The sequence below is a fragment of the Sycon ciliatum genome, chromosome 10 (genome assembly GCF_964019385.1).
Source record: "Sycon ciliatum chromosome 10, ocSycCili1.1, whole genome shotgun sequence".
Classification (NCBI taxonomy): domain Eukaryota; kingdom Metazoa; phylum Porifera; class Calcarea; order Leucosolenida; family Sycettidae; genus Sycon; species Sycon ciliatum.
The window spans coordinates 4,012,232-4,084,320 of NC_088652.1; the positions used below are offsets into that span (position 1 = coordinate 4,012,232).

The following is a 72,089-nucleotide window of genomic DNA, read 5'->3' on the forward strand; positions in this document are numbered from 1 at the left end:
TGAAATACATGTAGCAACTGATCGTTCTTCTGTCTGTGGGTCCAGTGTGGGATCGATCAGTTTATGTACGCACATGTACGTATATACACAATGTACTCTGTTAATCGTCCTAACTAGGTGATCTCGTGGGCCAGTGGACTGCAGAACATCTAGAGTCAACATGGTGAAGTGGGAAGAACCTGGAGACTGTGCCACTCTCAAAAAGCTGGTATCTGCAAGAAGAGCCGAGCAAGTTCAGCAGAAGAAGCTTTCTTCGTAGAGTGACAGAATCTATCAGGAAGGAGTTTCTTGGAGTTCAAGCCTATGCATATGCATACAGTAGTTCTTGGTGGTCGGTGGCGTGGAGGGCAGCTGAAACGCTTGAGTATCGGAGGCTTCCTTGAACCGAGCCTACTTGAGCCTACCGTGACTAGAGAGACTCGAGTTGCGAGTAAGTCTATTCTGTTGGTGCTCACATGCTTGAGGAAGTTGATATGGGAGAGGTCTAAAGAAAACATTGACTTTCACCACCCGGACACGAACCCTCGCCTATGACCAACGACCATCCACCACTAAGCTATGGTGTAGTTGTCATCCCAGCATGGAGCGTTCAATACATTGTCTTCAGACTTCCAAATATCCATTATAGTATGGTGGGTGTTGCTCGAGACTTCATAGTTCACATTCAAACATCTTGCATGCAGTCCGTTTAGGCCCAGTTGCAGTATATGTAACATGGTGTGCCAGGTATGAAAGAGACAATCTGCACTTCGAAGTACTCTAATAAAGAATCTACATATGGATACGTTGTGATGGTTCAACTTTCGACCTTTTCATATCAAGTTGACGAATACAAAGCATGTTGCAAGCCATTCTCCTTTTGTACCGTTGAGTTGTCCTCCACCGACTTTGCTAGTGAAAGTTCTGTCATTCACCTCCCTTCGTGCTCCTGTGAGAATTCCTCTGCTGAAATGCCATTGCCTCAATTAATTATCAGCAGAAAAAAGTCCAGCTAATGTTTCTGTACAGTTGTACATACCTTGGGAGGGGAAACTGGCATTATTATTATTATTTGATAACCGCAATCAATAAAACTAGCTGAACCGACATTTGTGTACTTTATTCATGCAATGTAAAAACGGTGGAGACGATGTGCAATAAAACGATGAAACTATGAAGAAATGGTGTAGGGAAAAAATATGGATTCAAACAAGTTTTCGTACAACACTCAGGAATCGTCGTTGTACTAAAGGACACTGAAACAAAAATTGAACTATTATAGAAAATCGAAGTTAGAGAAATAACACTAAGAGCAACAATAGTGAAATTTACAAGTGTGAATTTTAACAATCAAAGCGAGAAATGAACAAAGGAGAAAGGAAGGAAAGACAACGTGATAACACATAACAGCAGTACATTACACCTAGAACATTAACGGCCAAGCTTGGCCGCACTAAACACGACACGTTACTTGAACAATTTCAACCCAATTATACTATCTTTCTGTACACACAAATTAGGCAGAGGCCCAACAATCAATATGCGCAGCAAAGATCCGAGCTGAGGCTGAGGAGCATGCGGACAAACTTCCAGATAAGCGATCATTTTCCTTAGGCCAGGAACACATGAAAGCCCTCCGTGACTTCTGCAAAAACACGGAAATCATCGTCACGCGCCCGGACAAAGGGCGGGCTACAGTTCTGATGCTCAGAACCGATTACATCGATAAGATGTCTGTCATCTTAAATGACACATCAAAGTTCCAGACCCTCGGCCCAGTTGAAAGTTTTGATCGAACAGAGAAAGTAGAAAAAGAACTAATAGCTTACCTAAAGAAACTGAAAGACGACGGTGAAATATCCTCAAATGATTTCGATCGCATTAAACCGACAGGCACCCTCCGGCCTGGGCTATATGGCTTACCAAAAATACACAAGCCCACATGTCCAGTACGTCCCATCGTTTCCATGACGGCTTCACCCCAATATTCTATTTCCAAGTGGCTGTGTATTTACTTACAACCAGTGCAGGACCACTACTGCAAGCGCACTGTAAAAGACAGTTTTGATTTCGTCGAGAAGCTCCGCAACAAGCCGGTACCACCCAACGCACACATGTGTTCGTTTGACGTCGTCAGTTTATTTACTAATGTGCCGATTGAAGAAACTGTCGACATCTGCATGGATGTTTTGTACCGTAATGATGACGTTGACACTCCTTGGATATCTGAAAGTGCGTTTAGACGGTTGTTGTTGCTGGTCACAACTGGTGTTGAGTTTTCGTTCAACAATGTCATGTACAAACAAGTCGATGGTGTTGCGATGGGTTCGCCCCTTGGTCCGGTATTGGCAAACGTGTTTGTCGGTTACTGTGAGTCGAAAATTGATGATTCATTGTGGCCTGACCTTTATGTACGTTTCGTGGACGACTCATTCACATATTTTGATAATGAGGAGCGTAGTAACGAGTTTCTTGACGTATTAAATAGTATTCACCCTGCCCTTCGTTTTACATGTGAGCATGAACAGTCCAACAAATTGTCATGTCTAGATGTGCTTGTGGAAAAAACGAGTAGTGACGTTCTGACCACCGTTTATCGAAAACCGACGTTTACTGGGCAGTACATTGTGTATGACTCTTATTGTTCGTCTCAAGAACGGGTACCCTGTCAAGAACGGGTACGGGTACCCTGAGTTTTTGTTGCAGAAGTTGTTGAAAGTCGAACAAACTACGAAGGCTCCTATGATTGGTCCTGCTCGTTGTCCCGTTTATTTATGTTTGCCGTGGAAAGGGCAGGAGTCGACTAAAGTTTGTAGTGCAGTCAAGTCTGTTGTTCGTCGAACATACTACGCAGTACACTTCGTGCCAGTCTTTACGACGATGCGTGCGTTTACGGTGCGGAAGGATGTCCTACCAGCCCATCACCTAAGTCATCTTATTTACAACTTTGAATGCCGACAATGCGCTAGTCGGTATGTTGGTAGGACTGTTCAGCACCTGAATGCACGCATCAAACAACACACACCACGTCACATACTTCCACCTTGCGCACAACAACAAAGACCGAAGCGAGGGCGACCTAGAAAACAACCAATAACCACACAGCCGTTGCCTACACAACCCGCGGATCCTGGCTCACAGACTGTGCTTGCTCCGCCGTCGCTGGTGGCGGTGGTGGAGGAGAATGGGCGTGGTGGCTCATCGGGTCGGCTTGTGTCGCCGCCTTTGCTCCGGCCGTCGGTGGTTCCCTCGCCGGTGCCCCCGGCGGCTTTGGCTGGGGCGGTGCCGCTTGCGGTCCCGGTCCCACTGCCTCCTCCTGATTCTCCGCCATCGGTTCTTGCGGCGGTGGAGCTTGCCAGTGGGAGACCGCGAGCAACACTGACAGCTGCATTAACACTACAAATGCCGACTCAAAAAGACCCACCTTGCATATCAGTAGCTCCCACACCAACACCAACAACGCAATCTACAGCAACCACAACTAATCCACCATCCAAGCCCATAATTGAAAGACCAAGACGATCAACAGCCAACTACAACAGAAGCTACGCACTCAGCGAACAAGGGCGAAAGGAGGGACGTGATAGCAGGGTGACGGCCGAGTTGAGTTCAATGGACCCGGTCAGGCGGGATGGACGAGACAGAGAGAGTACAGAGGAAGCGGAGGATGGAACGGGCGGCGGAGGGAGCAGTGAGTCGGAGAGCAGTGATGGGAGTGATGGTGAGAATGCCGGTGAGAGTGTTAGTGTTGTGCGTAGGTTTCGTGGTAGCAAGTCTTCAGTGTACAATCATTTGCTAGCTAGTCCTGATTGTTGCAATTCGTATTCCGACTCTTCGTTCACTGTATTGTGCCGTGGTCGTCATGGTTATGGACTACAGTTAAAAGTGTTGGAAGCTATCTATCAGCGTCTGTACAAGCCAAATTTGTGTACAGAAAGATAAAAACAGAGAGGTTCCAGGCTGTCCAAGAGAGTGCTCAATACCGAGTGGTAGAGCTGGTTCAAACAATAGGAGGACAGAGGAAGTGTTTTTACTCAGAGTTTCACGCACTAAGCGATCATCAGAAAACAGTAATTGGAAATCTGGATCAGTATTGGTTTATATCCTCACAAAGCAAAGTGTAAATAGCGGCAGTGCAAAGCGTGAATGACAGCAAGTGGTGAAAGGTGACAACCACTGGAGCTGGTTGTCTCTTACTCAATTAGGTGATGGCTGTAGCTGGTTTAAAGTTCCGAAGGTAGTACCTATTCTCATGGCGACACTTCGACACAAGCTCACTCCTTTTGTTTAGAGAGAGGTGCTTGGGTGCTTGCGCGATTGCCAATTTTTCCGCCAGGCACAGGTTGCACCTTTTGCTTTTGTTGCTGTAGGCCGCTGCTCTGCGGTGTACCGCCCATTGAATGCTGCATGCCTTCCCTTCATCCTTTTTGGTCCAGACGTACTGCGATAGGCGGGTGTCCTTCTCGTGTTGTCTGTGGCGGAATGAGGATTGGTGGTTATAGTAGCGTTGTTTGAATGTTGTTGCTGTTAATCCAGTATATTCCTTCTTCTCCATACCTGCGGTGACTCTTGCCTTATATACGATACTCTCCGTTAGACACGCTCCGTCCAGTGGACACGAGTCTTTCGCCCGGCAGTTACAAGTCCTGGTATCGTTGTCACCTCCGTTAGCTTGTTTCTTGGGTCGTAGAATCGTGTTATTATGTTGCTTGATGATAGTGGCCATATTCTGCATGCAACTGTAGATGAACAAAATATTCCAGAACCTCGGACTGAAGATAACGATACAGACAAACCTGAAGAGAGTCAACTTTCTGGACGTGACATTGGACCTGACCACCGGAAAGTACTGCCCTTACCGGAAACCGAACGACAAGCCGATGTACATCAACTGCCAGTCAAACCATCCACCTACAATCATCCAGAACCTACCTGCATCGATCAGCAGAAGACTAACAGATATTTCCAATGATGAAGACGTCTTCATAGATGCGACTCCGATCTACAGTGACGCGCTGAGGAAGAGTGGATACCGGGAGAACGTACAGTATTTTGACGAGCGTAAAACGGACGAGACAAAGAAGAAGAAGAAAAGGAATCGCCCTCGGAACATCATATAATTCAACCCACCATTTAGCAAGAACGTCGCCACCAACGTTGGACATCGCTTCCTCCAGCTAGTGGCCAAACACTTCCCCAAAGGCTCAAGCCTCAACAAAATCTTCAACCGGAACTCTGTAAAGGTTAGCTACAGTTGCATGCAGAATATGGCCACTATCATCAAGCAACACAATAACACGATTCTACGACCCAAGAAACAAGCTAACGGAGGTGACAACGATACCAGGACTTGTAACTGCCGGGCGAAAGACTCGTGTCCACTGGACGGAGCGTGTCTAACGGAGAGTATCGTATATAAGGCAAGAGTCACCGCAGGTATGGAGAAGAAGGAATATACTGGATTAACAGCAACAACATTCAAACAACGCTACTATAACCACCAATCCTCATTCCGCCACAGACAACACGAGAAGGACACCCGCCTATCGCAGTACGTCTGGACCAAAAAGGATGAAGGGAAGGCATGCAGCATTCAATGGGCGGTACACCGCAGAGCAGCGGCCTACAGCAACAAAAGCAAAAGGTGCAACCTGTGCCTGGCGGAAAAATTGGCAATCGCGCAAGCACCCAAGCACCTCTCTCTAAACAAAAGGAGTGAGCTTGTGTCGAAGTGTCGCCATGAGAATAGGTACTACCTTCGGAACTTTAAACCAGCTACAGCCATCACCTAATTGAGTAAGAGACAACCAGCTCCAGTGGTTGTCACCTTTCACCACTTGCTGTCATTCACGCTTTGCACTGCCGCTATTTACACTTTGCTTTGTGAGGATATAAACCAATACTGATCCAGATTTCCAATTACTGTTTTCTGATGATCGCTTAGTGCGTGAAACTCTGAGTAAAAACACTTCCTCTGTCCTCCTATTGTTTGTACAGAAAGATAGTATAATTGGGTTGAAATTGTTCAAGTAACGTGTCGTGTTTAGTGCGGCCAAGCTTGGCCGTTAATGTTCTAGGTGTAATGTACTGCTGTTATGTGTTATCACGTTGTCTTTCCTTCTTTTCTCCTTTGTTCATTTCTCGCTTTGATTGTTAAAATTCACACTTGTAAATTTCACTGTTGTTGCTCTTAGTGTTATTTCTCTAACTTAGATTTTCTATAATAGTTCAATTTTTGTTTCAGTGTCCTTTAGTACAACGACGATTCCTGATGAGTGTTGTACGAAAACTTGTTTGAATCCATATTTTTCCCTACACCATTTCTTCATAGTTTCATGGTTTTATTGCACATCGTCTCCACCGTTTTTACATTGCATGAATAAAGTACACAAATGTCGGTTCAGCTAGTTTTATTGATTGCGGTTATCAAATTATTGTCTCCTCGCCGTATGTTTAATTATTATTATTATTATTATTTTGAAAGGATTGGGAGAACTTCAAATTCAAAGGATCTGTCGGGGAAGTGAACTGCCTGAAAAGAGAAAAAAACGCCAGACCCACCAGGACTCGAACCTGGGACCCTGCTTGTCATGAGCAATGCTCTAACCACTGAGCTATGGGACCAGGCTGAAGCTAGAAGGCGCTGACAAGTTTTTCACTCCAAAGGCAGCTCACAACACGTGCCACACATACTGATGGCACTTGGGTCTTTTTCCCTCCCCCAGGGGACCAACCACGGTCAGTTTCTGGAAACTACCAGAGGTGAAAGAAAGTGATTAAATTTTGAAAGGATTGGGAGAACTTCAAATTCAAAGGATCTGTCGGGGAAGTGAACTGCCTGAAAAGAGAAAAAACGCCAGACCCACCAGGACTCGAACCTGGGACCCTGCTTGTCATGAGCAATGCTCTAACCACTGAGCTATGGGACCAGGCTGAAGCTAGAAGGCGCTGACAAGTTTTTCACTCCAAAGGCAGCTCACAACACGTGCCACACATACTGATGGCACTTGGGTCTTTTTCCCTCCCCCAGGGGACCAACCACGGTCAGTTTCTGGAAACTACCAGAGGTGAAAGAAAGTGATTAAATTTTGAAAGGATTGGGAGAACTTCAAATTCAAAGGATCTGTCGGGGAAGTGAACTGCCTGAAAAGAGAAAAAAACGCCAGACCCACCAGGACTCGAACCTGGGACCCTGCTTGTCATGAGCAATGCTCTAACCACTGAGCTATGGGACCAGGCTGAAGCTAGAAGGCGCTGACAAGTTTTTCACTCCAAAGGCAGCTCACAACACGTGCCACACATACTGATGGCACTTGGGTCTTTTTCCCTCCCCCAGGGGACCAACCACGGTCAGTGGTTAGAGCATTGCTCATGACAAGCAGGGTCCCAGGTTCGAGTCCTGGTGGGTCTGGCGTTTTTTTTTCTCTTTTCAGGCAGTTCACTTCCCCGACAGATCCTTTGAATTTGAAGTTCTCCCAATCCTTTCAAAATTTAATCACTTTCTTTCACCTCTGGTAGTTTCCAGAAACTGACCGTGGTTGGTCCCCTGGGGGAGGGAAAAAGACCCAAGTGCCATCAGTATGTGTGGCACGTGTTGTGAGCTGCCTTTGGAGTGAAAAACTTGTCAGCGCCTTCTAGCTTCAGCCTGGTCCCATAGCTCAGTGGTTAGAGCATTGCTCATGACAAGCAGGGTCCCAGGTTCGAGTCCTGGTGGGTCTGGCGTTTTTTTCTCTTTTCAGGCAGTTCACTTCCCCGACAGATCCTTTGAATTTGAAGTTCTCCCAATCCTTTCAAAATTTAATCACTTTCTTTCACCTCTGGTAGTTTCCAGAAACTGACCGTGGTTGGTCCCCTGGGGGAGGGAAAAAGACCCAAGTGCCATCAGTATGTGTGGCACGTGTTGTGAGCTGCCTTTAGAGTGAAAAACTTGTCAGCGCCTTCTAGCTTCAGCCTGGTCCCATAGCTCAGTGGTTAGAGCATTGCTCATGACAAGCAGGGTCCCAGGTTCGAGTCCTGGTGGGTCTGGCGTTTTTTTCTCTTTTCAGGCAGTTCACTTCCCCGACAGATCCTTTGAATTTGAAGTTCTCCCAATCCTTTCAAAATTTAATCACTTTCTTTCACCTCTGGTAGTTTCCAGAAACTGACCGTGGTTGGTCCCCTGGGGGAGGGAAAAAGACCCAAGTGCCATCAGTATGTGTGGCACGTGTTGTGAGCTGCCTTTGGAGTGAAAAACTTGTCAGCGCCTTCTAGCTTCAGCCTGGTCCCATAGCTCAGTGGTTAGAGCATTGCTCATGACAAGCAGGGTCCCAGGTTCGAGTCCTGGTGGGTCTGGCGTTTTTTCTCTTTTCAGGCAGTTCACTTCCCCGACAGATCCTTTGAATTATTATTATTATTAAATTTTTGATAGGGCAATCCCCATGCATGCTTTGCAGCCACTGCGGGGGGGGGGGGGGGGGGGAGGATGTCATCACAGTGACTTGGATAGCTACTACCGGTACATAATAATAATTATATAGTAGCTATCCACCTCACATTTATACATGTTACAGTGCAATACTCAACACACCCAAACAGGGCGAGTTGTACCCAATTATGTTGATCAGATCAGAGTCGAAACACTTTTTTTCTTCAGAAAATATAACCTTGATTTGAAACTTGAAAGTATCATTATTTTTGACTGTGCGTTAATGTTGTCAGCCGATTTGGGAGTAGGCCTCGACCAAATATGCTAAAAAAAGAGCATATTATGCTCGTCGCATATCAGGGAAAACGTCCATAATATGCCAAAGGCTTAGCAAGATATTATTTATTATTACAAGTATTATTATTAAGTAGTGGTTGCGACTTCGGCGATGATTTGTAAGAAAGGGTTTGCTCCCCACACCGGAGCTCGCGCTATTCCGCCGACTTTACTTGACACTTGACTGACTCACGACTGCCATCCAGAGCACACGAGAAGTCCATCGAACTTTCGACTCGGCAAACCTGCAAGAAGGCACCACTCCCTGCTCAATACACAGTGTTTCGGGGAATTCACCCCTCATCAGTTAAGCTTGAGTAGGCTGAGGAAGATTGTGCCTGAAGAGCACCACTTATATAGTGCTCTCCAGGCACAAACATCACCAGGGATACAAACTTACAGAGACGTCTAGACGCTCCGTTTCCTGGGTTTCCAGCGCGACAAACACCTCGTGAACACCAGATAGCAGCGTGAGACAGTGTCAAGTGTCAAGTAAAGTCGGCGGAATAGCGCGAGCTCCGGTGTGGGGAGCAAACCCTTTCTTCTTCTTCTTCTTCTTCTTCTTCTTCTTCTTCTTCTTCTTCTTCTTCTTCTTCTTCTTCTTCTTCTTCTTCTTCTTCTTCTTCTTCTTCTTCTTCTTCTTCTTCTTCTTCTTCTTCTTCTTCTTCTTCTTCTTCTTCTTCTTCTTCTTCTTCTTCTTCTTCTTCTTCTTCTTCTTCTTCTTCTTCTTCTTCTTCTTCTTCTTCTTCTTCTTCTTCTTCTTCTTCTTCTTCTTCTTCTTCTTCTTCTTCTTCTTCTTCTTATTATTATTATTATTATTATTATTATTATTAAATTTTGAATAGGGCAGTCCCACAGGCCTAGGGATATGCAAAAAGATATGCCAACATATGCTCGACATAAGCAGAAAGTGTAAATCATTTCAGTAAAATTACAACCTTGGAATATTCATTGGCTTCACGGTTATTATGCTTATGGTGCAAATCAAAACACATGCGGAATAGTATGGCTGGGGTGTGTCCCCAGCAACAGAAGCGATAGTGTTCATCCATGGGGAAATGTAGCAAACGCCTCAACCATTCCAAATTCATCCATAAAAGGCATTTCTGAACGCATTTTGTCCATAATATGAATGTTTTGTCCTCATTTTATTCAGAATATTTGAATTATATGCTGGCTTCATTCCAATATTCCCTTCGTCGCTCAATATACCATAATGAACTGTCTCACAAAATATGCGGAAATATGCGCCAGCATATTTGGTCGAGGCGTATTTGGGAGTATCCCCGCTAAATATGAGCGTGATTAGTTTAATATGCGCCCATTCAGCTGGAACTCGGTTGATTACGATTCAAAAACTAACTAATAATTATTTATTAGGATAGCCGGAGGGCTGACTGTCATTGCCTATCATGGTGTTCGCAATACTTATGCGGGTGGAGGCCAAATATGTGACGATACACGTGGCCGTGTAATTGCGCAAGGCCGCTGTGCATAATTATCTGTGGAAGACACTGAATCAAAAATAGGGGCTAGATTTCAAGGTAAAATACTGTACTAGCATAAAGTTACTATTGTTGTTTTGCTTCGATGCATGTAAGCACTTTCTGTCTCTACTTGGAAGGACCGTTCCCTTCATGGTGGTGGTGTCTGTCTGTATGTTTCATCCAGTCTGAAGGCAACAGTAGTACATGCTAGTAGCCACCCTGAGCTTGAAGCTCTCCACATTTTAGTCCGTCAGGGAAAGGACACAAGAGCTGAGAAGTTTATTGTCAGTTCCGTGTATAAGCCTCCCAGCACTGGAGTGGATTTCTGGGATTGTCTGAGTGCCCAATTGGACAGTCAGCCAGTGCCAAAGAGTAAGCGAATTATCCTGGGAGATTTTAACACGAATGCTATCCCGCCTCACTCTCCTCAACTCAAGTACCTCAACCAACTCTGTGCAGAGCACTGTCTGCACAATATCATCACAGTACCAACACGGCTACCATCGAACACGTGCCTGGACCTGGTTCTACTGGAAGCTGGGCTTTGCCATGAGCAGCCCTCAGTCACTGCCGTGGACGACCTTAGTGACCATCACCTCGTAGTGTTTGACCTCCATCTCCACAGCTGGCACCGCATTCAAAAGCACGCCTATCGCAGTATTAGAAAACCTGGTATTGCCGCAATCGACTTCCGAAAGTTCAAGGAGGACGCCCGAGCACTTCTGGCAGTCAATTACAACGATGCAACTATTCATCTTCAAGCCGAAACTTTCCTGACATCACTAGCTGACCTTACTAACCGTCATGCTCCAGTGCAGCTAGTCAGATACCCAATCTGTCCTAAACCTATACCTCATTCTTGGACAACTGCTGAACTGCAGCAGCTGCACCATACACGGAGGAACTTACACCGACAGCTTCAGCGTAGGCCAGACGACTCAGCTCTTAAACAAAGGTATCGTGCAGCCAGGCGTCAAGGAAAGCGCTTGAACAGACAACTGAAGTCACAGTTTTTAATCAAGAAATTCCAGGATCTAAGGAATGACCCAAGAGGGCAGTGGCGTCTGCTTAACGGCATGACTGGTCGTAGACCCACCCGGAACCAGCCCACTGCATCAATTTCGTCGCTGACTGATACGTTTGCGGCCATTGTTCAAGACACCAACAGGCCTGGGGTTCTACAAATTCCACCTGAAGACAATGAGCAGCTACCTCATCTCACGAATTTCCAACCAGTGACAGTACAACACGTGTCCGATATTCTGAAGTCTCTTAATTTGTGCAAATCACCAGGTCCAGACAACGTGCTACCATCCATACTGAAGAATGGTGGAGATGCTATTGCTGAGTACCTCACGGACATAGTGAACGAGTCCCTCCAAACTGGTAATGTCCCCACCGTCTTTAAGCAAGCTATCATAAGTCCACTTATGAAATCTGGAGACCCTGATCTGGCGGCAAACTACCGCCCAGTTTCGCTGCTGCCTATATGTGCCAAGGTATTAGAAAGAATAGTACTGGACCAGATAACGAAATTCTTCGCAGATAATGGCATTGAACACGTACCAGACTCTCAATTTGCATACCGTCGCAACCACTCTTGCGAAGACTGCTTGGCTCTAGCTGTGAACAGATGGCTTTCTGCATTGGATAGCAACGAATACTGTGGTGTCATCTTCGCTGACATGAGCAAAGCTTTTGACAGAGTGGCACACTCCGCCCTCATCCAGAGTCTACATGACACAGGCATCAGAGATGTTGCCTTGAATTGGTTTTGTAGCTACCTGTCTGACAGAATACAAACTGTGAGAGTTGATCAGGAACTTGGACAGTCACGCCCATGCTCCAGAGGAGTGCCCCAAGGCTCCGTTCTGGGCCCAGTCTTGTTTTGTATCTACATTCGCGACATAACACCATGTTTTAGGTTTAGCCAAGACCAGGAATATGCCGATGATATTGCATTTTATGTCCGGCATAGTGACTGTGATACTGTGTTGGAGCGTCTCACGGCGGACCTTGCTGCTCTGGACAGCTACCTTACAGGGAAGGGACTGGTTCTTAACCCTGATAAGACACAATTTCTGCTACTACGTCGCCCAACTAGTCCCTTACCCACCACTGTGTCCATATCATGCCGCAACTCCACTCTCTATCCTGCGCACACAGCCAAATACCTGGGCCTCATTGTGGATGAGCACTTGGCATTCGATGCTCAAGTAGAGCGAGTTTGCATTGCCGTCAAGCAGAAGGTCGGAGCCTACAAGCATGCCAGGCAGAACCTGAACCACAGAGCGCGTCGTCTTTTCTATCTATCTATTATTCAATCCACCCTTGAGTATGCTAGCTCTGCCTACATTAACTGTCTATCTCACCGTTCATACAACCAGCTGATCACAGCCAGCCGTACTAGTCTTAAAAGAATATTTGCCCTTGACCGCAGAACTCCCACTGAGACCCTGTACGCTTACACCAAGATCTACACACTAGAGCAACGCTTAAATTTCAAGCAATACGTCTTTGTCTTTCGCTGTCTGCATGGTTTATCTAGCCCACTTCTCAGCCTCCTATTCACTCCCCGCTGCACTGGCCCACATTCTTCTGCCACAACTCGGGGCCAAGCTACAGCTGCTCTTGTCTTGCCTGCCTGCCACTCCCGGTATGGTTTCCATTCCATTGCGTATCTTGGTGCCGACAGGTGGAATGCGCTGCCTCCATCTTGTCGCCTGGCCGAGTCGCCTGCTTTGTTTCGCGCTCACACAAAGTCTCATTTAGGGTTCCCAGTAAAAAGGCAACATTGCCTGTTGGGAAATCCCTAACAAAATAAGAAAAAATAATAATAATAATAATAATAATACTGTGTGCAATGTTCAAGTGCATAATTGTGCTACGTGCTAAGAATGATCCCTGGGCGTTCTAAAGTGTGCTCGAGTACCACCATCGTACCGGGGCAGCAGGAGATCAGGGCACAAAAGGCAAGACCAAGCAACCGAATGGACGCCTAGCGTAGATCGTATATTTCGGGTCATACTTATCGGGCGCCGCTCATTGGTACACCGTACTCGACGGGCACAACCGATGGAACATAGAACCTACTATTGGCAAGTACTACAACGACGTGACAACAGGCACGTTGACGCATGCATGAAATAGCCCATATTTAGACATTTTGCTTCGAAAGCAAAGTTGCCATCCGTACACGTACATGTACATGCAGTCATGCACGGCACACAGCTGCCATTTTCAGCAGACAGGCTTCTGTTTGATGACGCCTTGGTGACGCTTGGCTCCGGATGAGGATGTTCAAACAGCTGTGCTCATCAGATGCCTGAGATGGGCGAACTGCTTGATTTGCGCTCAACGTCCTCAAGGAGGGACTTCTTCCTACAATTTGGTATTCTTGGTTGAACAAATCGTTCTAGTTTCGAAAATACAATCGTCTCCCAAGAGCTGCTATCGACAAGTAGTATTTACAGCACGTGGATGGTCACATAGCACTAAAGCCTGGTGTTGCATCACTGACCTCTCCCCTGATCTACAACCGCCTCGCACACTCGTTCATTAGTCAGGTAGGATGGCGATGAGCTGAAGAGCTGGGAGCAATTGTCAGTTTCATTTTGGATATTCTGCTGTGAACTGAAACTGTGCTAGAAGCACTGTCGACAGGACTACGTTCTCACTCATAATCATACTAGTAGTCGAAGTGGCAGCGAATTTTTATTCATGTCCGCAGATGCTTGCTGTCATATGTCTCAATGCTATGCTTATCTTCGGTTCGGAATTACGCTGTGCTACATCATAGGTTCGGATGCCAACGTGTGGCTTGCAAATGTCACTGGTGCGAGCTGTGGTGGGGTTGCTGTGCTGCGCTGTGGTCGCTCTGCTACCAGAATGTGCAGGTGCCCAGACAAGTGCTGGTCATTGTAAGTTACAGCAGCTACAGTCGACCTACCCTTATAACGATAACCTCTATAACGATATTACCCTTATAACGATATTTTTTTGTCCAACCAAATCACTCCATTGACTTTTGTATACAATGCCTTACCCTTATAACAATTATTGCTATATTAACGATATTACCCCTATAACGATATAAAATAGGCTGACCACTCGGCATTTTTCCGTTTTATAACAATATCTAGCAGGGAATATGTAGGCTCCACTATCCAAGTAGGGCAAGTTTCACTTGATAAGTCACTGGGACATGACAAAATGCTATGGGGACACAATTGATGCCTTGCTATGTACATAATGTGCATAGAACATCCATGTACGCAAGTTGTTATGCGCTAAAGAGTGTAAAAAAATGAACAAAAATCATGCATTATGGCGTACATGTATGAAATGAACCAATACCCTTATAACAATATTACCCTTATAACAATATTTCTTGGTCTGACGCAAATATCGTTATAAGGGTAGGTCGACTGTACTATGATGTTGGTCCTGCAGCGGAAATTCATAAAAAAAAGAGTTACATAAGGCCATATTTAGTAATAGTGGTGATAATTCACAAGATCTGCAGAAACGAAAGTAAAGGGTTATTCGGTGTAAATGAAGTTTCACGGTTTGACAACCGATCATGAGATAACATGAAATTATTCAGTACCGTACACTGTGTTTGTTTGTGTGTGTGTACGTGTGTGTGCGCGTGTGTGTAGTGTGTGTGTGTGTGTGTGCGTGCGTGCGTGCGTGTGTGCGTGTGCGTGTGTGTGTGTGTGTGTTTGCACATGTTCATGTTTGCGTGTGTGGTGGTGTGTGTAAGCGGGGAGAGGGCGTGAATATGCCTCTCTGTCTTGTAACCGTGTGGATAACTGCGTGGACAACCGTGTGGATAACCGTGTGGATATCCGCGTGGATAACCATGTGGATGTGTAACTATTTGAATGTATGACAGTTTGGGTAAATGTGCTTGCCCTCATGTGTGTTTTGTGTGTTTCTTTTGTTTGTGTGCATGTGTGTGTGTGCACTCGCGCACGTGTGTGTGTGTGTGTGTGTGTGTATGTGTGTGTGTGGTGTGTGGGTGTGGGTGTATGTGTGTATATGTCTGTGTGTATGTGTGTGCGTGTGTGTGTGTGTCACTGTGTGGACGCATGTGCGTGTGTTTGTGTATGTCTGTGTATGTGCACGTGTGTATGTCTGTGTCTGTTTCCGTGTTCATGCTTGACCCACTTGTTTCGACCCATAGCCCAAATCCAATGTGGATCGGCAATCTACATGACGGGGACGACATCGGATCTCGCCTCCTCCAGAAAAGCCTGCCTGAATGCTAACTCCGTTCTAATGACTGATCTCTACCTGGGCACTCTGTCTGCTCAGGAGCGCGGCTGTGTGTTGAGTCGTTCTAATCCAGTGTGGCTCTTGGACTCTCGAGGGGAGGGTGAGGTGTTCGACCCACGGGTTGGCATTGAGGACTTCATCCAACCAAAAGACGGGCCTTACGATTTTATTTGTTTGCCAAGTAAGTAGAAGAAATGCCCACATCTGTGCTTCCCTTGTACTGGTTATTGCGGATATGAAGAGATTGGTTTCTCGTCAAATTTAGTAACCCTTATCAAAGTAGTTCTGTGAAGGAAGGTTTCTTTGCTGTGGACATCCTCTTTGCGAACCCTGGAAAAAAGAATATCTCAATGATGCCTTGAGACTATCCTCGCCCTCAGAAGTATCCCGCAATGGCCTGGTGTGAAAACGATCTCATAGTGGTGTGTGCCAGCAATTGGCTCACCTAAAAGAGGTCTAGAACATTGTAGCTCAAGGGGTCAAACTGAACGCATGTCATGAATGTGACATTGACCACTTACTAGGCCAATACCCGACCGCATCAATCTCTGGCCTCACTGCAGGCGCGTGCCCCGTATGGGTTCCTGGGTGCCCGGAACCCCCTTTTTTTCGCTCAAAATCGCTCGAAATGCAGGATTTTGCTTCATTTTTTGAAATATTTCCGGGGGAGGCCCCCCCCCGGAACCCCCCTTAAAGGGCACCGGCGCATGCGCCTGCACTGCTAGCGGCGTCGAGCAGTTATCGTCCGGTATTACCCCAGTACTCAGGCAACATCACATGCATGTGTGTCCGTTAATGCACAAAATACATCCTAATCTTTTGAGTCACACTCGGAGTCACCATTGCTCGAATCCTCGAACCTCAATTTCCAAGAGAGGGGGAGAGAGAGAGGGAGAGGGAGGGGAGGGGAGAGGAAGAGAGAGAGAAACAGGTTGATCACAGTCACGAAGCATTTCTTCGTTTGCAGAGGAAGAAGCATTGAACATATTTTCAAGCCCAGATTTAAGCCAGGCACATGTCTAACTTGTCAGAGTGCTCAAACTGACAAGTCAATGAGCGCTGCATTCCTTTAAAATCCGATTTTTTTTAAACAGAGCCTTTAATTATCTAACAGCAGCATGAAACTTTTTTTCATCTGTCTACAGGCAATTACACAAAGTTGATGGCTAGATTGGCACCAGATGTAAATACCACTCGTGAAATACAGTTCTGCAACTCGATGAAGGAGTCTTATGTTTGTGATGGATCTGGGATCATCATTCGCCAGAAGCAGCTCAACCTGTGTCTACCGCGCTGCTCTCCCCAAGCACCCGCCGTGCCATGTAAGTGTTGTGTTTGTCTGCAGACATCCTGATCCACAGCCTACAATTCCCTTTCCAAATTCCCAAGTTTAAATTTCACTCACATGGACTGTCCTCAGGGGGGTGGGGGGGGGGGGGGTAGCACAGGGAAGGGGGGTGGGGGGTGGTAGCTCAGGGGAGGGGGTGGTAGGTCAGAGGAGGGGGGATTGCTCGGGGGGGGGGGGGGGGGAGGGAGGTGGTAGCTCAGTGGGGGGGGGGGGGGGGGATGGAGGATGGTAGCTCAGTGGGGGGGGGGGGGGGGATGGAGGATGGTAGCTCACACATCTGTGGTGTGGTAACCATGTAGTACTACCGGCTAACTCAGAGCACTCATTATGGCAATCAGCAGAGTCAGCGAAGTGGACATTGGACGCTTCGCTGATTCTGCTGATTGCCATCATACAGTTATTGTCTCCGAGCCGCTTATTCATAGCTCTCAGTTCGCCTATTTAGACTATGTAGTACCGATGACAGCCATCTCCTGTTGTGGTGACTGGACCACGGCGACTACACACGAGCTATGCACCTGGTCCTAGCATTCAAGATTTCATTCAGAATTCACTTTCTAATTACACCCCCCCCCCCCCACACACGCACGCACGCACGAACGAACGCACGCACACACACACACACACACACACACACACACACACACACACACACACACACACATATACACACACTCACACACATATACACACACTCATACATACACACACACTCACACACACACACATGCACACACACACACACACACACACACACACACACACACACACACACACACACACACACACACACACACACACACACACACACACACACACACACACACACACACACACACACACACACACACACACACACACACACACACACACACACACACACACACACACACACACACACACACACACACACTGGAACCACACTGACCCTGGTGCTGGCTGTTAGGCACAAACTTGACAGCACATGTGAACAGATTTAATCCGGAACCTATGCATTTCCGCATTGGCTACAAAGAATCTGTGTACTGCTAGTAATGTAGAGCATGCATGCAGCAGGCACTTGTCATACGTAACGCTAACATGGTATACGGTCCATGGGACACTCCTGAAATACTCTGCAGTTTGCCTTCTGTCATAAAATGTCAACAATATACTGCATTGCGTACACGAGCATTGGACAGTTACCGAAACACTTTTTCAGTGGAAATGTGCAATTGTACAAAATAGTGGTAGGGCCTGCGGTGATACACATGACTTTATAGGATAGAGTGTTTGCTTTCTCTCCACACTGGAACTCGCGTTTTGCGCCAAATTGACTTGACACTGGACTGACGCGCGAGTGCCATGCGCGGCCCCGAGAAGGCGAGCGTCCAGTGAAGACGGCGTGAGCTCCAGTGTGGCGAGCAAGCACTCTCCGATAAGTATGCAACCACAAGAAAGTATTTAAACCAGCCGCGAAGCGTCAGTAGTACCTTAGTTGGAGAGCAGTGATCAACAAGACCAACTGAATCGCCATTTCATAACGGCTTTATTGTACATGCATGCGGAAGAACAAACGTGCAGCGAATTTGTCAATACCCCAGGTTGAAACCGATTGTCACCTGTTTGCTTGTGTCCTCCATGTAGCCTCCAGATTCGTTTGCAGTGGATTCAACGTCACGTTAAACATGAGATCATCACCGTTCTCTGTCGCGAATGCCGAATGTTCGACACAGAAAATTAGGCTCTTGAGATACAATGATTTTGCAAAGTTGAACATGACCAGTTGCTTCAGAGTAAGTTGTTGTGACACTGCTTTAGAAGATCAATTGAAAGTATGATTTTAGTGAATTGGAATCCGGGTGTTAACACGTGCATGCATGCGTGTATGAGAATGTGTGTGTGTGAGAGTGTGTGTGTGTGTCCCATAAGGTGCAGTGGCATGTGCAGTCGATTTCCAATCGAGAGGTTGCGGGTTCAATTCCCGACGATTATGGTCGCACACGTCTTTCTTCTCTTTCTCGGACTCTTCCTGACTTTTCTTTCATTCTCCTGGGTGGTTACCAACAGCCAGTGTATGCCGATAGTATGTGGTGTGGTGTGTGTGTAGAAGAAAATGGAAAAATGAAAAATAGGGATTCACTGGCCAGAAAAAGTCACTTCAAACAGCTGTGTGGTGGATACCAGGCTAAACATAGTGGCGGTCAATTCATCAGCCTTGCAAGCTGTTGAATGGTGTAATCCCAGCACAAGTTGCTTTGTCTAACATAGCTGTTCGCTATCATCGCTTCCGCGATGGGCATGTCTGAGGTCTGAGGTGTGTGTGTGTGTGTGTGTGTGTGTGTGTGTGTGCACGCATGAGTGGGTGCGTGATTTCGTGATTGCCTCCACCGCAAGTTGTAACATTTGGAGTAACGTCGATCATAGGTCCTTTCTCTTTCACTCTCTCTCTCTCTCTCTCTCTCTCTCTCTCTCTCTCTCTCTCAGGACTATACTTCTAATGTGTCCTAGTTTCATTTGACGGCTTACTTTAGTGTCATATTATCATTGGAATATTGGAACAAGACAAGCATTGGAAATTGACAATACACCTTGTTCCCAAACGAGGCACATGTACATGATGACGTTTGCAGCTTTCATACCATTCATAGCTTTAATTAACGATACTGCTATCACACAGATGACTTAGATACTTTGGAGAATGTTGGCCAAGCCCAGGCGCGTAGCAGCGCCGTTTGCGGTGGTCGGGCCAGGGGGTCCGGGGGGGGGGGACCTCCCCTTTAATTGTTTTGATATTAGGGTGCAAAATCCTGCATTCTCGGCACTTCTGGCATTGTTTTACTATGGTGGTCGTGGTCGGGCGAAAAAGTGGTCTGGCCGGAGCGGCTGTTACGCCCCTGCAAGCCATATACATCAGTGCTGACATGTCCGCTCAAACGATTGACTTTCAAGCAGGCACATGCGTCAAGAGCAGAACTTGCTCAAACGCTCAAACACAAAACGAGGAGGCTTGAGTTTCGAAGTCTGAAGAAGATGCTGAATGGTCTCTGTTTGGATGACAGCTACACCATAGCTCAGTGGCTAGTTAGAGGATCGCTGGCCTCAAGCGAAGGTCCCTGGTTCGAGTCCTGGTGGTGAAAGTCAATTTTTCTTCAGACTTTTCCCTTTTTTCATTCCCAAAACGTTTTATCAGGATTATTATCTCGTGGTAATTTAGAGACACACTACCCTGGGCCCACTCTCCAGTCACACCCTGCTGTAGTTTCACCTAATATGGCGTGCTGTGGATACGTTGTTTCCGATGCATTCAGGATGAGCTTGCAAAGCTAGGCGAGGCTGGTAAAAGCACGTTCTGGCTGAGATACCCAGGTAACGCGGACTGGCAGCGGGGCAGCTACAACCTGGACACCGGCAGCATGAGCCCAGTGACTAGCCGGACAAAGTCACATGCAGATGCCTTCATCTGTGCCGAGGGTAAGGAGGGGGGTCCGAGAAGGTATTTTAGTGTAGTGCAGTCAGCCATCTGAAGTTACTCTTTACTCGTAGGGGAGGAGGGGTGGCTGAGCCAAAAGGTTTGGAAATTTAGAGCCCAGATTATTGTATTTTATTTTTCATGGCGTACCCGGGGCAAAAGTGGTGCAGTCAATACCGTAGTGACCGTACCGTGTCCGATGCCCAGGATAAGAGTGTATGGATGTAATGTGGCATCTTCTTGCGCCACGCCATCTTCTAGACCGTTTTGCCACGCCGGAATGTTTACGAAAATATGAACTGAATGTTTGGTTTTCATCCACTCGTTCCTCGTGCAGCAAGAAATGACTCTGATGATCTCAACACCGTATGCTGGGGGAAATCATTGGCAAAAGTCCAATTGGGGAACAGACTAGAGCAATTGCTTGTCCCGGTCTTGCATGCACGCACACGTTGTGACTGCATTTGCATTCGGTTAGTACCCACTTTGATAACGATGTTATACGAATCAAATTGACATACCAATGTTGCAGCATTTGGCTCAAATGCAACTCACAATGTGTGATAAAAAAGAATCCGATCATATCCGAAAATGTTCCTCTAGACCAAGGGAATCCAGAATTGGGAAGGTTTGATCTACAGTAAAACCTGTAACTAAAGACCACCGTGACAAGTGACCAGCCTGGTACTACCTTACAGACCACTGCACCAGGCACGGACGGTCTCACATTCACATATGGTCGTGCGGTGCAAACCTCTAACTAAGGGCCACCTGCCACTAAAGACCGCTTTCTCTGGCCGCACAGGGTGGTCGTTAGTCACCGGTTCCACTTTCTATGATGTTTCCACAAAATGGTTCACATAGGAAACCACAGCCTATTGAGTTGCCGTTTTTTGCTAATTATTCTGTGTTTGCATCAGACTGGAATGAGTGCAAAGCATCTACTTCTTGTCCGCCTGATTTCCAATGTGTCAACTTGAAGGGCACTTTTATGTGCAATCGTAAGTTTTCCTAAAGGGAATGGGCTGCGTATTTGGCTTGTATGCTCCAGTCCACGCCAGTGTGTTTTACAATGCTGATTCGAGAGTCTGCACAAGTAGCGCGCACACAGACTTCCAGTATACTCTCAAATCAGACTTTGAATGTACATGCACCAATTCCAGATACTGCTCCTTGGAAAGTCGGGACTTGTCTTGAGTTTGGCAAGTCTATTTCTGTTTCCACGTTCCACTGTGTCTTTGAGAATATAAGGGTTTTCATTACGGTTCCACCAGCTCACATGTGGTGACATGACGGGGCTAGGAGTAAAAATAAATCTCTCAAAAAGCTTGAACCAAATTTCCATTATAAGTTACGAAAAAGTCTAAAGTATTTAAATAACCGACGAGGAGACAACAGTCGTAAAATAGCAATGAAAAATATCAATTGTGCACTCATAACCATGTATATACAGTTAAAATGAAACAATTCCAGAACGTTTTCGTGTGACTATCATCAGTGGAACATCGTCACATAGTAAGGATCACTAAAACAACCAAGTATAATAACGTTAGTAGAGTAATATGAAAAGAAGCGTGAGAATACAGCACAGCTAGCGGTTATGCATAACGCATGCAGTGTGAACCTTTGCAGTGTATCTGAGAATGGTAGCAGTAGATGAATGTGGCAGCTGTGAGTGCGTGTGGACAAAAGTCTAAAGGTCTATACATTTGAAAACACTACAGTATGATAATGTGTGTATTGACACCTCTCACCTCTGTCACACCTGATTTAGGAAACTTTATTCAACTCGGAACTCTAAAAGCGGTCTCTTCACTGTGGTTTCAAATTAAAGTTTACATTTTAAAAACCAACTTTTCGGGCCTGGCCCATCATCAGAGTCACGATCAAAAGTCTACCATACCTGCACTGTTTTATCTTTCATGTCTGTTGTTGCGCTCAACCATGCACATAGGTGACCGTTGCTTGACAAAGGACGTCGATAACGGCATTCTAAATGTCACAGCGCTGTCTGCTGTCGCCAGTGCGGTCTGCGAAGAAGGTTATAGTCCGCATGGGAAAGCTTCTTGCCAAGCTGACGGATGGGTGCATAATGAGACGCTATGTGTGAAGAGTAAGTCGAATTTGTTCTTCTGCATCAGCATTGTGTAGGTTTTAAGTATGACAATTTATGCAATCGGATTACGGGGAGTCCATTGTACAGCAAACTGCCCAAAAGTTGGGTATTGAAGTGTTTGAGATTTCCCTGTACTGGGTGTTTTTGCCATCACAATTCTTTCAATTTTTGTAGTGCCTTGGTCCGTTTTCTTTCCTATAATTTATTTTTTACAAGATACATGTACACAGCTCACCGGCAGTCACGTGGGGCTGGCATGCGGTGAGATGCTGGTGCTGGTAGGGCCTGCCATGCTCAATCGACCAGAGGTCAAGTGTAAACGTGCACTGTGGGCACGATTTGGCCCACAAGTAATTGGTTCATGCATTATTCATTTGGCCTGGGTAGCTACTTGCGCGCCCATGTTTGCAATAGCTACCCAGGCCCCTTATATTGCGTTGCTTTTCTCTTCAATTAGCTCTCTCACTTTCGATTGATATTCTTATGGCGTAATAATATCAGTGAATGCGCCTTAGGTTCTCATGTTCGCTAAGTTTGATGTTGGCATTGTTTCCTATGTTCATCACTTCTTCTCTCATAGATGACGAGAGCAAGGGTATAGGGCAAAAGGTGGAGGTGATCGGCTGGTGGAAGTGGTCGATAACCGGCGTCGGCGTTGTCTTGGTGATGGGGATGATAGCCGCACTAGTCATGTGGAGGGGCAAGAACCGGAACAGTACGACTGTTCGCGCAGGAATACCGACACCGCAAGCGCCGAATGCAGACAGGTACGTGCCACCGCTAGCAAACACTCTCCCAAGGGTGTGCAGTTCTTTGTGCAGGGTAACCAATGGGGAAACTCACCTCCAATGTTCCAAATGGATTTCATACTAAGTATAGTAAAACCTGTAACTAAAGACCACCGTGACTAGCGACCAGCCTGGTACTACAGTAAAACCTGTAACTAAAGACCACCGTGACTAGCAACCAGCCTGGTACTACAGTAAATCCTGTAACTCAAGACCACCGTGACTAGCGACCAGCCTGGTACTACAGTAAAACCTGTAACTAAAGACCACCGTGACTAGCAACCAGCCTGGTACTACAGTAAATCCTGTAACTCAAGACCACCGTGACTAGCGACCAGCCTGGTACTACAGTAAAACCTGTAACTAAAGACCACCGTGACTAGCGACCAGCCTGGTACTACAGTAAAACCTGTAACTAAAGACCACCGTGACTAGCGACCAGCCTGGTACTACAGTAAAACCTGTAACTAAAGACCACCGTGACTAGCGACCAGCCTGGTACTACAGTAAAACCTATAACTAAAGACCACCGTGACTAGCGACCAGCCTGGTACTACAGTAAATCCTGTAACTCAAGACCACCGTGACTAGCGACCAGCCTGGTACTACAGTAAATCCTGTAACTCAAGACAACCGTGACTAGCGACCAGCCTGATACTACAGTAAAACCTGTAACTAAAGACCACCGTGACTAGCGACCAGCCTGGTACAGTGAAACCTGTAACTAAAGACCACCGTGACTAGCGACCAGCCTGGTACTACAGTAAAACCTGTAACTAAAGACCACCGTGACTAGCGACCAGCCTGGTACTACAGTAAAACCTGTAACTAAAGACCACCGTGACTAGCGACCAGCCTGGTACTACAGTAAAACCTATAACTAAAGACCACCGTGACTAGCGACCAGCCTGGTACTACAGTAAATCCTGTAACTAAAGACCACCGTGACTAGCGACCAGCCTGGTACTACAGTAAATCCTGTAACTAAAGACCACCGTGACTAGCGACCAGCCTGGTACTACAGTATAACCTGTAACTAAAGACCACCGTGACTAGCGACCAGCCTGGTACTACAGTAAATCCTGTAACTCAAGACCACCGTGACTAGCGACCAGCCTGGTACTACAGTAAAACCTGTAACTAAAGACCACCGTGACTAGCGACCAGCCTGGTACTACAGTAAAACCTGTAACTAAAGACCACCGTGACTAGCGACCAGCCTGGTACTACAGTAAAACCTGTAACTAAAGACCACCGTGACTAGCGACCAGCCTGGTACTACAGTAAAACCTATAACTAAAGACCACCGTGACTAGCGACCAGCCTGGTACTACAGTAAATCCTGTAACTCAAGACCACCGTGACTAGCGACCAGCCTGGTACTACAGTAAATCCTGTAACTAAAGACCACCGTGACTAGCGACCAGCCTGGTACTACAGTAAAACCTGTAACTAAAGACCACCGTGACTAGCGACCAGCCTGGTACTACAGTAAATCCTGTAACTCAAGACCACCGTGACTAGCGACCAGCCTGGTACTACAGTAAAACCTGTAACTAAAGACCACTGTGACTAGCGACCAGACTGGTACTACAGTAAAACCTGTAACTAAAGACCACCGTGACTAGCAACCAGCCTGGTACTACAGTAAATCCTGTAACTCAAGACCACCGTGACTAGCGACCAGCCTGGTACTACAGTAAAACCTGTAACTAAAGACCACCGTGACTAGCAACCAGCCTGGTACTACAGTAAATCCTGTAACTCAAGACCACCGTGACTAGCGACCAGCCTGGTACTACAGTAAAACCTGTAACTAAAGACCACCGTGACTAGCGACCAGCCTGGTACTACAGTAAATCCTGTAACTCAAGACCACCGTGACTAGCGACCAGCCTGGTACTACAGTAAAACCTGTAACTAAAGACCACCGTGACTAGCGACCAGCCTGGTACTACAGTAAAACCTATAACTAAAGACCACCGTGACTAGCGACCAGCCTGGTACAGTGAAACCTGTAACTAAAGACCACCGTGACTAGCGACCAGCCTGGTACTGTACTAAAGACCACTTCGCCAGGCACGGGCGGTCTCACATTCAGATTATGGTTGTGCGGTGCAAACCTCTAACTAAGGACCACCTGCCACTAAAGACCGTTTTATCTGACCCCAAGGGGTGGTCGTTAGTCACAGGTTTACTGTATAGCTCAGGCCAGCGCAACATCCATGGTTGTTTACTCACCAAGACACGTCTCAAATAACATGCGGCATCAACATCTGTGTCGGATATACAGCAACACATGTGACTAATGACCACCCCTTGGGGGCCAGATAAAGCGGTCTTTAGCGGCAGGTGGTCCTTAGTTAGAGGTTTGCACCGCATAACCATATCTGAATGTGAGACCGTCTGTGCCGGGCGAAGTGGTCTGTACTACCAGGTGGTCTTTAGTTACAGGTTTTACTGCAGTGCACTGTATATTCTTTTGAGAGTCCCTCCCCTGATGATTGCGCAAGGCAAGAAATGAGAGAGGCTCGATGAATTCTAATCCACTGGCCCTTGTTTGCGTGTCTCAACTACGGTTGAGCTCCATGAAATCCAGCCCGACGTACACATTTGGAAGCTTTTTGGAGCCCTCCATTTGCACGGCTGTTTTTTGGGTTTTTTTTCAAAAAACACATACCATTTGACAGCACAAAGCAGCAAGGCAGCGATGAGACATATGGAATGGCAGAAGTGGGGGAGAGGCAGGGGAAGCTTGACCGACCGTAGGGTCTCTGCTTCATTGCAACCAAAGCACTCCACAGAAACAACAGATTACAGAAAATACTCTGTCGCCCTAGGGTGGCATGAATGCAGCTGGACAAGCATATGTACAACTACTTGGTCCGCCCAGTTAAAATTGCCGCTTATCTTCACACTTGTCTCAGGAAAGAAATACGAATATTTGAAGCAAGCCACGATCACAAAGCACTATATACATGATTATTTACATGTCAGTAAGCAACTCAGTCGAAAATTCAAGCAAGTTACACATCCTCCTCGCCACTATCGTCGCTGGAGGAAGAGCTCAAAACGGATGATCCGGACAGCTGCTGCATCGGTCGTTTCATAGCTTGTTCCACTGCTCCTCGTCTCGAATCACACTCAAAGGCAGTGCGTGCCTGTCACCTTCCCATCAGAAGCTGAGTGAGACTGCCCGCATGTTGACTGTAAGTGTTATCCCCGTTCGTCGCAATAATGCGTCTTTGTTTGAGACAAAAAGGCAACGCCATATCAGTGTCCTTTTTCAAATCGCCTCTTGCGCTTGTCGTACTTGCTGATCAGCACCCACGCGAGCGGCTGGTGCTTGTAGATCTACGTGCAGCGCAGTGATAGCTTCCGCTTGATGTAGCACCTGTGCGTACTGCACCTACAACGCCGTGCACCAGGCTTTTCGGCTAGTTTCCTGAAAGTCCTTTGCACGAGTGTTTCTCTCAGGACTTGGTGTTTTCTTTGATTAGCTCCTTTGCCCTGTCCTCTGTGAGCTTCAAAGTGTGTCCACCGGATTGGTCTCACTTACTGGAGATATCGACATGAGCTACAGTTTCTTCGTCAGCGATTTGCTGGTGATATCCCTTCACTAGGCGCTGTACTGTGCAAGCACTGACATTCAAGCTCGCGAAGCGCTTTTTCAGCTTTTTTTTCTCCCTGGGGTAAACAATCCTTGCCATCAGACAGCTGGAAGTAGACAGAAACTGAATTCTTTATCGCTCTGAAATGCGAACATCCTGACCTATTTACGGACTCGAGCGGAGGTTGCAGTGTTTTCTTGCGCTGACGGAAGTGTTCGTCGGCGGCAGCTCCGTCAAAAAGGCTCTAACTAACCGATCGCAACTTCTGTGATGGTTTGTGCTGCCATGTCGTCGGATGCAATGGTCAATGGTTATGTTCGGATGGTGAATCGGTGGTTCCATGCCGTGTGGCACAGGCAGAACACCAAAAAACCAAGTGAGAAGATAAGCGCCAATTTTAACTTGGCGGACCAAGTACAGTGATGTAGTCCCAACTGGTCCAGGGCGCTAGCATTGCACTGTGGGTTGGATTTCTGTGAGCGCATTGTCCTGTTGCCGATTGTGCAGGCATTATCTTAAAAAAAATTCACGGTTCGCGTGAGACTCGGTTTATCTATATAGATGCCGAGTTTTCCGCATCCGTAGGAACGCCACCACCCTTCAAGGATCAAGGCGCAGATGCAGCTCCTAAAGCGGTGGGAGGTGAGTAGATCAGCTCACCAGCATGTGGTCAAAGACCGAAAATCCCATTCACTGCATCCAGGCATTATCTTAGATAAACTGTTATTATACGAGTTGCCTGATGCCATCCTTCTTGTGTATGTGTTTATGCAGCGGTGGAAGAATCTATGACAGTCCGTACATAGATAGCTCTTGCATTGGGTGTGACGAAAATCTCTACAATGAAATCTATCAAAAAAATGACAACCAGCCAAACAACACGAACAGATACCTGGGATTTTCCCGCAACAAGCCTGCTAATACCAATGATGACTGGATGAAGCATGCAAACACGGCCGCAACGCTGGCGGTGAGAGAAGGGGAGTTCGACTTGGCGTTCCAAAGCCGAATGGATGCCGGCGACGCGGGCAGTTTTCTGGGCGTGAACGACGACCACTCCTGCCAGGTGTCCGTGTCAAATTGGAGCCTGGCTGACGTCACTGATGGAGGGCCACAGCTGGACAGCAAACCAGAATCCCTTAGCGATAACAAGAGCTTCGAGAGCCCCCTTCAAGGAGGGAAGAGTGAAGCCAGCTTGCCGGATTGCTTCATCTAGACGAGGTGGTGTCAGGTGATGAGGGTTACTGCCCACTGCACACAAGCAACCATATCCCATAACCGGCCCCTAGCCGGATAGACATGAAGCTAATCATTATAACTATCAGCTTGACCAGAGACATCCTTGCTGCACTGGAGAGCTCCGTCTCCCCCCTTTCCACAGTTGGAATGTGAAAAGTGGACAGCTCTGCGGGCTAGCAGCAGCAAGGGGAACTGGAGTTGTGGCACATTTTTCAGACTCTCGTTTCCTGGGCAACGTCATTCATTATCTGTCACCATACAGGATATGTTCTATGATTCTTAACGGGGGCATCTCATTGTGCTTCTCCAGTTTATGTTGTAGACAGTTGAGCTTTCTGCCTCACGGCATTAACATCACCAGCTGTATGTCACGAACTGATGTTAAACTCTGGTCTCTATTCAAACACCTATCAGGAATGAATATAATTAGTTCGGCTCACTGAAGTCTTTTCCCCCTATCACATCTTATAAATACTTTTTTTGTGCCAAAGTTCAGCTTCCGGAGACGTTGGACTCTGTTTCGATCCTATTGTGCCACTTTCTTTCTTCTCCCATTGGTCTCCTCTTCGTCCCCCATGCCTGAGCAGTAGGTACCGGTCTTTCATACACAGTCAGGCAGTGCAAGTTTCCTAGTGTATGCTGTAGAGTGGCCACCGGTTTGTAATGATTGCTTTTCTTGAAACATTTTCCAACTAAGACGTTGCGCTGCTAGCCATCATGTATCATTTGCCGCACTAACTATGCCCCATCTGTGCTCCGCCGATCTTGCATTCTCTCATCTAGAAACGTGTTTTAAAATTAACGAGAGCAAGTGCCAACATCTCATACATATCCTTATAGTTATTTGGCCCAGCTTTGAGCCGCCCTCGCTCCCTGGTTTGCAAAAATTAGATAGAGGATTCTTTCATAGGCATATTTATACACAAAATAATACTCATTCCAACACCCACACCCACCCACACAAATAGGCATTTACCAAGGGGAAGGAGAAACCGGAGCTTCTCGAAGTTGTAGGCGCGCGCGGCAAGCTCAGAGAACTCATTTCCAGTGGAATAACGCAATAGTTTTTACAGCTGTGTAACCGTACTAACGCATCATGCATGGTGTCTGGGTACGCAAAGTCATAAAATTGGACAACTTCTCAGAAATTCATCGCAAACTATCGGCGACGCAAGAGCATATAGTCGAAAACGAGTGATGCCTATTTGTTTTCTATTGAAACATTATGTCAGATGCACAGAGAGGAAAAGAAAAACCGTTAGGAGAAAGAAAGCGGCATAATGTGATCAAAAACAGCTTAGGCCCTTATCACACTGCGTTCAAAAGTCGCGTTTGCGTCTGCGTTTTCTTCGGTTTTTGACGGTCGCCTAGGAAATGCCATCACGTGACGTTATCGCGAGCGCGTTGGTTTCCAGATGCACAGCTGCAGACGCAGACACAAACCAGGGGGGGGGGGGGTGGTGGTCAACACCGAATCGCGTAAACGCAGATCGGACTTTCTTTATCGCAGCACTCCCTGCATTGTTTTTGAGTGTTTTCAACTGATTGTCAAGTGTGCTTTTCAAATCTTCATTTCCATCTAGTTGCTGAGGCGGGCGAGGGTACTTCTACTACATGTACTGATTGATTGATTTTGGATTCGCGAGGCATGGAGCTGATGCGAGCTTGTGGCTGAGGTTGCGCTGACTAGTTGGCGGTGGCTAGCCTAGCTGGACGATGTGCCTCAACAACGGAACTGCCACCCCAACACAGGCAACGCAATGGCTGCAGTCTTCCCATCGACTCCCATTCCTCCAGCACCACTGACAAAGGACATAGGAGCAGAAACAGAACACTTCTTGATCTCAGGAAAATAAATTCAACATCCACGGCCACCTCGAGATCGATTCCCCACATTTTTGTATTTTCTCACGCGCGCGCACAGATTTTGACGCAAACGCTGAAAATCGCAAGTATGTATAGAATAAACACCGATGTCGTAGTGTTTATGGGAATATAAACACTGCTATAAAAACCAAGGCGTAGCCGAGGTTTTTATAGACAGTGTTTATATTCCCATAAACACAAGACAGAGGTGTTTATTCTATTTATACCTAGCTTCGTTTTTGGCCTGAAATACTGGTCCGAAATAGCTATTTTAGTATCCCAGTATACATGTACTATAGCATACTATTATGTGTAGGTAGCATTGCATTCGAGTCCCTTGTCCCTTGAAATCCCTTGAAGTCCCTTGAAAGTTGAAAAGTTACAACCTCTAAGTGGGTAATATAGCAAAGTATACACCCCAAGTTAAAGTGGTGAATATGGAGATATATTCACCAGTTATAGATCACAGGAATTAGTGGGGGTTGATATGAGCTGGGTATAAAGTATGATATCACGTCTTGCGTTTTCCAGTCTCAAACGCAAACGCAGACGCAAACGCGACTCAAACAAACGCAGTGTGATAACGGCCGTAACGGTTCAGGAAGCTGAAAGAGCAAAGGCGAGGTCTAATGCATAATTGTGGCAAGCATGTTTAACGCAAAAATTGTGGGAAGCATATTACAGAAAGAACGTGATGTACACGAGGCAAAATTTCGCTTCTCAGGCCAGTGTGGGCTCTGATTAGCCAGAGTCGACTTAGGCAAGAAAACAAGGCCGGGAAAGGACCAAAGTATGGTGAGAGTTAGTGTTGCTGATATGTTCGCCTTCAGGCAGCAAACTCACTTGCCCGCAGTGCCCCTTATTCATGGCTCACACATGACGGGTTTACGTGATTCTAGTAAAAAAAGAAAAGAAAAAAAGTGCAGTGCAGAGTAGCAGAAGTGGAAACCCTTGGGAAGAATTGAATAATCTTCTCTATGACAACAGATGATATCGGCTGGCATCTTCTTGCAGGGTACTCGATGAAGAGTCGAGCAACCTTGCACCGCTGAATTCTTCATTTGCCGCTTCCTGGAAAAGCCATCCAGTTTCCACATTTCAACTGTGGATTCGGTGAGGTGGGTGGGAGTGAACTAATGGTCTATAAGCATGTCCCATTGGCCGTCTGTTATGGGCTTTATTATAATATTACCTGAAGCCGAGTGAATATGGGCGAATATTCACTAGTATACAAACCGAGGCGAAGCGGAGGTTTGTATAACTAGTGAATATTCGCCCATATTCACGAGGCTGAAGGTAATATTAGACTTATACCTCTCCATATTCACCCTCTCGTCCCTAAAACCCAACAAACGAGTCCTGTTGGTCATACATGTACATGTACGCAGAACTAGCGTAAGTCGTTGTTGCTTCACTGAGCCTTCAGACCGACTGGCGTGTTCTTGCCTGAATCGGAGGGCGGCGTGTTCAGAATCTTGTTCAATCGATCGTGTACACGTACTGGTGCATGTGGCATGGGAGGTGACGACCTTGGAGAACACGCTCGTGCCAATCACCATGGAGAACACGCTCGTGCAGTTTTGTGGCGGAAGCCAATCGTCAGAGAGGTTTCGTTTCACGCGAAGATTTGACCAATCAGAGAGAGGTTTCGTTTCACGCGAAGATTTGACCAATCAGAGAGAGGTTTCGTTTCACTCGAAGATTTGACCAATCCGCGATCATCACGCCAATTCGGGAGTCGGTTTGTAACAGCGATCCAAGCGGTTCTACCCTCACTTCTATTCTTTTTAGGCAGCGCTTCGGAGCTGTTGTGTGCCCTAGAAAAATTCTACGCTAAAGTCCTTGAACAGGGCTGTCCTGAGTACAAACGAAATTCCTGGCTTGCCGCTTAATCCGCAATCATCGGGCCATTGACATGTTGAGCGTCCAAAACCTTGTTTGCTCGCTGGAACGCTCCGTCTGTGAAGATGCTCACTGTCAGCACCTGGTCACATGCGGATCCAGCGGCAATGGCAAGCAAGGAATTTCATTAATTTCATTTTGTACTCAGAAAAGTCCTGTCTATGGAAGTTAGCGTAGACATTTTCTAGGGCACTCGACAGCTCCGGTGCGCTGACTGAAGAGGAATCGAGCGCAGCACCGAGGACTGCTCTCTTTACAGTACAAATGTAAAGTGGTGAATATAAATGGTGAATATGAGGTAAGTGGTGAATATAAGCGGTGAATATTCAGCAATATTCACCACTTATGTAGATGGCCAATTGTATGTGGGTGAATATGGAGTGAGGTATAAATTATTTATATCTGGTTATTGTCCGGTGTACTGTGTTGGTTTTAGTGGTTGGTTGGATTTATTTGGGGCCGTACAACAAACAGGCATATCTGACTCGTTATAATTATGAAGACGACTTCTGGCAGTAAAACATAAAAAAAGGAAAGAAAAAAAAGATAAGATGAAGAATGTATAGACTGAGCATACAGCTAGCCGGAGACTTTGCTTGAGTGTAGTACTGCGAGGGTTCACTGAGCATGGTGCATCACATGCATGCCTAGTACCAAGTCATGCTTAGCTCACTGCTGCTCCCATTTCGCCTTCTCCTCCGACTAGCGCTAGAGTTGAAATCGCCTTTATCATCCCATCGGCCACCGAGTGAGGCTTTAGGGAAAATCCTGATTATGTATCTGTTGCTGTAGTTTCTGGTGCTACTTTCAGTGTTTTTGAGGGGACGCTTTACATAGACTTCGTTATAGAGGCCGTTGACCTCGCAGTTGGCATAGGGACTATCGTAGATTGACATTCCGCTGCACAAAAACACACAGCATGGATGCCAACAGACAATTTGTGCAATGCAATGAGGCTCGGAAAAGACAGGTCATCCAAAGGTCCAAAGGTGTGTGTGTGTGTGTGTGTGTGTGTGTGTGTGTGTGTGTGTGTGTGTGTGTGTGTGTGTGTGTGCGTGTGTGTCTGGAGCGCCACCGGGTGGCGTGCTCTTTCTCTCTTCTCTGCTGCCCCTCCGGGGCCCACGTGACCCTAGTGGTAGTGGCTCGACAGGACAGGTGTGTGTGTGTGTGTGTGTGTGTGCTTGCATGTATGCGTGTGTGTGTGTGTGTGTGTGTGTTTGCATGTATGCGTGTGTGTGTGTTTGTGTGTGGTATGTGTGTGGTATGTGTGTGGTATGTGTGTGTACACGTATGTCAATGTGTATTGCAGGGTTAGGGTGGGCTAGTAGAGAAGGGTAGATGTATATGGACATGTACATGGGATATGTAGGTGTGCATGTACATGCACCAAAGCAAACTTATCAAAAAGGCATTCTGCGCCTATATGGCGAAATTGAGCATTGAAGCATATGTGTTTTATTTTCTCATTGGCATGTACACAGTTAGTCCATTCAATAACCAAAAATGAGGAAGATTGTAAATCAGGTTCTTGATGAAATACCCGTCCGCTATACATCACAAATCCTGTACAAATTTGACAATTTAGTGAAATTGTCATCGCCTATATCTCAAAAGTTAGCATTGAGACCCCGTTTTTTAACTCGCCATTTGCATACACTACCTAAGAGCAACCGCCCACCAAATTTTCAGAGCAATCGTTAATTTTTTTGAAATAGGCGTGAGCCACCTTAACACGGAGTTTGGTACGTAGTTCCATGTAGCAGAAAAAAATAATTTGGACCATGCCATCACCAAAACATGCTGGAAGCATGGTGTTATCAGAAAAAAGTTTAGGAGTAAAAAACAAATTCTTTAATAACCAGGGAGCCCTACACATACGTATGTGTAGGGCTCCCTGTTAATAACCAAAGACCCTTACAGTAGTGACTTTACTCCCTCGCACCCAGACGCTGATTTCATGAGAAAAAGTTCCTAGTCGAGAGTCCTTTTCTCAGTCTTCTTGTTCGTCCCTTTGAGTGTTGTCTCCATTTCCGTAATGTCAATATAAATAATGTAAAACAAACAAGTCTTGTCCTTTGTGTCCTGCGTCCCGGGGAACGGAATGGCTGAGATTCCGTTACAACGTGGTGCCGAAACCCGGGACGCAGAGGATGAGTTAGTTTGTAGTGAGTCTGTTTGTCGGCGTCAACAACGAAGTGACTGTTACTTTGAAGTAAACAGAGCGTGGGAGCGGAGGAGGTGAAGAGCTGGTGGGAGCGGAAGACGACGCGGAGAGGAGTCAGAGAAGGTGATGGACTAGAACAGTCACTGTGGACTGGAGCCTGAGACGGCAGGAACCGCGACGGAGCGTGTGGCCGTGGCTCGCCAGAGGACAGTGGACGAGTCTGGCGTCACCGACTGTGTGTCGTCCTTGTTATTCGTCTTGTTGTCTTGCTCGCTGTGTTGTTCCCTCTCTGTTCAGTTCGTTGCTTGTTGCTGTGTTGTTTCAGTTTGGTTGTTGTCGGTCTGTTGCTCTTCTTTTCGTTCTGTTGTTCTCCATTGTTTTGTTGTAGATTTATTTCGTGCGGCTGTGCGCATGTTATTATTTTGTTGGAGCTTCGGCTCCCGTGTTTCGGTTGGCCTTGTGTGGCGTGGCCTGGTTGTAGAGCGTTGGCTCTAGGTTTTTGTTTGGCCCTGCTTCGTGGCCCGGATATTATTTTAGAGCGTCGGCTCTAGGTTGATGGTTGGTTTTCGTTTTTCTGTCCTGCTGTGGTTCCTCAGTTTGCTGTTGTGCATGTGGAACGTGGTGTCGGTTTATTATTTTGTGGAATGTCATCAAGGGGGCAGGTGTTGTGAAATGATGTGTTGTTTTCCTGTGTGATGGCATTCCCCAAACTGTTGTAATGGGTAGCCGAGTGGTAGGCGCGGTAAAATCAACAAGAGTTCGTTTTATTCTACTTCTTTCAGGTACACACCTGAGATATAACTATTAGTGAAAGAAGAAGCGGCAAAATAACTTTCTCTCCGGTGCAAACCTGGAGGTTGAATAGTTCGTTATTATCAAAATCTCTTTTTCGAGTTAGCTTTCGTTGCTATCTAATCTAATCTTCCTCAAAACAGAAATGCGCAGCCGCTTTTATGCAGCAGACGACGTACGCTTACATACGGAGATACACTAAATATACATCAGGCAAAGCTCCGTATTAGTTCCGTACTGCTTCCGTATTGGTCGGGCAGGGGGATACTACACCCTCCCTTCCTACAGATAATCACGCCCTCGTGATTTTCAAAAAATTAGTGAAGAGTTACGAACACAGCGTCAACCGGAAGATGGCGAATTATATCGGAAATGATAACGTTTAGAGTAGACAGAAGAAATAAACTGATAACAAATCATAAAGTAGAAGCACACCAGGTTCACACGATCTCACGGGGTCAAAAGGAGAAAGAACTGTCCTCCAAATAGGACCTGAAAATCCACAGCACTCTTGCTGCACAACGCTGGCACGACCCGCCAGGAACATCGCAGTTCAAAAACCGAACTGAATACACTATAACTATAAGGGGCGTTGTCACACACATTGTCCCACGTTAGCTGGGTAAACCGTGGCTCACCATGATCAGACGCCTACCAAACCAAACTGGATTCACCCACTCGCATAAAGGAAGACTGAAAAGAACAGGGAGACTGAAGGAAGAGAGGAAAGAAAATGCCATACCTAGAATCAGCGTTAGTAACCACGGCGGCGGCTGGAGCTACGGCGGACGGCAAGCCAGGTTTTATCTTCATCTTGGTTGAGCCGGTCACTCAGAGCGGCTAGCTCGGCGTCAGACAAATAACCTGATTGACCTCCCTCCTCGTCTTGAAACGTGGTCTTCACATTGTCGATAGCATCGCTTTGCGCGACGTAAAGAGTGATGGTCTAGCCAGGAATAGTGTTGACGAAAATCTGCATCCCACCACGGAGGCGAAGTACCAAGTGAAAAGTGGGCTCCTGCTTCCGACTGCGTGCCGGCGAAAATCAAACGCTGCTGGTCTTGGGAAATACCCTCCTTGTCTTGGGCAGCAGCCTGCCTGTTGTCGTCCTCATCAGCTTCGCCATCACCACCGGTAGTATACATGAAGGAAGCGGGTCGCTTGGAATCACCATCGGAGTCTCCAGTGTGTGCGGGGCGTAGAGAAGGGTGATCTATGCTAGTACCCTGACTGTGCTGCAGGCTAATAAGCAGGGCAAAGCCCAGGAAGGCAAGAAACATGATTCTCATCTTAATTCGTCGCACGGAGCTGCAGCGGGTTGAGCCATGGGGGTCTGGGGTCGAATCACGTTGTTTTATTTCAAAATACACAGCTGCCACCAATGTAATGGGTGGCCGAGTGGTAGGCGCGGTAAAATCAACAAGAGTTCGTTTTATTCTACTTCTTTCAGGTACACACCTGAGATATAATTATTAGTGAAAGAAGAAGCGGCAAAATAACTTTCTCTCCGGTGCAAACCTGGAGGTTGAATAGTTCGTTATTATCAAAATCTCTTCTTCGAGTTAGCTTTCGTTGCTATCTAATCTAATCTTCCTCAAAACAGAAATGCGCAGCCGCTTTTATGCAGCAGACGACGTACGCTTACATACGGAGATACACTAAATATACATCAGGCAAAGCTCCGTATTAGTTCCGTACTGCTTCCGTATTGGTCGGGCAGGGATACTACACTGTCTCGTCTAGTCGCGTGCATGTGTGATATGAGCATGCGCGATGTTGTAGTGGAGAGTCCGTTTGTCAGTCTTCTTGTTCGTCCCTTTGAGTGTTGTCTCCATTTCCGTAATGTCAATATAGATAATGTAAAACAAACAAGTCTTGTCCTTTGTGTCCTGCGTCCCGGGGAACGGAATGGCTGAGATTCCGTTACACTTCCAATGGGAGAATCCGACATCACAGTGCTTTTCGGCATGGCCAGGTCAAATTGTAGAATTGTTGAGTGTATTGTTTTATCCGGAAGAGGAGTTGTTCGTGCCCTTGAGACCTGAAGTCCCGTCTCCATACAACAAAATTTAGGAGCTCTACGCTCACAGCTTTCTCAGGGTATGAATTTAGGTTGTTTTGGTCGGGTCGCAGCGTCGCAGACCATTCCATTGTCTTCAGTGTCGAAACACTACTGAGCATTTGAATATAAGGTGGTGAGACGCTTTCGTTTCCCACTACGAGCGAATTTGACCAAAGTACGCAATATCCTAGTCTCTGTCCGCGCAGTTCGAGTGATGAGGCATGTGTACTGCACACTGCACTGCATGCACTGACTGTGCAGTCATCTTAAAATTTTCTCCATTCTACCATCACTCCCATTCATTTCTGTTTCCAGCGAAAGTTCAACTTGGCGCACTTCAAATCACTATAACTCAAAAATAGCTGGGAGGATTTGAACGAGAGAGATTGGAAGCTCAGGGCCCTACGCTATGCTTTTTTGCCTTGATGACCTAGACAAAAAAAGCATAGAGATGTTATTTATTCTTCTAAACTTCTCTTTTTTTTAAAGACATAACCTGGGATTCGAAACCGCACTATCGCCCTGCATGCATACCCCGAAAGGCCCCGATACACTTTGCATACATATTAATTCTTCCAAGTTGCTTCACGTTATGATCTTGCATTTGAAAGCCCTATTTGAATATGCATTGTGGCCAACCGTCTTTGATGGTGCGGTGCGGGACAGGTACGGGACAAGTACGGTCGAGGGTAATACGACGCCGTCTACCGCTTTGATTACTAGGGCAAAAAAAAGCATAAGGATGTTATAAATTTTCAATTCTCCTCTTTTTTTCATGCATAACCTGGGATTCGAACCCGCACTATCGCCCTACATGCATTCCCGCATACACTTCGCATTCATACTCATTCTTCCAAGTTGCTTCACGTTATTCTTATCCTTGTTATTATTGTTTTACATCGAAAGCTCAACAGTGAAGCTGCACAAATATGAAGGGGCCGATGGGACCAAAAAAAGTTATGATCTTGCGTTTGAGGCTGCGTTTACACGACAACGATTGAAAACGATTTCCGTTTACACGACAACGAAGTAGGACCTAAACGGAACGAAATCGTTGCGTTTACTACTATCGTTTACACGACAACGCCCGAAAACGATACCTAAGCGGAACGAAATGGAAACGCACTTCAAAGTGTTTTGAAACGTTTTCAAAACGTTTTCAAAACGTTTTCGTTCTCGTGTAAACGGTGAAAACAGTGAAAACGATTGGAAACGGAGCGCGGTCATGGAAACCACGAACGGAGAGAGGAGAAGTGTGCGCCCTTTATCGACTTGCACACACTTCTCCTCTCTCCGTTCGTCATAAGCACCATCTCTGTACACTGGTTCATAAAATATTTCTTCATAAAACCCCTTCACACATGATGAAGTACAATTGGTTTTCGACAAGCTCAACCCGTAACGCGCTCATCCTGCCTCTTGTTAAGTACGCCCAGTATCTAAAGTCCCCTTTGTTTTCCGGCTACTCTCATTGGTTATCATTACCATACGGTCTGAAAACTTGTTCTTCTATTGGTCAGTTTAAAGATCTACTATCACAACTGAACTAGACGCACTAATTATCATCGAAGAACATTCTCGAATACCTGGGTGATGCACGAATTTTGATAGTGCTCACTTCCGTTAATCGTTTTTCTTTGTAATTTTCCATTCATTTTCTGCTTTAATTCATATTTGCTTTGTTTTCCTAGCTTACTATTGCCGTGGCTGGCTCAACGCCCTTGTCTCAGGGGATTCTGTCCCTGCATTAGCTATGCTTGTCACATGCTATGAGATTGTGTCTAATAATAATAATAATAATAATAATTCCGCGTGGGACTATATTTCGCGGAAAATACCTGACCTTTGCGACCACCAGCACGTACCAACTCCAACTAACGTGTTACTTCCCGCCTTTGCGCAAAGCCAGCACGTGCTAACTCCAGCCTGATCGCCCGTTTCTCGTTTTCGTGTAAACGGTTTAAAACGATTTGCCGTACTCGTGTAAACGGTTTGAAAACGATTCGAGGCCAGCCCGTTTTCGTTCCGTTTCGTTTTGTCTCCGTGTAAACGCCGCCTGAAAAGCCCTATTTGAATATTTCGCGCTGCCAAGAAGCGCGTGATGGCGACAGCCGGTTAGTCAATTCGCGCAGCAGCCCAGGCCTTCTCTTCCTCCGCCAGTTCAGAGCTGCAGCGAGTGATCGCTCTGGCTTCGGAACCGGGTGCCTCAAGCTGGCTCACGTGCCGACCCCTTCAACGCCATGGCTTCACCCTGACGAAGTTGGAGTTTCGGGATGCTGTTTGCCTTCGCTTCAACTGGCTGCCCGTCCGGCTACCATCACTGTGTGCGTTTGGGCAGCAGTTCACTGTGTCTCACTCCCTCTCGTGTCCGACGGGTGGATTTCCGTCCATTCGTCACAACGAGGTGAGGGACCTCACTGCTCGTCTGCTCAGGCGGGTGGCCCATCAGGTGGCAGTTGAGCCACACCTCCAGCCACTCTCCGGAGAGCAACTCCGTTATCGCACTGCTATTGCTGACGACCAGGTACGCCTAGACGTCGTGGCTAGTGGCATTTGGGGAGGACGGTTCAAACGCACCTACATTGATGTACGGGTGTTCGACCCCCATGCGTCTTCGAACCGTTCCAACTCACTTGCTGCTACCTATGTCCGTCATGAAAAGGCTAAGCGTCGTGCGTATGAGCAGCGCCTGAGGGAGGTGGAGCATTCCAGCTTTGTCCCCGCCATCTTCTCTACCACCGGAGGCATGGGAAAGCATGGTGCTTCGCTCTACAAACGCATCGCCTCTCTCCTCGCTGCCAAGACTGGGGAGTCATACAGCATCACCCTAGCTGCCATCCGCTGCCAGATTGGCTTTGCACTGGTCCGTTCAGCGCTGATGTGCTTGCGTGGTGCACGCAAGGCATTCTTACCAACAATGGCCTCAGACTCGGCAGCACTTGTTGTTGCTGAAGCAAGAATCTCAGCTTGAGGCTTACATTATTATGTCTCCTTTATTCACTTCTTTCGAAGGCGATAAGCCAGACCCACCGGGAAATATTTCCATAGGTGGGACAGCAAAAATAAAGTGAAAAAATAAAAAGCTAAACCAAAGGGACAAGAAATAGGGGAAGGAAGAGGAAGAAAGGAAAGAAAAGAAACTCAATCCGAACTCCAACATCAAAACAATAATAAAGAATTTGCAGCGACAGCCGGGCAAAGTACATCAACCAATGAAGGGAGTAACAAAGGAAATAGCAGTCTTTATCAGTCGTTATTCAAGTCTCTTAGCTATTGAACACGCAAACGCAGCAGAGGTGCATCTACATGTTAAGGATAGTTCTCAGTATTTTAATCGAACCTTGGATAGCCTCCTGTTGCACAATAGCCAGATCTCCTCCCTGCACAGTCCGAAGGCATTGAGAAGTCTCTCCCACCAAGCCTCCCAGGGCACCGACAACCACAGGGACTACGTCAACCTGGGTGAGGGACCAAATCCTGGAAATCTCCCGCTTCAAGTCATAATATTTCGAGCGCTTTTCAGCCATTTTCTTATTGATGTTGTTCTCACCAGGAACGCTGATGTCTATAATGTAGGCGACGCGTTCCTTGTCATCAACAAGGAGCAGATCGGGCCTGTTTGCTGATAGTTTCAGGTCAGTTGGGACCGAATACTCCCAATAGAGGCGATACCGATCACTTTTGACCAATGCTTTAAGCTGGTGGTCGAAGCGTGAAGCACCAGTAGGTAGATCTCGTGCTCTACACATTTCGAAGTGCACATATTTTACTATCCGGTTATGTCGTTCAATGTTACTGGTCCGAGCAAGAACTGGGCAGGCACTGACAATGTGGTCAATTGTTTCTAAGCTGCCCTTGCAAAGCCTGCAATTGGCATCAGTTCGAGCAATTGACTTCATTATGGCGTATTGGTAATTTTTCGTTTTGAGGGATTGGTCTTGTGCTGCCATAATCATGCCTTCAGTTGAAGGTTTCAGTGTCCTTGATTTCAACCACATGAAGGTAAGCTCCTTATCTAGGTGATTCTCCTCCAATCGGCTCCAATACCTCCCATGCAGCGGCATAGTGGAAAGTGTTTTGGATTTTCGCTCGGCACACGCTTGTTTAATGGTATGCTTATTGGGTAAAGCTGGTCCAGCTGCTGGCAGATCCAAACTCGACAGGAACTTAGCGGCCTTTGCAGTTATTGAGTGGCTTTTTGTTGTAGGTTTTTGTTGATGATACTGATAAAGCAGGCTTATTCTGTCTATTGGGCTGGTACTCATGTAGCGGGCCAGGCCACACATGCTCCGGCCGTGCATATCCTCACAAGAGACCAAGCCCCGGCCTCCATCTCCCCTCTTCATGTAGAGCCTGTTGACTGAGGCTTTGGGGTGGTGAAATCCAGACGCAGTCAAGGCTGATCTTGTCGCTCGATCTGTGGTCTTGATTTCAGCCTCGGTCCAATTTACGATTCCATAACTATATGTCATAACCGGCAGAGCATACGTATTGATGGCCTTGATCATGTTTCGCGCATTCAATCCACTGTTAAGAAGCAAATGTAATCTCTTTTTGTATTCTGCAGTGAGTTGCGTCTTATTATTATTATTATTGTTATTAAATATTGCGACAGAGCTTTCGGCCATATTTTCAATTCATTGCATTCCCAACTCATCACAACCACGCGCTCTTCAGCCGAACCATACAGACACCAGCAAGGACACTTCCGTTGAGAGATAATGATTATTGCTCCACGCCTCTAGACAGCTGTTTCGCTCCCTGTCGGAGCTCATCCGTAGAGGATGATAATGATGATAATGGAGGAATGATCATTCTTATACACCAGAAATGGCGCAAGTGCGCGCTTTCCACATATATCAATGGCATATGCAAGCTGCTAAAATGGTAAAGTGTGAGAACAGCGATAAATAATCATAGTACGCGCTCATTGGTGGAGAAACACACCACACAGGCGACGAAAATCTTACGCGGAATACTGATGCCAAAGGAAAGTACATGTATGTTGTTTATTATTATGATGTTGCAATGTCCATGTATGCAGGCCAGGCGAGACTCACCGCCGAGATCCCCCAACGCGACAGGTTCGGTTGCCGTTCAGGATTCACACCGACCTGTCCGCCCGTCAACAGGATGGACAGCGGGAGGCCCCACTGATGCCGATGTCGATGCACACCAGGAAACTTGTAGTCGTGAGTGTGATACTAACAGGTCCATCGGCAACCACTGACAAACGAGAGGCCAGCTGGGGCATTCACTCCAGTCAGGGATGCTTGGTCTGGAGTGAATGCCCCAGCTGGCCTTTCGTTTGTCAGTGGTTGCCGGTGGACCTGTTAGTATCACACTCACGACTACAAGTTTCCTGGTGTGCATCGACATCGGCATCAGTGGGGCCTCCCGCTGTCCATCCTGTTGACGGGCGGACAGGTCGGTGTGAATCCTGAACGGCAACCGAACCTGTCGCGTTGGGGATCTCGGCGGTGAGTCTCGCCTGGCCTGCATACATGGACATTGCAACATCATAATAATAAACAACATACATGTACTTTCCTTTGGTATCAGTATTCCACGTAAGATTTTCGTCGCCTGTGTGGTGTGTTTCTCCACCAATGAGCGCGTACTATGATTATTTGTCGCTGTTCTCACACTTTACCATTTTAGCAGCTTGCATATGCCATTGATATATGTGGAAAGCGCGCACTTGCGCCATTTCTGGTGTATAAGAATGATCATTCCTCCATTATCATCATTATCACCCTCTACTGATGAGCTCCGACAGGGAGCGAAACAGCTGTCTAGAGGCGTGGAGCAATAATCATTATCTCTCAACGGAAGTGTCCTTGCTGGTGTCTGTATGGTTCGGCTGAAGAGCGCGTGGTTGTGATGAGTTGGGAATGCAATGATTATTGTTATTATTATTATTATTATTGTAAAAGAGACAAGGACATATGGATACGAGTTAAGAGTAACTCTCCATCACTGTAACATGATACTATATACAGTCAGAAAGTGCAATAACTAGGCACAAAACTGACAGAGTACTGAGACATGCGACGTCCTGACACCTAACTTCAACACATCTCCGTAGCGCTAACCGACAGCCTTCCAACTTGGAAGGTTCAAGGTTATGGAAAGACCAAAGAGGGGAAGGCAAGCGCAACGAAAACGAGCAAAAGCTATAGTCCCAAAGGAACAAAGAATGTCGATTGTTACTGGACGATGACGAGACCAGTACGATATTTGACAAAGCGGTCTAACTACAATTCGAAACAGCAAAGCAGCACACCACCAAACTTGGGTGGGTCATAAATATCAAAGATAAGTAAAGAAAGGGAAGCTTTGCGAAAACGCATTGTACAAGCCGAAAGCCAAACTCCTACAGTACTCCTCATGCATGACATTGTGATGGGCTAGTTGACTACAAAACAAGTTGTTTCACACGACGGAGATGTGCTGAAGTTAGGTGTCAGGACGTCGCATGTCTCAGTACTCTGTCAGTTTTGTGCCTAGTTATTGCACTTTCTGACTGTATATATTATCATGTTACAGTGATGGAGAGTTACTCTTAACTCGTATCCATATGTCCTTTTCTATTTTACATTTATTTATGGCTCAACATCCGAGTTTCAAATTGCACACCTGATGAGCCGTCACGAACCATACGGCGAAACGTACGTCGTGTGAAACAACTTGTTTTGTAGTCAACTAGTCCATCACAATGTCATGCATGAGGAGTACTGTAGGAGTTTGGCTTTCGGCTTGTACAATTCGTTTTCGCAAAGCTTCCCTTTCTTTACTTATCTATGATATTTATGACCCATCCAAGTTGGGTGGTGTGCTGCTTTGCTGTTTCGAATTGTAGTTAGACCGCTTTGTCAAATATCGTACTGGTCTCGTCATCGTCCAGTAACAATCGACATTCTTTGTTCCTTTGGGACTATAGCTTTTGCTTGTTTTCGTTGCGCTTGCCTTCCCCTCTTTGGTCTTTCCATAACCTTGAACCTTCCAAGTTGGAAGGCTGTCGGTTAGCGCTACGGAGATGTGTTGAAGTTAGGTGTCAGGACGTCGCATGTCTCAGTACTCTGTCAGTTTTGTGCCTAGTTATTGCACTTTCTGACTGTATATAGTATTATGTTACAGTGATGGAGAGTTACTCTTAACTCGTATCCATATGTCCTTTTCTCTTTTACATTTATTTATGGCTCAACATCCGAGTTTCAAATTATTATTATTATTATTATTATTCGAACGGCCTCTGCTGGGATGACGACTACACCATAGCTCAGTGGTTAGAGCATCGCTGGCTACAAGCGAAGGTCCCTGGTTCGAGTCCTGGTGGTGACAGTATATTTTTTCTTCAGACTTTTCCCGTTTGTCTCTTTCCCTCAAACCAGTCAATATTTTATGACTTGGGGCTCCCCGCGTGCTAGTTTGTACGTGAAGTGTGTGGGTTACAGTGAGGGCTGCGTCCCACCCGCCTGTGTGGATTCATAGGAAGTGTGAGTTACGAAGTCTGAAGAAAATGTTGAACGGCCTCTGCTGGGATGACGACTACACCATAGCTCAGTGGTTAGAGCATCGCTGGCTACAAGCGAAGGTCCCTGGTTCGGGTCCTGGTGGTGACAGTCAATTTTTTCTTCAGACTTTTCCCGTTTGTCTCTTTCCCTCAAACCAGTTAATATTATTATTATTATTAACTGGTTTTGAGGGAAAGAGACAAATTATTATTATTATTATTATTATCTGTCAAGTGTCATTAATGACATTGTACATGATCATCACTGCGTGCGCTCGATCTAATCATTGATTGTCTTTATTTTATGTTTTGCCCGTACAAGAGGCATGGTTTGAGTTCAAAAAAAAATTGAATATTTCGGCCACCTGTATGTGGCCAGCTGTGTTTGATAGTACGGTACGGGACAAATACGGGATAGCGCCAGGCGTGACACAAACACACAAACAAACAAACACCAAACGAGAGAGCTTGGAAGCTCAGGGCCCTACGCTATGCTTTTTTGCCTTGATGACCTAGACAAAAGGAAGCATAGGGATGTTATAAATTCTTTAAAAATTCCTTTTTTAAGACATAACCTGGGATTCGAACCCACACTATCGCGCGCCCTGCATGCACCACCCGATACACTTCGCATACAATTCTTCCAAGTTAGTTGCTTCACGTTATGATCTTGCATTTGAAAGTCCTATTTGAATATGCATTGTGGTCAGCCGTCTTTGATGGTACGGTACGGTACGGGATAGGTACGGGACAGGTACGATCGAGGGTAATACGACACCGTCTACCGCCTTGATGACGGCAAAAAAAGCATAGGGATGTTATAAATTTTTCAATTCTCCTATTTTTTTCAGGCATTTCCTGGGATTCGAACCCGCACTATCGCCCCACATGCATTCCCCCATACACTTCGCATTCATACCATTCCTCCAAGTTGCTTCACGTTATGATCTTGCGTTTGAAAGCACTACTAGTATTTGAATATTGCGGCCAGCTGTATGTGGACAGCTGTGTTTGATGGTTCGGTACGGTACGGGACAGATACGGGATAGCGCCAGGCGTGACACAAACACACAAACAAACAAACACACAAATACCAAATTAAAGCTGTGTGGACCCTGGCTAGCGCCAGACGTTACTGAAGTAACGTCTTCTGCATAGCTACGGGAATTAAAGCTGTGTGGACCCTGGCTAGCGCCAGACGTTACTGAAGTAACGTCTTCTGCATAGCTACGGGAATTAAAGCTGTGTGGACCCTGGCTAGCGCCAGACGTTACTGAAGTAACGTCTTCTGCATAGCTACGGGAATAATACTAAAGTCTTGCACGCTGCCTATGCCCAGGAGAATCGAATGAGACCAAAATCGAAGCAATTGGAGAAAGTTTTGAAAATTGGGTATTGTCACTACTTACAGAATTCTTCACATCTCAGAAGATTGCTCCTCAGAGCAGTTCCATTGACCATCGTTTGTGTTGTGGTGGCATTATTGCCTCTGCCGTTGGTGCACGGAGGTGCAGAACAGTTAGTGTAGCCTCTGTCACACTCGAGTGTGCCGGTCATTGCATTGATCACCAGTCCAGTGCTGTTATCATCATCCGGAAATGCTGCAGGAACATGGCAAGTTGGTGCAAGAACACACACGCACACACACACACACACACACACGCACACACACGGACCTGGTCCTGGTCCTGGTAAACACTGCCATTACGGTCACGTGTCCCCTCGCGGGGCCGACAACATGGAAAACGACGCGCGACGGCAGAAAGTCGGCAGTTTGCCGAGAGATCAGGGACCATGTTCAATCGGCACGAGGAGAGAGCCATCTCCGGCAGCTATGGATTTGGAATCAGGGAGTCGTAAAATACCGGGAGGCGACACGCCACACATTTCACGATCCGAGGATTGCCGCACTCGACCCGCGAAATTTGAAGCGTGATTGAAACGTCGTCGTCATCTTCTTTTTCTCAATTGTTTTTGCTATATGCTTCGAGGCTATTCTGGATCTCCAGAGCGAAAGCTGGTTGTTTCTGATACGTACCACGCATTACCTTAGGTTGAGCCGTGGCTTTTAATTTTTTTTAGGAAGTTCACTGCTTTGGAGACGACGGAATGTCAAGGTAAGTTATTCACGAAATGTACTCAAATTTGAATTGAGTCAATGCGAATGACACCCTGTTTTCGAAATAGTTCTCCACTAAACACACCATGCCCATGGCCCCTTCATGTTGTCCAAGTTCCATTCTAGGTTTGTGTGAAGTTTCGAGATGAAGTTCGACGATGTACTCACCTTTCCATGGAAGGGAAAAAAAAGTAGCATATCAAACAGAATCCATGCAGTATTTGATGCCACTATCCTCATTCTTCTGCATTCAAAGTGTTTCACATCTATATGGCCCATGAACTGCAAACAATATTTGTCATTTCTTAACTGTTCATAGCTGTTCATAACTGTTCTGAACACATTGCCTTCAGGAAACGTAAGGCCGAGTCGCCTCACCGACTGAGCAAAGTTCTCTGCGACGAAAGTCACACTATCGGCGAATGCACTCAAGGTGAATACCCGTCAATATCCTGTATACTGCTTGTACCGCTTATCACAGTAGCATACACACAAGCACACATACATACACACCTGGTCCTGGTCCTGGTAAACACTGCCATTACGGTCACGTGTCCCCTTACGGGGCCGACAATATAGAACGACGAGCGGGACCACGTTCGAGAGAGCCATCTCCAGCAGCTATGGATCTGGCTTATCATGGGAAACAATTCCTCTCACGGCTGCCGCTACTACCAACTACCGCACGAAGACATACAAACACACACACACACACACACACACACACACACACACACACACACACACACACACACACACACATGCATGCTCGTGCACACACAAGCGCAAAATTCACATATCACTGGTTCAGTTGTTTTTATCTGTGTCGTATTTTGTCTTATACAGAGCGTGTTGCTTGTGTGTGTTGAGCATGCTGGGGAACTGGGAATGGGTTATTAAATTAAGCTGGTGAAACAAGGAGCATGCAGCAGGCACAAGTACAAACGTATGCTTCTGCTCTTCATGCTGTGTTGCAGCTATGGGTGCTGCATAGCCATGGTCACGGAGCGGTTGGTCATTTCTGGGCAACGCTTGATGCTCAGATGTTTGGAGAATGGCTCCAAAATTCTCCAAACAAGGCTGAAGGCTTGTCACGGCATCCTTGCCAAATAAAGGTATAAGCTGCAGCAAGTTGTCGTTGCGACACCTTGCTCCTTCCAGCTCACGCCGCACGGCCACCAAGCACCAACCACCATGGTACTTTTCAGCAAGGTGAGACAAATTGTCAATCACCGGTTCGGGGATGGCTTCAGCAGCTTTGGATGGTGCTATTGACGCTTTCCTGATAGCAGCGGCAGCCGTGGCATGCAGGTAGCTTATCAGATTCGCTAGCACTGCAGATGTAACTTCCAAATCTGAAGAAGAGAAAAGAAAAAGACAACATATAAGGACTGGTGGTTGCAGAGACTGTACTAGTATTCAAAAGCCAGCGTTTGCATACCTAGTCTGCATACCTAGTCAGAAGCCAATTTTTTCCAACGTGCATGCAAAACGCACTGACCTTCACAATTGATTTTCACTTCGGGAATAGCTGTTGCGATGACGGATAGCATTTGTTGCCATGCTTGCGAAATATCAGCACCCTTGCATGCCTTCAGCTGGCACACTTCCTGGCGTAGCAGATTTGCAGTACCTGATGCCTTGTGTAACTGTGTCGTAATAACATGCAGGAATGACTCCGTCGCCTCAGTAACACTCGCCTGTCTCATTGTCAGCAGTTTGCAAATTCCATGGATCACTGCACCTTCCATAGGCCTGTACACCATGATGGCACTACCACTCTTACATCGATCTGCACATAGACAAAGTATGGTTTGAGGATGGAGGTTTACATCATCTACGGTGATGATACATACTAGGTATACACGTAAATTTTCAGGACTTCAATAAATATCCTGTCACAGTGAACAGACAATGCATCGTGGGCAGACTAGGATGAAAAGGATGGTGTCGACCATCTAATTTATCGGGTCAGTTCGGGCACTTAGGTATGCTACAGATTATACATTCGTGTCCACAAGGAAGAGACAAAAACATGCAAACGAAAGAATCTCACCTGTAGCCCACAGCTGAACATCCCCACAACTCAGGTCACCAAGTGAATACGTGGCGTCATCTACATCTTCCACGGTGGACTCATCACTTTGGCAGTCATCTCTGTCAAGCTCCATCATCCTTTACTTCGAAGGCCAAGGCACAAAGTATTATTACTTTGAAAAACAAAACGAACTGCTGACACTGGATTCGTTGTGTGCAGGATAATTTTATTGAGTTTTCAAATTTGTTGGACCAAACAGCGAACGCGTCCTTTTGCATGACCTGCGCCGCTTTGACCTCATGGGAAGTCCCTCGCCATGCAGCGCGTGAGGTCTCAGCACTCGTGCCCGAGCTGAGGCAATCATCCGACGCGGTTGTGCATCTCGTGTCGCCTCCCGGTATTTTACGACTCCCTGTTTGGAATCCATGAGTAGAGCGGCAGCACCGGCCACAGGCCCCACAGTGGGCCTTGCAGCAATAGAGGGCGAGCCGCACACGCGGCGGCGGAGGAGTCGCCTGAGCAGCAATGGCAGACACTGCCGCACACGCACACGCACGCACACACACACACCTCAGACCTCAGACCTGCCCATCGCGGAAGCGATGATAGCGAACAGATATGTAAGACATAGCAACTTGTGCTGGCATTGCACCATTCAACAGCTTGCAAGGCTGAAGAATTGACCGCCACTATTTTTAGCCTTCTTATCCACCAGACAGCTGATTGAAGTGACTTCTTCTGGCCAGTGAATCCCTATTTTTCATTTTTTTCTTTTTCGAAATACACCCACCAAGCCACATACTCCAGCATATACTGGCTGTTGGTAACCACCCAGGAGAATGAAAGAAGAGCTAGGAGAATGAAAAAGAGAAGAAAGATGCGTGTGACCATAATCGTCGGGAATTGGACCCGCAACCTCTCGATTGGAAATCGACTGCACATACCACTGCACCATATGGGACACACACACACACACACATGCATGCACACACACACATGCATGCACATACACACACACGCATGCACATACACACACACACGCATACACACACACACACACACACACACACACACACACACGCAAGCACACACACATGCAAGCACGCACAACACAGCATGTGTGTTCAACAAACTCGGCCCATTGCTATTTTGCATTTACACCCGTGACGCACCACAGTGCTTCCAACATGCATTAAATCAACTTTATGCCGATGATATCACACTCTATATCAGGCACAAGTCCATCCAGATCATCACAACCCAGCTGAGTGCTGACCTTGCCGCTCTGGACCGCTACCTAGATCAGAAGGGATTGGTGTTAAACCCGTCCAAGACTCAGTTTGTCCTGCTCAGGCGACCGAGCACGGAGCTGCCACCTGGCACCGCAGTCAACTGCCGGGGCACTTCCATAGTCCCATCTGCTTACGCTCGGTACTTAGGAATACTGGTTGACGAACATCTGTCTTTCTCAACCCAAGTGGATGCAGTATGTGCAAATGTCAATAGGAAGGTTGGAGCATTTGTCCACGCAAAGCAGAATATCAGCATTTTTGGCAAACGACTTTTCTATTTATCGATCATTCAGTCCACATTTGAGTTTGGCAGCACTGCATATATTCATTGCTTATCACAAGCCCTATATGACAAGCTTCTTACTGCCAGCCGCGTAGCATTAGAGAGAATATTTTCGTTGGATAGAATGACTCCCACCACTCTTCTATACAGTCATACTAACTTGTACGCCCTTGAGAAACGCCTCAACTTCAAAACCTATGTATTTGTTTACCGCTGCCTGAATGGACTTGCTAGTCCTCTTCTGCGAGACCGCTTTACCTTGCGCGCCCATGGTGCTCGCACTGCAGCCACCACCCGTGGCCAAGTCTCTGCTGCTCTTGTTCTGCCCCCCGCTAACACCCGATATGGCTTTAGTGCAATTTCTTATTTGGGCGCTGCCAGGTGGAATACACTTCCACCGGCTTGCCGCATGTCTAGTTCACCAGCTGAATTTCGCTCATCCATCAAATTATACCTAGGGTTCCCTGTAAAAAGGCGCTGACGCCTGTTGGGAATTCCCTAGTAAAAGAAGAATAAATAATAATAATAATAATAATAATAACAAACGTACAATGACAATCATCGAAACCCAACACCAACACCATCTTCAGCAGTCTTTTGCTGAAGATCCGTATGAATTCGATCTCAATCTAGATCGGCATCAGCAAATCCCACGTCATTCGACATCTGACTTCTACAAGAGCCGGTGTAATCCCAGCATCATCTGATTCGCTACAAGTTGAGCTGAAGATCTACCTGGTTTGTTTCCAAAGAGTCCAGCTGAAATGGTAACCTGTCGTAAACTGTCTCGCTGCATTCCTTCAACATGTTCTTAGATGCACATCTCATAAGACTGACAAAGTACATTAATATAAAAAGCAGGGGTGAAACGAGTATCTATTTTGACCAATCGATCACTCGTTCATAATATTCGATCGAGTATCCGATTACTTCGAGTATTTATCAAAATTCAAAAGCGCTAGATTTGTGAGTTCTCGACCAATTCGGAAGAAATTATCTGTGGACATAGAACAAAAGTCGCCAACGTCTTGTACAGAGTGTAAAGTAACGATTTTCACCAGTACTTTCATTATCTCATAACAAACTAGCGTTACTTGCCGTGGTGATCACATCGTCCAAGTCAAAAAATACTGACTCAAAGGCATGATACCAAGATTACATGAAAATGGTTTTCATGTAGATCTACTCTTGATGATACCAGTCGATGAGCGGTACAACAGAAGTTGTTTGAAAAATAGAACGCCAATATTAAAAAAAAAAACAAAAACAAAAAAAACGATCGAGTGCAAAATTTCGAATACTCGCTCGTTTGAAATTTTCGAACGAATACTCGACGATTCGAACTAATCGTTTCACCCCTAAAAGAAATCCATGCTTCCTAGAAGTGGAAACCCACCACAACCATTGTATACTCCAGTTTGGGTCAGTCTTAGTGCCGCAGTGTTTTGTAACTTAAGCCTGTCTGAAAATTATGGAAGCCTGATTTTCAAGATGCACTGTAGGAACATGAGCCTGGTTTTAGTGTTGGGCCAGTATCGCCTTTGTCCGATTCCTTGCCTCTGGTACGAGTGCTGGTGAGTAAATAAACCGTTATAATTATAATCAAAAGTCAAACTGCGACAATTTCGATGACGCGGAGGAAGTATTATTATTATTATTATTCTTTCATTCAACATCGTATGCCTCCACTGATGAGCTCAGGAGGAGCGAAACAGCTGTCTGGTGGGTCATTGTCGATATCAATCTACATGTTTATACATGTATCTAAATTGTCCTCGCTGTGGTTATGGTGATGTGAGTGCAGAGTTTGGATCGGCCAAGAGCGCAATGGGGTGGTGTGGTGTATTGGATTCCATAATGGCCCGGTCGTCGCTACTTCTTCTCAACTTTATTATTCATAATTATGTGTTGATGCAGGCGTTGGTTGGTCGGTTGGATTTATTTAAAGTCGTACAACACAAACAGGCATATCTGCCTCCTTATATGAAGACGACTTCTGGCAGTGAAACATGCGTTATGGCCAGATTATTATTATTTGAAACTCGGATGTTGAGCCATAAATAAATGTAGAAAGGAAAAGGACATAAGGATACGAGTTAAGAGTAACTTTCCATCACTGTAACTGGACTATATACAGTCAGAAAGTGCAATAACTAGGCACAAAACTGACAACAGTACTGAGACATTCGACGTCCTGACACCTAGTTTCAACACATCTCAGTAGCGCTAACCGACAGCCTTCCAACTTGGAAGGTTTAAGGTTATGGAAAGACCAAAGAGGGGAAGGCAAGCGCAACGAAAACTAGCAAAAGCTACAGTCCCAACGGAACAAAGAATGTCGATTGTTACTGGACGATGACGAGACCAGTACGATATTTGACAAAGCGGTCTAACTACAATTCGAAGCAGCAAAGCAGCACACCACCCAACTTGGGTGGGTCATAAATATCAAAGATAAGTAAAGAAAGGGGAAGCTTTGCGAAAACGAATTGTACAAGCCGAAAGCCAAACTCCTACAGTACTCCTCATGCATGACATTGTGATGGACTAGTTGACTACAAAACAAGTTGTTTCACACGACATACGTTTCGCCGTATGGTTCGTGACGGCTCATCAAGCTTCCCAGGCAGCATAAAAGAAATTTTCCATACCCGCTCTTCCAGTGCACATACTACTGCCGTCACTAGGTCCCAAATCTCTTTTTCTCTGGCCTTGCCTTCTGCCCACACTAAAGCTGTTTTTTCTCGTCTTGGCTACATAGGTTCTGATCGGTGGAATATGCTGCCTTCCACTGTTCGCTCTTGTACAGATAATCGCCCATTTGTTCGGTCATGCTTCACCTTTCTAGGGGCTCCCGTAAGAAGACCATAAGTCTGTGGGAAACAAGTGCAATAAAACCACTAGAGTTTTTCGGATCCTTAGTTCCGTATTTTTTTCCCACAGATGATAGGAAAGAGAAAATCGATTCTGGATTTTCAGTAATATTTTTGTTATAAAATACACAGTAATACATGTCAAACAAGTAACGTAGTTGCGTGATGTCTGCGGCCTTCATCCTATTCATAGCTATATTAAAATTATTATTATTATTATTTTAATATGGCAATAAGTAGGACGAGCTGAAGCGACATTTGGATTACTTTATTTACAATGTAAGCGATGGAGACGATGCAAGAAACAACCTAAAGGGTAAGGAAAAATACATGTAAACAGTTGTGAGCCTGAAGTGTGTCCTTTTCATGAGTATTAAAAATACATGTAAGAAGAAAAAGGGCAATGGAAAAAAAAAGATGATTCGAACAAGATTTCGTACAACACTCTTAAGGAATCACCGTTGTACTAAAGAACAAAATGAGAACAAAGGAAATAATAGCAATCAAGTTAGGGTGACACGATACAATGACAGCACTGGAATATCGCGGTGCGATTTCTCGCAAAAGTGTGCAGAAAACAAGGGTATACAAGTAAGAACTAAGCGTGACAAGTGTGTATCAGCAACAAAAACAAAAAAGTGAGAACGAATGATAATAATAACAATAATAAACAAGAAGGTGACGAAACACATTTAGGCACAAGTGGCAACAACGTTGCCACACTACACAAAAGAACATTATTTGAACAATTTTAGGGTAATAACACTATCTTTCTGGACACACAAATTCGGCTTATGAATGCGCTGACAAACAGCTCCCAAAACTTGTAACTGCAAAAGATAACCATGACGAGCACGGCACAAAACAGAGAAACAGGAATCAGAATAAGTACCACAACAGTCAGTACTAGAAACCAAATGATTGTATACTGAAGACTTGTTATAAGGAGACGGACGCACACAATCTCGACTCACGCGCACACCTTCGCACTCACTCAGCTCACCTTCTCCCTTCTTGTTATATTATTTCCTTTGTTCTCATTTTGTTCTTTAGTACAACGGTGATTCCTGAAGAGTGTTGTACGAAAACTTGTTCGAATCATCTTTTTTTCCATTGCCTTTTTTCTTCTTACATGTATTTTTCCTTACCCTTTAGGTTGTTTCTTGCATCGTCTCCATCGCCTACATTGTTAATAAAGTAATCCAAATGTCGCTTCAGCTCGTCCTACTTATTGCCATATTAAAATTATTGTCTCCTCGTCGAATTTTTAAATTATTATTATTATTAACTTTTATTTTACAAGGGTGTTTCCCACAGACCTATTTTTTGTATTTTATTTTATTATTTTACTTGGGCATTCCCAACAGACCCTAAGGTCTTCTTACAGGGTGCCCAAGATGAATGAAATTGTTAAGTTCCTGGCGAAATGAATTGGGGATATGGTCTTCTTATCTTACTCCCTAAGTGTAACTCATCCACTCTTTTGCGCTCCCCTCTCTTTAATGCTTATTCTGTTTGGCTCACTCTTCCCAGAGAAGTTAAGGATCTGACCTCACTCCGCCTGTTTAAGATCCGTGCCGCCCCTTATTTACTACGACATAAATAGCTCATTATCCACATGTCCTTTGCGTCTCTGTGTTTTCACTGTTTTTATTTGACATCATCTTTCTTTACGGAGTTGTTGTTGCTGTTTATTTTGCTACTCTTTCTTTTCCCTCCCCTTACTTTTATTTATCGCCATGGTTGGCAATCTACCACCCTCTTAACATTGGCCGGTGTTTCCACCGAGTCTTGAGATGTTGTAATAAATATATATATTTTTTTGTAGTTTGAGCACTCTGGCGCTAGAGCGACGAGCTATCTTAATGTCCGTGGTGCCTCATTTGCACCATGGCTGGTAGCTCGGCCTATTTAGCTCGTAGCTGAACTGATGAGGCCTTTATGGCCGAAACAGCTTGCTGTCTACAGCATTGGGTATCATGCTCCTCGGCTTTCGCCTTGTTGAGCACTCTCAGTAGGCTGCTCTAGTGCTGCTGCATCACGCAATGCCCGCTACTTTTTGTAGTTTGAGCACTCTGGCGCTAGAGCAACGAGCTATCTTAATGTCTGTGGTGCGTCATTTGCACCATGGCTGGTAGCTCGGCCTATTTAGCTCGTAGCTGTACTGATGAGGCCTTTATGGCCGAAACAGCTTGCTGTCTACAGCATTGGGTATATATATATATATATACAGGGGGAAGTGGTCTCGTCCACCGCAAAGAGGGCTCAACAGCGCTGGGGTGCACTGGAGCTAGTACACAATGGAAGCGGTCCTCTCCAAGAAAACACAATCCGTTGCTACTCCGAGTTTCTTGAGTTTTTCGAAAAACTCAAGAAACTCGGAGTAGCAACGGATCTTGGTGAGGACCGCTTCCATTGTATATATATATAATATATATACCCAATGCTGTAGACAGCAAGCTGTTTCGGCCATAAAGGCCTCATCAGTACAGCTACAAGCTAAATAAATAGGCCGAGCTACCAGCCATGGTGCAAAGGAGGCACCACAGACATTAAGGTAGCTCGTCGCTCTAGCGCCAGAGTGCTCAAACTACAAAAAGTAGCGGGCATTGCGCGATATATATATATATACAATGGAAGCGGTCCACTCCAAGAAAAAACAATCCGTTGCTACTCCGAGTTTCTTGAGTTTTTCAATCGTCAGGGAACTTTTCTAACTAAAACAGGGCTGTCAGGTCGACTAAAGAAATACACAACCACACAGCAAGGCGCACAAAAAGAAAGCGTGAAGTGTGAAGAGTGAAGAGTTACTGCTAGGTGCAGGCAGTGTAAAATATTGACGGGACCACTTCCCCCCATATATATATATCTTAAATTCCCATTATGCTTTGACCAGTCTGCATTGAATATTGTTTGCCTGATGATTGCACACGGTGCATGAAACTCGGAGTAGCAAAATATTACAAGTGATCCATTGTTTGTTGACATATATATATATATATATATCAGCTATTATCAGCTGAAATTGCTAAGCTAGAGGATATTCTGTGTTCTAACGGTTACCCTCTCAAAGTACTCAAGCGAGTCATGACAAGCGTTCTTGAACCTAGCCCAGATACAGCTTCTGCACAACTTGAACCTGCAACGCGTATTATCACAAAATTGCCGTGGAAAGGGCAAAATTGCATTGCCTTCCGCAAAAAGATTAAAGCTGCAATTTTGAACTGCTATCCTACAGTATCCCCCATTGTAATTTATACAACCAGGCCCGCATTCAGGTCTATCGCGAAGGATGTTTCACCAACTCTTGAAAATAGTAATTTTATTTATAAGTATGCGTGTCGCTGTGAGCGAACGTACGTTGGTGAGACATGTCATCGATTCTCGGAAAGGATCAAGCAGCATATCCCAGACAAGCTGTACAAGAAGCCGCCTGACAAACGTGTGGCAACAAGTGATAGCGCCATCACAAAGCATTTGCAGGCGCAACCTGAATGCATCCCGCAAGAACGCAACAGCAGCTTCAGTGTCATCACACCAGCCCGGAACAGCGCGCACAGATTCACACTGGAGGCGCTGTACATTCGCAGTTTGAGGCCAGAGCTGTGTCGACAAAAAAAGCACATCAAGGTGCTGCGGCTGTTCAAGCTGCAACCGGACTGACAACTTTATCACGTGTTTGTTCTGGTACTGCATTCCCCTCATGTGTTGTTTCCCGCATTTTTCCACTGCTCCATACATTCTTATGGTAGTGTAGTGTGAACTTGAGGCGCGTAAGAATATTCTTGCTGATTCTCTACCCCCAGTATAAATTCTGGCTTCGTTTTCGTTCTTGCTCATTCCCATGTACCTACTGATGAAAATGGGTGAAAAGCTTTTAGTGTTATGAAACTGACAACCTTGTTGTTGTGTGTATATACTCAATCTGCGGACATATATATTTCGCTCCTGCTCTTGTAGAGGTTGAGCACTCTTGCGTGGGGTAGTGCCTTTGCTGTTTGCGTTATGCAGAGCTCACTGACTTGTCAGTTTGAGCACTCTGGCAAGGTACGTTCGAGCCTGATTGGAAATTTTTATTTCCATTGCTATCAGGTTCGGCCTCATTTCCTCTGTGCTGCGCTGATGAGTTCAAAAAGAACGAAACAGCATGCTGTCCGCAGATTGAGTATTTCGCTCCTGCTCTTGTAGCAGTTGAGCACTCTTGCGTGGGGTAGTGCCTTTGCTGTTTGCGTTATGCAGAGCTCACTGACTTGTCAGTTTGAGCACTCTGGCAAGGTACGTTCGAGCCTGATTGGAAATTTTTATTTCCATTGCTATCAGGTTCGGCCTCATTTCCTCTGTGCTGCGCTGATGAGTTCAAAAAGAACGAAACAGCATGCTGTCCGCAGATTGAGTATATATATATATACATGTCAACAAACAATGGATCACTCGTAATATTTCGCTACTCCGAGTTTCATGCACTGTGTGCAATCATCAGGCGAACAATATTCAATGCAGACTGGTCAAAGCATAATGGGAATTTAAGGTGGATGCAGGCGGAAGCAAGTGTAAGGCTTAGCGGGACCCCTGATACGTAATCAATGGGCTAACTTGCCGGCTGAGAAGTGTGTGAAGCTGAGTGCTAGATGACTATAGCATAGTGGGGCAGTGCAATTTGCCAAGGCGCTAGCTGTTGGATGCCTGTACTACAGCAGAGCCAATTTGCAGTGGGGGGGGAGGGGGGGGGTGCCAGCTGTTGGATGCCTGTACTACAGCAGAGCCAATTTGCCAAGGCGCTATCTGTTGGATGCCTGTACTACAGCAGAGCCAATTAAGTCCGACGAGTTACAGTTAGGTGCAATGGCGGCACTTGCCTCTTTGGTGGTGTTAGGATTCAGGTGTTGGGTGCTGGATGCCTGTACTACAGCAGAGCCAGTGAAGTCTGAGGAGTTTCAGCTGGGTGCGATGGTTGCACTAGTCTTTCAGGTGTGAAGCGTCAGGTGCGTGCTGGATGCCTGTACTACAGCAGAGCCAGTGCCACACCAGGACATGCCTTGCTTAGCAAAGCATACTGGATGCCTGTACTACAGCAGAGCCAGTATGCGCTATTTGGCTAAGTCACACCTGAATACTTGCTCAGCTGGTATCTAGTGCTGTGCCGGCATTTGGCGATGAGGTCACACCTTGTGTTCAGGAGGGTTGCTTTGTCGGCCGTGATAATTTCTAGCTTCTCTGTTAGACAGAGGTTACAGCGCTTAGTTGTTGGGCTGGACGACTTGGCTCTGCGCTTGACGTTCCATGACACGTTGTACTCCTGACCCTGGTTTTTGAGCGACCAAACGTAGCTTGACAGCTCGGTGGAGTTGCGGTATTTCTCGTGCCGCATTGAGGTCTTGTGATTGGCGTGACGAAGTTTGAAGGGCGTCTCAGCCGAACCAATGTAGTACTTAGGGTCGTTTGCGCCGCCCACGGCTGCTTCGTACACGACACAATCGGTCTGGCATGCTCAACGCAGCGGGCAGTTGGCCTTGTCACGGCAGTTGCACGGCTTTTCTGGAGGGGTGGGGTGCAGCTTCGCGAGCCTCTCCTCCGGTCTGCACTGGCATTTGCTGAGAAGTTTGCCGCACTGACTCAAAGTGACATCGACATCATCATGCACTCCCGTAGGTCACTCCTGTTCCAGGGCGGCCGTCCATGGATAAAGAACAACGCACAATGCAACTTCGACGTGGCGATGGGATCGTACGATGGAGCAGAGATATGTGAGCTCGTCGGTGCTTTCCTATTGAGCAAGTTGTCTGTGCACGTCGATGAGGCCGGAATTGGACTTTACAGAGACGACGGCCTTGCCGTGCTGAAAAATGCACCAGGGCCAGTTGCCGACCGCACGAGGAAGTCCATTATCGAAGTATTCAAGCAGTATGATCTAAAAATCACTATCGACGTTAATCTTTCGACAGTGAATTTCCTAGACGTCACGCTCAGACTCGACACCGGGAAATTCCAGCCGTATCGTAAACCTGGAGACGCACCTCTCTACGTCAACGCCATGTCCAATCACCCACCATCCATACTACGGAACATCCCTGATATGATCGCTCGACGTGTCTCAAGCATATCTGCCGACAGCGGCGTATTCGCCGATGCTGCCCCTGCATATCGCAATGCATTAGCGGCCAGCGGATTACCTGCCAACATCAAGTACATTGACCCAACGCCACCTGCTGCAATGAACGGCAGCAAGCAAAAAAGAAAAAGGAAACGGAATGTGGTGTGGTTTAACCCGCCATACTCCAAGAGTGTCCGGACCAACATCGCCGGCACCTTCCTCCGGCTGATCGACAAGCATTTTCCTAAGGGGTCCAAAATGAACAAAATCTTCAACCGCTTCAATGTGAAGGTGAGCTACTCCTGTTTGCCGAATATGGCCCACATTATCAGTGGCCACAATAAGCGTCAATTGTGCGTCCAGGAACCGGACAAGCCGTGCAACTGCCATCGCAAGGACCAGTGCCCTCTCAACGGAGCGTGCCAAGCAACCAGCATAGTCTACGCGGCGGAGGTGTCGAGTGATGGCCACAGCGATGGGCCCAAAACCTACATTGGCAGTACGGAGCCTCCATTCAAGCTTCGATACGGGAACCACAAGACATCCATCAAGCTTCCTGGATACCGCAAATCCACGGGCCTCTCAAAGCATGTGTGGGAATTAAAAGATAATGGCAAGACGCACGACATCAAGTGGCGAGTGGTCCAGAAGGCCAAGGCCTACAGCAACATAACAAAAAGATGCAGCCTGTGCCTCGAGGAGAAGGCGAGAATAATCACTGCCGACAGGAGATCGAGCCTCAACAAGCGGTCGGAGTTGATATCCAAATGTCGACATCAAAATAAATTCATGCTGTCAACACCGATAACATGATCTTCTCGGCACCCTGCCTCCAGGCAGTAGGGCCAGTTGATAGCTCTCTGCCGCCTTGTCACCATCATCATCTTTGCACCGCGGAACTCACTAGCTAGGCCAGCTCAGTTTTATCACCTTTATCACCTTTATCCTTTATCACCTTAGTACCGCGATCCTTACTGGCTATGACACTGAATCGGATATGAGTTGATAGCGCCCCTAGCGCTTTCTGTTATCCTTGTCCCGCCATACTGGGCTTTAAATAGTGGGTTATTTTTCTTGATGTTCATATCACCTGATGAGTGCCTGAGATGGCATGAAACTTTAAGTTGTGACTGATCAAGCCATCTGTTGTTCTGACTAGTGTGTCACGGCTCTACCTTCCAGGTATCGAGCTCTCTTGGATTTCTGCTGGAATTCACAACAGTATATATATATATATATGTAGGACTCAGTATAGAGTCCATGCACTATATGATGTCCAGCACCCTATATAGAGTCCATTGGTCCAAAATCCACTATACAGAGTCCAGGAGTCCACTCAGTTTTGATCAGCTTCATCCTGCCGCGCAATCCCCTATAAGGAGTACACTTTTTCTACAAGTCCCCTATTCACGGTCCAGGAGTCCAGTTTATCCAGTCACGCCGTCCTGTGAGTTGTGCCCAAAAGAGAACAAACACCTTTTCAGTTTTGCTTGCCTCGTGGCAGCGCATTCCTTTCTTCACTTCAGCCATGGCTGCCAGTTCTGCTGTGCAGTTGCTGACAGTAATCTGTCTCGAGGTAACCAAGTAGGATAAGGAGACGTTCAAAATCAAATCTGGAAAGCGTCTTGTGGTTCTCGGAAGACGTTTCATCAGTGCGCGGGATGAAAGCAGAAATTGCAGAACGAGAAAAGTTCAGCACAGTTCAAATCTGACGAGTCAGGAACACCGACACTCTCTTTCGTTCGACGCCACAAGGATCCCTGTTTGGCTGGCCATTGCTGCCAGTAAGACGTTTGAACGGTTTCATCAGAGCGAGGGATGAAAGCAGAAAGCGGAGAACGAGAAAAGTTCAGCACAGTTCCAATCTGACGAGTCAGATACACTGACACTCTCTTTCGTTCGACGCCACAAGGATATCCTGTTTGTCTGGACAAGAGCTGCCTGTACCACCGTGTCAAAAGGCTGTCCAACTACATGGCAGGACGATGACTGAGGTAAGGAAGCTTGATTCGTTTCGATTAGTCTGCTGTTCTGTCGTAATATGCTTGAATTTTTTTTCCATTTTTCAAGGAGTGTATCGCGTTTGTTTGATGTTGCTTGAATGAATGCCCTAAAAGTAATCAACCACTTCGTAATAGTCCTCAAGGACTGCAAGGACTTTGCATCAATCGTATACGATCGTCTAGTCTAGTTATCATCAATATTATTTTATTTCATGAGAAATGTATTTTTATCCCTATGATAATTATGTGAACTCCACGACACTCTTCCTCTACTAGGCTCTAGTATGATGTCAAATACAATGGGATCCACAAACGCAGTGCCAGTGTACTAGTAGTAGTAGGAGGAGGATTTCTTGTATGCTGATGACAAGAAAAAGCTTCTCAAGCTAATACATGTACTCGTATTCCCTGAAGTAACCGTTTTGATGTGACAAACATGACACTGTGTCAGTGAAACTGCCTCGTGACAACAAATCATTGAATCATTGCATTTCCATCTCGGGGAAGACTGACTGACGGCAACGCTGTACAGATTGTTCAAATCATCTCATTTCAATTTAGTTGCAGTGAAGTGAAACACTGTGTACACTACATGTATGGTGGTGTGTCTGTGCGTCTTGAGTGTGCACAAACGATCTTATTCCTCGTACTTGATCATAAGTATTACTAATAGATTATTGTTCCCACCGTCACCTGTTCACAGGTCTTTGAGTGGATGGATTTTTATTGAGCGTCACATTCGTTGAGAACTTGGTAGTTGTGTGCTCCCATGCATCATTACCCTAATAAGGGTATCCTTGTGTTATCTAATTGTTGCAGGTGTGCTGATCTTCAGAAGCTTGCGGAACTGAGTACTGCTGAACATTTGCATGGCCATGAGCAATGGTGAAGCTTGCTATTGCAGTCTCAGCATGTGCTAGTATTATGCTGACTACTGCACTATGTTACTCTCTTACACTACTACATGTACATGTATGTAAACGTGCGTGCATCCGCCCACGGCCACGTATGCATTCGTTTCGTATAATTTTTTGTTATCCCTCTTGACTTTACGTATAAATGGGTGGATGTTTGCATGGCTGTTGGAGTTGCGTGTGTATTGTGTCTCTACTCTTTTCTTGGTGTTTTCTTGGCGTTGTATAAGTTTGTGTGTGTGTGTGTGTGTGTGTGTGCGCCCGCACAATAATTTGAAAAAAATAATTAATCCTTGGCTCTCCATTATTATCTTTCGATTCTTGGTTTTTTTCTAGGTATTTTCTTGGCGTTGTGTGGGTGTGTGCATGTGTGTGCGAGCACAATAATTTGGCAACACCACATGATTGAGATAATAATTATTGTAATTTGCAGCGTCTGCGAAGAGACCACTTGATTTGAGGATTGTGTTTGTAGGGTTTTTCATGTAATGAAGTGGCTGCAGTGGCGCCTCAATACTTATTTTTTATCTTGAGAAGTGAATGATGTAAAGGATTAAAGGGAGAGGCCGTTTTCTGGTTAATATTCACTGCTTACAGCAGATCCTATGTCTAATTTCGAACTCTGGATAGGGATGCCTAATTGGCTGGACTTTATACAGGAAGTGTTGTCCACATAAAGACTCTTTATAGTTGATTTCAAAGTTTGGACTCCGTACAGTTGATTTTGGACCAATGGATACTATATAGGGGTGAAGCCAATTGGCTGGACTCTATACAGGGAGTGATGTTCATCTAAACTTTGAGCTCACAGTTGATTCCAAGTTTGGACTCTGTACAGTGGATTTTGGACCAATGGACTCTATATAGGGGTTGGACATCATATAGGGGCTGGACGCTCTACTGAGTCCAACATATATATATATATACATAATGCTGTTTGCGTTATGCAGAGCTCACTGACTTGTCAGTTTGAGCACTCTGGCAAGGTACGTTCGGGCCTGATTGGAAATTTTTATTTCCATTGCTATCAGGTTCGGCCTCATTTTCTCTGTGCTGCGCTGATGAGTTCAAAAAGAACGAAACAGCATGCTGTCCGCAGATTGAGTATATATATATATATATATAGAACAATAGAAGTATTTCTTGCGTCGGCAAAAAGTGCTCAATGTCCTAAGACAGAGCGGGGTTATACACTCAGACACAAAGGATCTCCAAGTTTCTCAGTGTTGCTACTCTGAGTTTCGTGCAAAAGCACTCTTCAGGCAACTTACTCTTCTCTCACATCAGTATCCCTTTACATACCAGAAAAGACGAAAAGAAGCACCCTAGGTGGGAATCACAGGTGGAGAAAAGAAGCACGCTAGCCAGTCTAGGTGGGAATCACAGGTGAAGATAAATGTGGCAAGTGTGGTAGTGTGAGCAATCGCGCAGGCCGGGTGGTGTGCATAAAGTGAAGTGTGGCAGTAGGATGCATGCACATTAGATAGCAGGAGTTCTGTATATGTGTAACAGATAGCAAGCGCAGTCTACAGTTCAGGTCACCTCCGATAGGAGGTACTTGGTGCTGTGGCGACATTTTGTGACCAGGCTGCATCTGGTGTTGAGGAGCGATGCCTTGTCACTCTTCATTATGGCGATCTTCTCCGATAGGCATAGGTTGCACCGCTTCGAGGTTCTTTTGTAGGCGCTGGATCTCTGCCTGATTCTCCACGAGATGTTGACGCCTTCACCTGCCTCTTTCAATGCCCATGCATGCTTCGACAATTCTGTGCTGTTTCTGTGTGGGGCATTCCGGAACGATGACGTGTGGTTGTTGAACCGGAGTTTGAACGGGGTTTCGGAGATGCCGATATACTTCTTCCGGCTGAGATTGGAGTCCACTGTAGCTTCGTATACTATCTCGCTGGCGTTGCAGTCCCCGTTGAGTGGGCAGTTTGCTTTGACACGGCAGTTACATCTCTTTTCTTCCGGCTGTCTGAGGACTTTCGCGTTGTGGCCCTTGATTATTGAGGCTAAGTTAGGCGAACAGCTGTAGCTGACTTTGAGCGTGTTTTTGTTAAATATTTTTCTTAGAGCAGATCCTTCTGGGAAATATCGGCATCTCCGAAACCCCGTTCAAACTCCGGTTCAACAACCACACGTCATCGTTCCGGAATGCCCCACACAGAAACAGCACAGAATTGTCGAAGCATGCATGGGCATTGAAAGAGGCAGGTGAAGGCGTCAACATCTCGTGGAGAATCAGGCAGAGATCCAGCGCCTACAAAAGAATCTCGAAGCGGTGCAACCTATGCCTATCGGAGAAGATCGCCATAATGAAGAGTGACAAGGCATCGCTCCTCAACACCAGATGCAGCCTGGTCACAAAATGTCGCCACAGCACCAAGTACCTCCTATCGGAGGTGACCTGAACTGTAGACTGCGCTTGCTATCTGTCACACATATACAGAACTCCTGCTATCTAATGTGCATGCATCCTACTGCCACACTTCACTTTATGCACACCACCCGGCCTGCGCGATTGCTCACACTACCACACTTGCCACATTTATCTTCACCTGTGATTCCCACCTAAACTGGCTAGCGTGCTTCTTTTCCCCACCTGTGATTCCCACCTAGGGTGCTTCTTTTCGTCTTTTCTGGTATGTAAAGGGATACTGATGCGAGAGAAGAGTAAGTTGCCTGAAGAGTGCTTTTGCACGAAACTCAGAGTAGCAACAGTGAGAAACTTGGAGATCCTTTGTGTCTGAGTGTATAACCCCGCTCTGTCTTAGGACATTGAGCACTTTTTGCCGACGCAAGAAATACTTCTATTGTTCTATATATATATATATATATATATATATATATATAAATAGAGAGGTAGGCGAACAAACTTTATATACACACAACAACAAGGTTGTCAGTTTCATAATACCAAAAGCTTTTCACCCATTTTCATCAGTGGTTACATGGGAATGAGCAAGAACGAAAACTAAGCCAGAATTTATACTAGGGGTAGAGAATCAGCAAGAATATTCTTACGCGCCTCAAGTTCACACTACACTACCATGTTGTTTCCCGCATTTTTCCACTGCTCCATACATTCTTATGGTAGTGTAGTGTGAATTTGAGGCGCGTAAGAATATTCTTGCTGATTCTCTACCCCTAGTATAAATTCTGGCTTCGTTTTCGTTCTTGCTCATTCCCATGTAACCACTGATGAAAATGGGTGAAAAGCTTTTGGTATTATGAAACTGACAACCTTGTTGTTGTGTGTATATATATATATATAGATAGGGGGAGAAGTGGTCCCGTCCACCGCAAAGAGGGCTCAACAGCGCTGGGGTGCACTGGAGCTAGTACACAATGGAAGCGGTCCTCACCAAGAAAAAACAATCCGTTGCTACTCCGAGTTTCTTGAGTTTTTCAATCGTCAGGCAACTTTTCTAACTAAAGCAGGGCTGTCAGGTCCACTAAAGAAATACACAACCACACAGCAAGGCGCACAAAAGAGAAAGCGTGAAGTGTGGAGAGTGAAGAGTTACTGCTAGGTGCAGGCAGTGTAAAATACCGGCTCGCTAAGTATAACGGAATCACGTAAAACCGGACATGGACAGAACAACCTGATGCCCAATGGAACCAGACACACTGCACCATTATTGTTATGATTAACGCCAAATATAGCACCGTAATGGCCTTACACCTCCTGACGCCAGGCATGCGCTAGTTAACTCCATATTTACGTGCTCCATTCAGCGCTTGTTACAGTAATGGACAATCGATATCAATATTTTACACTGCCTGCACCTAGCAGTAACTCTTCACTCTCCACACTTCACGCTTTCTCTTTTGTGTGCCTTGCTGTGTGGTTGTGTATTTCTTTAGTGGACCTGACAGCCCTGCTTTAGTTAGAAAAGTTGCCTGACGATTGAAAAACTCAAGAAACTCGGAGTAGCAACGGATTGTTTTTTCTTGGTGAGGACCGCTTCCATTGTGTACTAGCTCCAGTGCACCCCAGCGCTGTTGAGCCCTCTTTGCGGTGGACGGGACCACTTCTCCCCCTGTGTGAAGGCTCTCTTTTATAGATTGAGCACTCTTTCTCAGATACCGCAGCTATGGACCCACCAAGACGGACGGACCTCGGCTATTCCCTCGGGAATATACCCATCCCATCAGCAGACTCCTACCGAAAGCGTCTGGTGGAGAAAGTGGAGAGTGTAATACGCCGGATGAGGTGGAAGGCGTTCTTCTTTCTCAACGGCGAGACCAGAGCGCAGGAGACCGAGACATATGGTTTCCCAAGCCAGAAGACGCCACCGCCAGTGCCGCAGCTAAAGGCATTCGAAGACGAACTTTTGAACCTGGTAGCAGACCTGGAATTCAGAAATGTGTCGGATCCATTCCAGCGGCAATTGAAGGAGGACGTCAAAGCGCTAACAGACACGGACGACATCATAGTGAAAGCCGACAAAACAAAAAACCTATACAAAGTAAGCAAGCGTCAATACGAGAAACTGCTGAGAGACAACGTCACGGCCAATTATAGACAAGCACCGGACACAACATACACCGATATTAATCAAGAAGCACAGCAGTTGGCGGAGCGCCTGAATATCAGTGACCGGGTCGACGCGATGGCAAAGTCAGAGGCATTTGTGAGTTTGAAGGACCACAAGGATCGCTTCGCCAACAACCTCCCGTGCAGGCTTATCAACCCCGCAAAGTCTGAACTTGGAGTCGTGAGTAAATCCATACTGGACAGAATTGTGAGAGCCGTCAGGTCGGCAACGGACGTCAACCTTTGGAGGAGCACGGCATCAGTCATCGAGTGGTACGAAAACATCCAGGACAAGCAACAGCACACATTCATATGCTTTGACGTTGTAGAGTATTATCCCTCCATCACAGAGGCACTCCTCGTGAAGGCCCTGGATTTTGCGTCCACGTACACTAACATCGAGGACGGGGAAAGGGAGATTGTCATGCACGCACGAAAATCAGTGTTGTTCAAAGACGGCCAACCTTGGGTGAAGAAGAACAACGCCAGCACGTTCGATGTCACCATGGGCTCGTTCGATGGCGCGGAAGTGTGTGAGCTGGTTGGCGTATATATGCTCCAAGAACTAACAGCCCACGTCGGCAGAGCGCAGATCGGCCTGTACAGGGACGACGGCTTGGCTGTGCTGAGAAACACCACCGGCAGCGCGGCAGAGCGCATACGGAAGAGTTTGACGGCGGTGTTTGCAGGGCATGGACTAAAGGTAACGATTGACACCAACCTAAAAGTGGTAAATTTCCTCGACGTGACGTTCAACCTGTCAACCGGAGGATACATGCCACACCGAAAGCCAGGCGACACACCGCAGTACATCAACACTCACTCAAACCACCCACCGTCCATAATAAAGCAACTGCCAGCAGGAATAAGCCGACGCGTGTCAACCAACTCATCAAGTGAGGAAGCATTTAACGAAGCTGCGCCTATGTACAACAACGCATTATTGGCCAGTGGATACGCGGAAGGTATTGAGTACATGGGGCAACCAGCACAGAAAAACAGAAAGCGAAACCGAAAAAGAAATATAACATGGTTCAACCCTCCTTTCAGCCGTAACGTGAGAACAAACGTCGCTGCTGCCTTCCTCACAATGATCGACCGGCATTTCAAAAACACCCCCCTGAAAAAGATCTTCAACCGACATAACGTGAAGGTTAGCTATTCATGTATGCCCAACATCGCAGCGATTATCAGTGGGCACAACAAGCGGCAACTGATACAAGAACCTCCTGAAAAACCTTGTAATTGTAGGAAAAAGCAGGAATGCCCCATGGAAGGACGTTGCCAGGCCTCTCACATCATCTATGAAGCACACGTCACCAGCCAGGATGAGCTCAGGACATACATCGGCTCAGCAGAGACAACGTTCAAAACAAGATACAACAACCACACGATGTCCTTCCGCCACGAAAAGTACCGCACTAACACGGAGCTCTCCAAACACCTCTGGAAAAAGAAAAACGACAAAAAAGAGTATCACCTGTCCTGGAGAATCAAGGACAAGGCCAGCTCCTACAACCCCGCAACAAAGAGATGTTGCCTTTGCACCACGGAGAAGGTGCGTATACTCACTGCTGACAAGACCAAAACCCTCAACAAGCGAAGTGAAATCATCGCCAAATGTCGTCATGCAAACAAATACCGGCTCGCTAAGTATAACGGAATCACGTAAAACCGGACATGGACAGAACAACCTGATGCCCAATGGAACCAGACACACTGCACCATTATTGTTATGATTAACGCCAAATATAGCACCGTAATGGCCTTACACCTCCTGACGCCAGGCATGCGCTAGTTAACTCCATATTTACGTGCTCCATTCAGCGCTTGTTACAGTAATGGACAATCGATATCAATATTTTACACTGCCTGCACCTAGCAGTAACTCTTCACTCTCCACACTTCACGCTTTCTCTTTTGTGCGCCTTGCTGTGTGGTTGTGTATTTCTTTAGTGGACCTGACAGCCCTGCTTTAGTTAGAAAAGTTGCCTGACGATTGAAAAACTCAAGAAACTCGGAGTAGCAACGGATTGTTTTTTCTTGGTGAGGACCGCTTCCATTGTGTACTAGCTCCAGTGCACCCCAGCGCTGTTGAGCCCTCTTTGCGGTGGACGGGACCACTTCTCCCCCTGTGTGAAGGCTCTCTTTTATAGATTGAGCACTCTTTCTCAGATACCGCAGCTATGGACCCACCAAGACGGACGGACCTCGGCTATTCCCTCGGGAATATACCCATCCCATCAGCAGACTCCTACCGAAAGCGTCTGGTGGAGAAAGTGGAGAGTGTAATACGCCGGATGAGGTGGAAGGCGTTCTTCTTTCTCAACGGCGAGACCAGAGCGCAGGAGACCGAGACATATGGTTTCCCAAGCCAGAAGACGCCACCGCCAGTGCCGCAGCTAAAGGCATTCGAAGACGAACTTTTGAACCTGGTAGCAGACCTGGAATTCAGAAATGTGTCGGATCCATTCCAGCGGCAATTGAAGGAGGACGTCAAAGCGCTAACAGACACGGACGACATCATAGTGAAAGCCGACAAAACAAAAAACCTATACAAAGTAAGCAAGCGTCAATACGAGAAACTGCTGAGAGACAACGTCACGGCCAATTATAGACAAGCACCGGACACAACATACACCGATATTAATCAAGAAGCACAGCAGTTGGCGGAGCGCCTGAATATCAGTGACCGGGTCGACGCGATGGCAAAGTCAGAGGCATTTGTGAGTTTGAAGGACCACAAGGATCGCTTCGCCAACAACCTCCCGTGCAGGCTTATCAACCCCGCAAAGTCTGAACTTGGAGTCGTGAGTAAATCCATACTGGACAGAATTGTGAGAGCCGTCAGGTCGGCAACGGACGTCAACCTTTGGAGGAGCACGGCATCAGTCATCGAGTGGTACGAAAACATCCAGGACAAGCAACAGCACACATTCATATGCTTTGACGTTGTAGAGTATTATCCCTCCATCACAGAGGCACTCCTCGTGAAGGCCCTGGATTTTGCGTCCACGTACACTAACATCGAGGACGGGGAAAGGGAGATTGTCATGCACGCACGAAAATCAGTGTTGTTCAAAGACGGCCAACCTTGGGTGAAGAAGAACAACGCCAGCACGTTCGATGTCACCATGGGCTCGTTCGATGGCGCGGAAGTGTGTGAGCTGGTTGGCGTATATATGCTCCAAGAACTAACAGCCCACGTCGGCAGAGCGCAGATCGGCCTGTACAGGGACGACGGCTTGGCTGTGCTGAGAAACACCACCGGCAGCGCGGCAGAGCGCATACGGAAGAGTTTGACGGCGGTGTTTGCAGGGCATGGACTAAAGGTAACGATTGACACCAACCTAAAAGTGGTAAATTTCCTCGACGTGACGTTCAACCTGTCAACCGGAGGATACATGCCACACCGAAAGCCAGGCGACACACCGCAGTACATCAACACTCACTCAAACCACCCACCGTCCATAATAAAGCAACTGCCAGCAGGAATAAGCCGACGCGTGTCAACCAACTCATCAAGTGAGGAAGCATTTAACGAAGCTGCGCCTATGTACAACAACGCATTATTGGCCAGTGGATACGCGGAAGGTATTGAGTACATGGGGCAACCAGCACAGAAAAACAGAAAGCGAAACCGAAAAAGAAATATAACATGGTTCAACCCTCCTTTCAGCCGTAACGTGAGAACAAACGTCGCTGCTGCCTTCCTCACAATGATCGACCGGCATTTCAAAAACACCCCCCTGAAAAAGATCTTCAACCGACATAACGTGAAGGTTAGCTATTCATGTATGCCCAACATCGCAGCGATTATCAGTGGGCACAACAAGCGGCAACTGATACAAGAACCTCCTGAAAAACCTTGTAATTGTAGGAAAAAGCAGGAATGCCCCATGGAAGGACGTTGCCAGGCCTCTCACATCATCTATGAAGCACACGTCACCAGCCAGGATGAGCTCAGGACATACATCGGCTCAGCAGAGACAACGTTCAAAACAAGATACAACAACCACACGATGTCCTTCCGCCACGAAAAGTACCGCACTAACACGGAGCTCTCCAAACACCTCTGGAAAAAGAAAAACGACAAAAAAGAGTATCACCTGTCCTGGAGAATCAAGGACAAGGCCAGCTCCTACAACCCCGCAACAAAGAGATGTTGCCTTTGCACCACGGAGAAGGTGCGTATACTCACTGCTGACAAGACCAAAACCCTCAACAAGCGAAGTGAAATCATCGCCAAATGTCGTCATGCAAACAAATACCGGCTCGCTAAGTATAACGGAATCACGTAAAACCGGACATGGACAGAACAACCTGATGCCCAATGGAACCAGACACACTGCACCATTATTGTTATGATTAACGCCAAATATAGCACCGTAATGGCCTTACACCTCCTGACGCCAGGCATGCGCTAGTTAACTCCATATTTACGTGCTCCATTCAGCGCTTGTTACAGTAATGGACAATCGATATCAATATTTTACACTGCCTGCACCTAGCAGTAACTCTTCACTCTCCACACTTCACGCTTTCTCTTTTGTGCGCCTTGCTGTGTGGTTGTGTATTTCTTTAGTGGACCTGACAGCCCTGCTTTAGTTAGAAAAGTTGCCTGACGATTGAAAAACTCAAGAAACTCGGAGTAGCAACGGATTGTTTTTTCTTGGTGAGGACCGCTTCCATTGTATATATATATATATATATATATACTGTACTGATGAGGCCTTTATGGCCGAAACAGCTTGCTGTCTACAGCATTGGGTATCACGCTCCTCGGCTTTCGCCTTGTTGAGCACTCTCAGTAGGCTGCTCTAGTGCTGCTGCATCGCGCAATGCCCGCTACATTTTGTAGTTTGAGCAATCTGGCGCTAGAGCGACGAGCTACCTTAATGTCTGTGGTGCCTCCTTTGCACCATGGCTGGAAGCTCGGCCTATTTAGCTCGTAGCTGTACTGATGAGGCCTTTATGGCCGAAACAGCTTGCTGTCTACAGCATTGGGTATATATATATACACTCAGACACAAAGGATCTCCAAGTTTCTCAGTGTTGCTACTCTGAGTTTCGTGCAAAAGCACTCTTCAGGCAACTTACTCTTCTCTCACATCAGTATCCCTTTACATACCAGAAAAGACGAAAAGAAGCACCCTAGGTGGGAATCACAGGTGGAGAAAAGAAGCACGCTAGCCAGTCTAGTTGGGAATCACAGGTGAAGATAAATGTGGCAAGTGTGGTAGTGTGAGCAATCGCGCAGGCCGGGTGGTGTGCATAAAGTGAAGTGTGGCAGTAGGATGCATGCACATGTCTAACCATCCTCCAATAGTAATCAAAAACCTGCCGCAGTCCATCAACAAGCGCCTAACGAGCGTCTCTGCCAATCAAGAAGTCTTTGAAGAGGCTGCCCCCACGTACGCTGCAGCTCTCTCAAAAAGTGGCTTCAACTACGCACTCGTCTATAACGAGGAACCGGCGAATACGGAAGGACAAGCCAGGAGGAAAAAGAATCGGAAGAGGACCATCATTTGGTTTAACCCACCGTACAGCCAATCCGTGAAGACTGATGTTGGCGCGACATTCCTGAGACTTGTC

At 46.4% G+C, this 72,089-nt stretch overlaps 2 protein-coding genes across 2 annotated transcripts; one reads left to right on the forward strand and one right to left on the reverse strand.

Annotated features, from left to right (window-relative positions):
* Positions 1 to 13,573: 13,573 nt before the first annotated feature.
* LOC135826017 (uncharacterized) lies at positions 13,574 to 28,969 on the forward strand. Its single transcript, XM_065338649.1, has 10 exons — positions 13,574 to 13,772; positions 14,006 to 14,126; positions 15,395 to 15,667; positions 16,632 to 16,808; positions 18,461 to 18,609; positions 20,125 to 20,287; positions 21,206 to 21,286; positions 22,240 to 22,398; positions 22,982 to 23,168; positions 27,575 to 28,969. Exons 2-10 carry the CDS (start codon positions 14,012 to 14,014, stop codon positions 28,014 to 28,016), a joined length of 1,746 nt encoding a protein of 581 aa, XP_065194721.1. The 5' UTR covers positions 13,574 to 13,772; positions 14,006 to 14,011; the 3' UTR covers positions 28,017 to 28,969.
* Positions 28,970 to 47,259: 18,290 nt separating this feature from the next.
* LOC135825885 (uncharacterized) lies at positions 47,260 to 48,661 on the reverse strand. The gene is made up of 2 exons (XM_065338522.1): positions 48,517 to 48,661; positions 47,260 to 47,815 (listed from the first exon to the last, which is right to left on the reverse strand). The coding sequence occupies exons 1-2, from the start codon at positions 48,632 to 48,634 to the stop codon at positions 47,268 to 47,270; spliced, it is 666 nt and encodes a 221-aa protein (XP_065194594.1). The 5' UTR covers positions 48,635 to 48,661; the 3' UTR covers positions 47,260 to 47,267.
* Positions 48,662 to 72,089: the final 23,428 nt, after the last annotated feature.

Excerpts from the sequence above, each read along its gene's own strand:
- LOC135826017 (XM_065338649.1), top strand. The coding sequence starts at position 14,012 with ATGCCAACGTGTGGCTTGCAAATGTCACTGGTGCGAGCTGTGGTGGGG. Across the intron at positions 16,809-18,460 it reads CCAAGCACCCGCCGTGCCAT|CCTCCAGATTCGTTTGCAGT; the intron begins GTAAGTGTTGTG and ends TCCTCCATGTAG. Across the intron at positions 21,287-22,239 it reads GGGCACTTTTATGTGCAATC|GTGACCGTTGCTTGACAAAG; the intron begins GTAAGTTTTCCT and ends CCATGCACATAG.
- LOC135825885 (XM_065338522.1), bottom strand. The coding sequence starts at position 48,634 with ATGATGGAGCTTGACAGAGATGACTGCCAAAGTGATGAGTCCACCGTG. Across the intron at positions 47,816-48,516 it reads TGTTCAGCTGTGGGCTACAG|ATTTGGAAGTTACATCTGCA; the intron begins GTGAGATTCTTT and ends TCTCTTCTTCAG.